Here is a 70,786-nt window from a genome sequence, read left to right on the forward strand (position 1 = left end):
TGGGGGTGTGTGTGTGTGTCTGTGTGGGTGTGGGGGGGTGCGGGGGTGTGTGTGGGGTGGGGGGTGTGGGGGTGTGGGGGGTGTGTGTGTCTCAGTCTCACGTGCCGCTGCCGTGCGCGGGGGGAGGGGCGGGGCAAAGCAGGCGCGGAGGGCGGCGCGCACGCGCAGCCGCCGGGGCCACCTCCCCCCGAGCATGCGCCGGGTCGCGGGGCGGGGCGGCCTGCCCGCGGGGCGGGGGAGCCAGTAGCTGGCCGGGGAGCGGCCGGCAGCACTAGGCGCGGCGGTCCGTGCCTGCCTCGCTATGGAGGAGCAACGGGTGAGCGCTGCCGGCGGCTGGCAGGCAGGCAGGCAGGGAGGGAGGGAGGGAGGGAGGGAGGGAGGGAAGGCAGGCAGGCAGGCAGGCAGGCAGGCAGGGAGGGAGGGAGGGAGGGAGGGAGGGAAGGCAGGCAGGCAGGCAGGCAGGCAGGGAGGGAAGGAAGGAAGGCAGGCAGGGAAGGCAGGCAGGGAGGGAGGGAAGGAAGGCAGGCAGGGAGGGAGGGAAGGAAGGCAGGCAGGGAGGGAGGGAAGGAAGGCAGGCAGGGAGGGAGGGAGGGAGGGAAGGCAGGGAGGGAGGGAAGGAAGGCAGGCAGGGAGGGAGGGAGGGAAGGCAGGGAGGGAGGGAAGGAAGGCAGGCAGGGAGGGAGGGAGGGAAGGCAGGCAGGGAGGGAGGGAGGGAAGGCAGGCAGGGAGGGAGGGAGGGAAGGCAGGCAGGGAGGGAGGGAGGGAAGGCAGGCAGGGAGGGAGGGAGGGAAGGCAGGCAGGGAGGGAGGGAAGGAAGGCAGGGAGGGAAGGAAGGAAGGCAGGCTGGCTGGCTGGCTGGCTGGCTCCCGCCCGGCCCGGCCGCCCTCCTTCGGCTGTCCGTGTCGCCGGCTCCGGCGCGGGGGCCGCGGGCAGCGCCCAGGGGCAGCCTCTGGAGCCGCCGGGGAGGCGGGCGGGGCGTCCCCCGCGTGTCGGCCTCGCCGTGGCGCTCGGCCCGGCTGCCTGAGGCTGGGGGCGGCGGCCGCCGCGCTGTGAGGGGTGCTGCGGGGCTCAGGAGCCCCCTCCGGGGGGGCGGGGGAGCAGAGCGGGGGCGCCCAGCCCGGCGGCCTCTCCGTGCCCGCTTGCTGCCTGTGCCCCCGTTACCGCCGCCGCACCTCGGCGGAGCGCAGCTCCGGGGCAGGGCCCTTGCACGCCGTATGTGCCTGCCATAAGTAATTCCGGTGCAGTAGTGCCTCCTGTTTCCCATGGATGTCGGCCTGTGTTGAAGGGAGCTAATTAATAACAGCATTTTCTAGTTCGTTTGTTGGTTTTTTTTTTAATTCCCGTATGGCTGCTGCTCTGTAATTCCCTCCTTCCCTTTACTTGCTGTCTGCCCCTCCAGGGAGATCGCTGGGATGCAAAGATGCGCTCGGCCCAGGGCTGGGCTTTCTAAAAATGACGCTCTGGAAAAAGTTTTGACTTGGCCTTTTGGCTTCCAGTCTAGCAGTGTGGAATGGCTTCTGTTTCAGTCCCTGCGGAGGCTGTGCTTTCCTTAGCTTGGGAACTGGGCTGTGAGCCGAGTCTGGATAGCTAGTACCACTGATGGCTCGGAATTTACAGATCAGCATTGTCTGCTATTTCAGTTCAGTGTTTGTGCGCTGCCACTGCGTACTTACCTGTGCTTTGGAAGGTGAGATGTGGAGTCCCAGAAAAGCATGCTCCTGGTAGAGAGTGTGTGAATTTGTGTCTGTCTGCCTTTGCCTGCTTTATGTGAGATTAACCTCTCAGAGGACTAAATGAGGCCTGTCGCTGTTACAGGTGCTCTAGATGGATGTTTCTGAGTGGTGTCGCTGGTGGTATTTGAATTTCAGCGCTGCACAGAGTAGTAAATATGGTAGTAAAATTGCAGTTGATCTTGCAGTACTTGGTTTCTTAATTTGCTGTTGGCACCTGTATTGCCTTATACATTCCTTCAAACTCTGGCAACTTCAACATGTGGAGAAGTGCAGAAGATCGAATTAAAGAAGGCTAAGTATATCCACTTATATGACACAGGATTTTGACCTAGGCCCAGGGCCACTTCACAAACTCTGTTCTGCATCCAGTCGTGTCATAAGGCTTCAATATGACCTTGAGCAAGTTGGTAACTTTCTTCTTAAATAGAACTGAGGTAATTGTTTAATTTGTTGAAGTTTGATCTTTACTTTTATGAAGTGCCCATCTGCTTCAACAGATGCTATGTGATGTTAGTTACTAGCTATTCTAAAAAAGGTGTGTTGCCTACTTGTATGCTCCTGGCAAGACTACAAGCCACCACATGTTGTGGGCTTCCTGTCCTTTTTCATATCCATTCCTATTTTTCATCCCTTGCGCATCATAAAGCATGCTTTTGCTTTATGAATGCAATGCATTATTTTTTTCCTGCAAAGAATGTATTAGTTTAGGGAATAAGAATAGGACATGGAAGTGAAGAGCAGTATGAAGCTGACTGATAACAGCAAAAATTACTTCTGTAATAAACATGCCGTAATGTTTTGAAAATAATTTGAAACTGACCTCACTTAATACATGCTAGCCAAAGAGAAAAGTAAAAACTATTTGTAATAGGATTCTGTGAAATACAACATCCATCAGTGGGCAATAGATTTAAATTTCCTTCAGTGTAGAAATACCAAGAAGTTTTAATGAACTTGGTCCTGTTGAAATTGTTCTATGAAGTGACTTAGAATGTAAGCCTCAACTGCTGCTTTTGTTGCTAACTTTTCTAGCACCCTTTTCATTACATATAAAGGTAATGACTTTTTAGAAACTTCCACTAAAGAAAGAAGGGGCAACAGTGCAGTGTTTTGAATTTGGTGTCTGTCTTGGTATGTTTAGAAGAAACTTAAATATTACTTATTAGTGAATAGAAAATTACATTAGAAAATATTATATGTTAGTGTTTCCTAAAAGCTACCTTTCTGTTCTGGTGGCTTGTGCATTGGTATTTAAGAAAAATTCTGTCTACTACTGATGGGGTCTTTTTAGGCCTCTTCTATCTGTGTTTGTAGATGGCTTCTAAACGTGTTTGAATTTGACCAAACCTGGTAGAATTTCTGTATGGAGAAAAAGAACTGTACTGATTTCTGTTTGATCAGTTGACTTTACATTTAGATGTAGTGGAAAACCTTGTTTGATAGCTGTCTTCCAGTTGCTGCCATGTGTTTGGCTGTTCAAAAGCTATCTAAGCATTCCTCACATGTAGATCTTTTCTTTTAATTATATGTAGGTATAAAACAAAAAACATGGTTCAGTACTATGTACAAGAAGACTAATGCACTGGGGTTTTTTTCCCATGCGGTGCAACTGAGTAAGCCCTAAAATCCTAGCAAAGAGGATTGGGAGTACTGTTGTTCATCCAAGTTGACAGTTATTTATAGGATCTAAGGCTTAACTACAGGCTGTCCGACATGTGAAAACAATTGCTCCTGGGCAGTAGTACATGCAGGAGCAGCTGGTTGGACAACGGGGTTTCATGTGCCATTCTAATGTGAACAACACTATCTTTAAACAAGCTCAATTTAAACCAGACAATGAGAAGATTCTGTAATGAAGTGACCAAGACTTGCTATACTCTTTGTTTCTGAAAGAAGTCAGTCTGGTCTTGTTTTATTTCTTCAGTCCTAATTTCAGTCATTGCTGGCTGATCTGTGATGTCTTTACATGACACCATCACAATGCTGGTAGTAAAAGCAGTAAAATTTCACTTTCCTGTGCTAGTGGTTTAACTTTGTGAGCATGATGCTATGCAAACAGGCAATGAACTGGAGCACCAGTAAATACATCATTGCAGATTAATTGAAAACTGCTGAGGAAAGGGTCAGAAGAAAAAGGTATGGGCATGGCTTAGGACTGGTCGAGAGACTCCTTTATACAGGTTGTAGTGTCAAGGTTTGTTGTGGATGTTGTGAAAGAATAAAATATTTTTCATGCTTTCAGCAAACAAATGTGATCTAAGTAGTAAATGTTTGTTAAGAAATTGGTTATGGAGGGACCTCTGCAACATCTTTTTGGTGGTCTGGCTGTTTTTAAGGTTATGGCTTATCAGCTCCCCATGCCTCTCTTTCCTGTTGTCAAGTAACACTGTTAAACTGAGCAACTCCATCCTCTGAGTCCAACTGATTAATGACGCCTTAATTATGATAAAGACAGGTTTTACTTTTAAGAGCCAAATCTAGCATTTTATAGTTAGATTTGTTTCTAGAACTTACTATCAACCAGGCTGAATTAAATATCAGAAAATCCTTAGTTACCTCCTCACCTTGTTCTTTATTTTTACTTTACATATGCTGGTATGCTCTGAGTTTTAGTTATACAACTTGACTTAGTTTTAAGTACCAAGCACTGATGTGTTTTTGTCAAATTCCTAGAAGATGTGACTGACTACTCAACAAAATTGAACTCGGTGGTTTAATTTAAAAATGCGTATTGATGTTCTTAAGGTTTTGCCTGCTTAGTATGTGTTTTGTAAGCTGAATCTACTTCTTTTTAATAAGCTGGAGTAGTACACCACAAATAACCTTGATATGCTTACTGTTACCTGAGAAAGCATTCCTCTTTGAGATCACTGTTAATTGGAATTATAAATTATTCACCAAAATATTTTGCCACTTGTAGAATAAGTTTACAAATCACTGTTACAAAATATATTTATTCTGTATTATAAACTGTCAGCTTGGTTGTTTAAAACTAGCTTCTTTTGACAGTAGAAAATACTACTTTTTCTTCTGTGTTAACTTTCACTGGCTTTTTTTCTTTATTGGTTCTCTATTCGGTTGTGTAAGCACTAGTTTGCTGGTCTGGAGAAGTTGTATATGGCAGAGTGTACTGCCAGTAGGTAGCCTGGTTTGGGTGACTTGGGAGTTGCAGTAGTAACATAGGGAAACGGTAGTGTATCATAAAACAGCTTCTTGATTTCTCTTAAACTAACAACTGGAGATCATCAGTTTGGTGTAATGCTTCTTAGACCTTTGATACTCTTCCTCTTGTTTTTAAAAAAATATTAAATATTACCTGATCCCATCAGAAAGAGTTGAATTCACCACAACTGGAATGATTATGATGAATTTCCATATATGTTGAAGTGGTGATGGTTAAAAAATTACAAGGTTCTTTTACAACTTCTCTCACTTGTTTTTGTAATTCTAGGAGATGCTGCAAAAGATCGTTTCTACTCTAGCAAGCAAAAATTATGAAATTCACAACTTCATTGACCTGCTGAACCATACAATAAAAAACCTTCAGGTATATATATTAAGGATCATAAGTCGTAGCTGTGAGGGGAGCAACTTCCTAGTTTTGTCAGTCTCAAACTGTTTGGGTGGTGTGTAAGAAGAACCGAGTTTAAAATGTATTTTCTTGTTGGAACCAGATAGAAAACATTTTCTTTTTTGTGTCTGTCTTTTGTTGAAAGGTATGGTGGGTTTGCTTTTCATGTGAAAAGCTATTGTAGGATTTGATTTGTGTGGAAGAGAGAATCTGAATTTTGATGCAACATCCCAAACTTGTGTTACTTGGAAATAGTCTGTCTTTTTTAGACATCTAGTCTGCTTGGTAGACTGAAAAATGAGACCATTCTGATACTTGAGAAAATCTTTGCTCTTTTCAGTAGTCGCAGATTTTTGGGATTTAGTTAAGTTAGACCTAATTTTTGGAGCATCTACAGTAGGCTGATTTTTAGGTTTCTTTAGCCTATCAGTAAGCTGTAAATTTTTTGTTCCATGTTAAAGCTGAGCCAAGTTAAGTGCAGAAATGTAAACCATCCAGCATACCTTTAAGCTGGTTTCTTGAGTGCAGTTGTTAATATTAAATGAGAGCATTTTATGTGAAACTGGATAAGAACATCTAGCAATCCATACGTAATTGTGAGAGGGAGTCAGAGGCCTTCTGGCATAGAACAAAGTTGGCCAAATATGTTGATTCCATGCAAGATTGATTCTCATGGAATTTTCATGGATTTCAGTCTTCAGTGTTCTGATACAAAGTCTGCTTAGGAGATGTCCATCACTTCTAGGGTTTTTTTTCTCTTTTGATAAGGTGAGGAGCAGTGACGAGGTATCTATTGGTCATAGCAAAGCGTGTTTGGAAATGTGATTTCCAGTCTAAAAGACTAGTTAGCATTGTTTCCAATACAAATTGCAACAGTTTCAATTCTCTTCTCAGGTAAACTCTTCTAATGTAATCAGTGAGCTGGATGAAGAATTTGATGGTCTGTATTCTATATTGCATGAGATGAAGGGGAGTATGGCCAGCGCTATTCAGCAAGAAAGTATGCGTAAAATTCAAGCTCTGCAGGTAACTAAACTGTAAATTTTTGCAGCTGAGCAGAAGCAGTTTAATATTTTAAATTTCAACTGAAAGTGAGATTTTGGTAGTGTTGCAAGAAATGCAGTAAGGGTAATATAAATGTTTTCTTTGCTATAAGGATTCATCTGGTCCCTGCTAAGGTACTTCATGGTCTCTAGCATATTTATATTCTCAACATTGTTATGCAGAAAGGAAGTGGTACTACCTGTAGAGCTTACAGGTGGAGAGTGGCTGCATAGGAACAGGACTTAGATATGTTTACTACCTTCAATCTAATGAACAGCTTCTGGAGTAAAATTGGTTTCTTTCTGCAGTTTGGAATATGAGGATTTGAACCTGTAGACATGTCTAATTTGCTTTACTCAGGCTTGAACCTAGAGTCAAGAATCCCACCAGGTATCATAAGTACAAAGGCTGGTTTATTATTGACAGAACTGGCCATCTTCTGCTGCTTAACACCAAGCAATTTATGTATGCACACTGGAAGATGTGGGAATTGTTTGGGAACAGGTTACATTGATGCCTGCTACTAAACCAACTTCACCAGCTTGTAGTTGTATAATGTCATGCAGGATAACCTTTCCAATGGGTTTCAGAGAAGCAGAAACAAAAATACAACTTTCTGAAACACACAAAGTCTGTTTTTCCAGTAGTGTGTAGCAAGTGGGCTCTAGCTTTCAGAAAGTCTACTTGCATGAAGCCAAAGCACAATTAAATATTTTAAGCAGAAGCTGTTTCTCCAACTTTTTTCTTGAAGTGATCCTAGTTGCACCATTCTTCTGCCTAGTTCTTTTTACTTATGCAGAATAAGGATATTGTTTTTTTCCTGAAAAACTTCACCTTCTCATGTCTAGTGAGTTTAAAGAAGTTTTAGGAGTGGTTTCCTGAAAAAAATTCCACAGGCTTCCTTGTAAGGCCTATTTTATATTCATACTTAAAGACTCGGTTTAAAACATTCCAGAATTTCTGAGTGCACAACTTAAGTGAGCACTTCAGTGCACTTTTCTGCCTCCAGTTTAATATTTATCCCCATATGTCTGTTCTAAGTCCTTCTGAAGTTTCTCAACAGACCTTTTCTACCTGTGTCCAGGGACGTTTTGGACTTAAAGGCTTAAAGAATAAGTGCTTCTCAGTGAACAGCTTACAGGAGAACTTCAGCTGTGCTACATATCAATTATTCTAACTTGTAGTGAAGAAAACCTAAAGTTAGTCTTGCAAGAAATTATTCTGGAGCTGAAAACTGTTTTAATGGTTACTCATCTGGCAGTTTGACTTGACTGTTGAAATTTTCTGTTAATTCTGCTAATCTAGTTTGATCAAGGTCAGATGTGGTTGAGCCAGGTTTTTCTGAAAGCTTGTCAGTGTGGTAGAGCTGTATGAGGAATTGCTGCCCGATACCTGTGTTGAACAGCGGCACTGCTACTTCATCATGGGAGGATGAAGACAACTGGAATGTTAGATCACTGACACAGTTAAGTGCCCCCCTTGTCCTTCAGCTGAGGCTGTTGTCTAACTACAGGCTCAAAGGACATTGTGTTTACTTGATAACAGACCAAGCTTCCTCTGTAACTGAGGCACTGCAAGAGTGCTTCTCCCAACAGTCAATCTACGAAACTGAACTAACAGGTGAAAAGTGTTGCATCGAATGCATTAATCCAGGCCATTGTCTTTGACTGAACTGAAAATTAACTTTCTATGAGGAAACCGAGGAACTTCAGTGAGGTCTAAACATCCTGTTTAAAGGAATGAACTTGCTTAATTTTTTGTCCTCTTAAAGTGTGTGTGCTGTAGTTAGTCTTCTGTTGTTGACTAGAAGTTCTTGTTGAAAATAAGCTGTAACTTAAAATAGCGGGGCTGCGTAATTGTGGAAGGGGGTGAGGATTTAATATTTAGACTGATCCCTCCTAAATAATTCCCGTGAAAGTTAAGGCCCAAATCAGAAATTCTCCTTAAACCCTTGCTTTGGAAATACTTTGCTTTGTTCTGGGGAGGTGTATTTTAATGACACTGAAGTATGTACTTTTAACTCCTGAATGCAGATGCATCTCAGTAAGATGTTAATGGAAGCATCCAGTTACTGTGTCATTTCTGGAAAGGTATTTGAAAATGCCTCTGGCACTTGCCTCCCTTCTGAGGTGTTTGCCTGGGGTATTTCTGGAGTATCATGGTTTATCTCAGTTTGTCAGTGCTGGATATCTTCCAAAGAGGAGAGCAGCTGTATTAGGTGACAGCTTGTGTTAATGGCATGCTTCAGAAGTTACCTGGAAACTGTGTACAAACTTCTAGCTGTTGGACTGTTTCCATGCTGCTATTTTATCTCTGAACAGTAAATCTGAGCAGCATCTGGCAGCTGGCCCTGGTCAACTCACTGCATTTGTCAAAACTAGTTATACTTCTGAAGTGTTTGAGACTGGTCTGTTCTCGATGCAACTGTTGGTTGCTTTTGAGACAGTGACTGCTTTCAGAGCAAGCTGTCTTTCCGGAAGTGTTTTAAAGAAAAATAGTTACTTGCTGTTGACTGGTTCTGAGATATTACAGTAAGTATCATATGTAGAAAAACAGCTGTAGGTTGAATGACAGTGTAAAAGCTGCTGGCAGGTTTACAACATGCATCTTGTTTAACCTGCAGTATGTTTAGGATCCTGTAGTGTATTCAGAACTAATCTTTTTAGGGTTATACTCATAGTATGTAGTAGTGGAAGTTTTGTTTGGACAGTTTTATATACTGCAATGGTAGTTTACTAATGATAGAGTTTTAGATAATCCAGAAAGAAATTTCTCTTCTGCCTTTCTTCCTCTGTTCCTTTTTCTCTACTATCCCCTTTGTTATATAGCAATATTGATTTTCAGGATTGTCTTGTGACAGTTCTGGAGCTGCTTTGGGATAAAATTGTTACCTTTTCCAAGGCTACTGCTACATTAAACAGGATCGGTCCGCTGATGAAGTGCAATTCTGTAAACAGAAATTGTGGTGCACAAAAATGGAAGCATTTTTTTGCTTCTGAAATCCTGATGTTGGGAGAAACAGGCCTTAAAATGAAATCTGGGTTTTAAATCAGACTTCACCACCTATCTGCCGCCTTCCCCATTTGGATTTTTAGGACATGCCATGTATTGCTGTGCACTTCTTAAGCACTGTGAAGTTCTAGTTACACGACAGCAATGTGTCAAAGTTAATAGCCTTGATTAGATAAGGTAATAAGTTGTTACAAATGTATAGCAAAGCCGTGTAGTTCTAATACTGGTAGTTTATAGCCCACTTTTAAAATGTGGATACATCACTTTATTCTTACTTCCTGTTTTTGCTTCAGGATCAGCTTAGCCAATGTAGTAATGCCCTAGAGAGTTCTGAAGAGCTGCTGGAACTTGCTGCGCAGTCGCTGGACATAAAGGACCCTGTGGAATTCTTAAAGGTAGAAAACATTGGACAGATCTGCATAAGGCAGATGTTGATATTTGCCTCAGTGTAAAATATCCTTTGCATTACTATACTGGACCCTGCAAACTTAGGGTAATACTGAGAGTAGTGATAGAGAGGCACATAAAAGTACAGTTAATGCTCTGTTGGGGAGGCAAAGTCAGGCGCTATAGTCTTAAATTTTTATGCAATCTCTAGATGGAGTTTCCTTTTATTTAGAATGAGAGGGCAGGGAAAGGAATGCCTTCTCCTGGACAACTGTCAGTGCTAAGCAAGCTTGCACTGATGCCAGGTGAGTGAACCCAGAAAGTGAGGATGAGAGAAACCTGTATAAAACTGAACTAAGACTTACAAGGTTTGTGATAAGTGACCTGTCAGTTGCCCAGTGCTGTTACATGACGCTTGCACACTGTATTCTAGGTGCAGCCGTCGGTGGATAACAAGATGTTTGTTTTGCAGAACTTCATGCAAGCTATGAATCTTTGATTTGCAACCCCGAACTGTGTAGCTGTCCTGAAAGATCTTATGAAACGGAATTCAGGGCAACTCTTGCTTTATTCCCTGAAACCTTCTAATGCGGTTGCATATAGCCTAGGCAAGAGCGTGATCTGGGCCTCACATTGTGATTCCAATAAAAATAACATGTGCTTTACCACAACAGACTTGTAAATAAGGCAACATGTATCTTAACTGGAGGAATATTCTTACAGATGAATAAACCAGCATATACGCTGACTCAGTACACTGGGCTTGCTGTAATAATTCTCATATTAAGTGGGGTCAGCCATGCCAAATTCAAGACCCAATTACTTTTGCCTTTTTGCATTGTAACAGGAACAAGGACACAAATTACTCTAAAGGTGCAGGTAGGAAGGCTCTCTGACTGTGTCTGTTACACTTTTTGGCAACATGTTTGCATGCTGTCCTGCTTGTTGAGGGTCAGCTTTGATTTATTTGCCTTGAAGAGTTACAATTCCTAAACTGAATATTGTTCTTAGCACTTCAGTTTGAGTTGTCCTTTCTGTCTTGGCATAGTGATGTGTAAAAATCGGTAGCTCTTGAGCACAATGCAGAAGGTAGCTTTGAATTCATTGTAAGTTGTTTCTTTTCAGACATCTCTAATGCTTTTTTCAGATCAAATACACTAAGGAAGATTATTTGAGTGTTTGCTGAGGGGAAAATCTCTTTAAGTTTTGAGTCCGAAGCTTAATATGCTGAAATCCAATTCAGTGAATTCCCAGTTATCTAGGATTTGAAACTTGTAAATTTGCCTTTGGATATGGCATTTGAAGGTAATATTGCCTTGGTTATTAGCTAGCTAAATCTATTGCTCTGCTAATAGTAATACCCAGTGCTCCTGAAAGGCCAGCTGCAGTCCTGACTTCTTATTGGCACAAATTTTCTATGGATGCTCTACTAAATCAGTTTTTTCTAAACTAGCATAAGACTAAGCTAGGATTATTTTTTTTCTGTGTTAGATTTTTGGTGGCTTCATTCACTGAATTAGTTTACCTGGAAGTCAGAAGAGTGTGAATGCCAGCACATGGGAGGGTTCACTGGTTAGGATGTGATTTGACACTACTGGGCAGCTCATCTGTGATGGGCCAATACCAGTCTCTGTCAGTAGCCTGGACACAAACTGAATTCAAAGGGCATAAGCTGTGGCTGTCTTGCAGAAGGCTGTTTGTTGACTCCTGGCTACTGTGTGTTCCACAAGGAGTAGATGTTATGAAGAATGCTTCTGTTTTTAAGTAGCTCTGTTTTTGTCTACAGCTGTCATGTAGTAAATCAGTCAGTAGTTCTACAATAACTTTGGTTTGAGGTAAAACAAAGCTACCTCTTAAGCAAAGTTATTTCTAAACACTTGGATTTTTTTCTGCTTCCCACTTGGGAATATAAAATTGGTTTTGTAGCGGGGTCAACTGTGATTTATGGTTGGTTGTTTTCCATTGGATGTGCTTTATATTTATTGAAAAATAAATTTGGAAGTCCTTCACTTTTGTTTGACTTCAAACTGGGAAGCTACCTAATGTTTCTTGTCCTGTCTTTGGAAGGGAAGGTAGTTAAGCTGAATGGCAGCTAGATCAAGTAGCAATGTTAACTCCAATCCATGGATTCAACAGACCTAGCTAAGCCAATGCTATTTCAACAGTAACATTTTGTCTTCAGTTTGCAGTTCCTCTTGGTGAAGGGCAGAAATTTTGTCTTTAGAAATGCCAGTTAATGTTTGTCTTTGAAGTATGCCATCACCACTTCTGCATCTGCTTCAGTGGTATCATTTAAATGCTGGGAAAAAAACTATGTTCTATGGTTTTGAATAGTGACATATGCAAAGAGTCCTTTATTATACTGTTCTGACAGTACTTAGTAACTTTCAGAGGAAGAGTTAAAGGAAGTCCTATTTTCTCTTGTTTGTCAGAGTCTTTGCCCTATGATATATAGCTGAACGAGTCAGGTATAGTTACATGCCCCTAATAGGTATTTTGTAATTTCACAGAAAATCCACAGTAGTTAAATTTTACTGATTTGGTTGTGTAGCTCTTAAAATGTGAGGGAGATTAACCAATTAAGAGAAATCTGAAGAGATCAGGAAGTTGAGTAATTTGGAATTGGTTTGTTATGGTTCTTAAGATCAGTTTTTTCCCCAGGTGACATAATTGCAGTTTTAACCAATACAATTAACATGCTTTATGGGAAAAATTATTTTGATGAAGATGTTAAATTCATTTTGATCTTCAGATCTGAGGAATGCAGTTGAGATTATTCTCAGCCTTCTTGCTTGTTACTGCCATTGATACTTGCATGGAAATATTAACCCTTTTCTCTCTCTTTTCCCGCATGTGCATCAAGGCTGCCAGACAGATCAAAGATAGGTACAGTACAAAGTCTGTTGCTTTTGGTGTCTTTGAATTAATCTTATATTTGGAAATGCCTTTATTTTGGAAGGGTCATAGTCAGCTTAAATGAAATTCATTGACTCATGTTTGTTGTGACATCACAACTTCTGAGAGAGAACAAAAAACGTCTCTGTTTCTCATGCAGTGTTTTACCTTGCTAATTGTAGGTCTTTCATAGCTTAATAAAGAGAAAGATAGTTTTTAATGCAAGGAAGTAAAACTCTGCAGCAGCAGTTACTTTCTGTGAATCTATATAATTAATACAGTATACTATTAACAATTGTAAACTTCTGATTTATTAATACCTGATGTCTGAAATTTAATGTTTTAAGCTGACTGTCCATTTAAATTATGAGAATCTTGTTCTTTGGCTTTTTCAAGTACTTACAGACTTTTGCTAGCTGATTTTCCTTTTGAATGTAAAATGTCTTGTAGGTGTTGAAATATTTCTGGTGACATCACTGACTAATATCAGTGAAATTGCTATTTCTGGTAGCTTTTCTTTGAACTGTGTGTGTCTTCAAACTATTGTTTAGAAAGCAAAACTTCACTGCTTCAAAATAAATGGTAGGGACGTATTTCTTCACTTGGAAGAATAACCACATTCTGAGAGTCTGACCTTCTGGTTCAGATGTCTTACTATGATGTGCGTAATATTTTGAAAGACAGCTTCCAGCATATGTTGCTCTTATGGACCGAATAGGTTGGCTTTCAGTTTAGAGGTTTTCAAGGAGGGTTCTGACTAGCTAAAATCTCTGAAGTTTCATGTAAAATGAATCAGTGCTGAAGAAATTAATCTTTGCTTTTCCAAGGGTAGAGATTTAATGTCCTTAACAAATCAGAGGAATAGTGTCAGTGATAGGAATCTTAATACTTTTTATCTGTAACAAGCATCCTGTTACTGTTCTAGTTCTTGAAATGCTGTGTGATCTAATCCATTTTGAACCAGTTGTGGCTGGTTCTCTGTCTTAAAATCTGTGCCTAAACAGAAGTTAAAAAGCTTCTGAATCTGACTACTCAGTGTTCCCTTACCTCTAATCAAGAGGATTATCCTTTCTTAAGGAAAAATTTACTCTACCAATCTGGCCAAGCAATGAAATCTACTGAGCAGCCCATACTGAATTTCAGGGCGTCAGCTGTCTTGGGAAATCAATTGACCTCTCTCTTACGATGTGCAGTTCAGGGTCTTAATTGTTTTATATCCCAAAATTGTAGTGCTTGTCACTCTTGACAAGTTTGTATCTTTATTACTCCATATTTCCTCCCCGTTCTTCACTCCCTGAATATTTGGGGTTTACCATTCTTTAATGTCTCTGTAGCTAGTGCACAATCTCTTGCATACTGGTGAAGTACTTCAGAGATCACAGGAAGTGATAAATATTAGATGTTCTAAAGGTGCCACAGATCTGTGGATGTAAATTGGATACAAGTGTTTGCAGTTGACTTCTTTTTGTGGTGTGTATATTACTTTGTTGTGTCTTTTTCTAAAGCAGGAGTTAGGACCTGTGTGCTGTCTGAATCAGTTATTCAAATTCTGCTGTGTGGCCTGATGTCTTCAGAGTTACAGAACTATACAAGAGAATTGTCCTCCTTTTTCTTTGGTGGTGTAGTTGGAGTACAGGAGTATCTTCAGAGTATTCAGAATAAGGACTGAGCTAAGATTTCAGAAATGGAAATGGGAGCTGTGCTTCAGTGTATCTTGTAAGACTGATCTGATACTTGCAGACACCGTGTTGCTCTGAATACGCAACTTAAACATCTCTTCATCCTCTGATAAGAACAGAGGTAGATATGAAATCAGAATATTCAGCTTGTTTGCTGCTTTTTATAAATACCTCCTGAGCAATATTTAACACGTGACAATGCACTTTGGAGGTAATGAGTGGATCTTGTCAAGCAGGAAAGTCTTTCTAAACCTTTAGTTTAGAAAGTTTAGAAAAGTTTAAGCTTTAAATTTCTAAGTATATAAAACATGATCCTGATTCTGCAGTGCTTTAGATTTTTCATGGTTCCTGATTTTGTGTAAAGTGGTATGAGTTTGTGTCTTATCCAAGTTTTTTCACTAGTAAAAGAAGTTTTAATCTCCTCTCTAGTCACTTCTGATATTTCTTTGCCTACTGATACTGAAAAACTGGGAGTTTGTACTATATTTTGAGACAGTCACGTTAACAAAACTTCCTATTTTGGAGTCTATGTTAAATGGTAAACAGCTACCTATTAGAAAAATGTTCTGGTCTTTCATCAGTGTTTTGGCTAACAGTTTGACTTTAATGATACAGATTATCTGATTGCTGTTTTTGAAAATGGCTATAGGACTTTAAAAAATGCACAGTACATCTTGCTAATGCTGCTTTCTTGAATTTAGAGTCACAACGGCTTCAGCATTCTGCATCTCTCTGAAACCGAAGGTCAATGATAATATGACTCATATGATGGTGGACTTCACTCTGGAAAGGCACATACTCCAGTCCGTAAAGTTTTTGCCAGGTAAAAACTGTATGCGGTAATTTGTTAATACATTAATAACTTACTATATTTAAAACAAAAACACACTTCTTGCACCCTAATGAACAAATTTTTCAGAGTACCTAAACTCATTATTCTTACTCATTGGATGTTAAGCTGAATACCTTGAGGGTAAAAGTTTTTTAGTTTTATTATGTTAATTTCAGTATAATATAGCATTTATGAAAATAACATTCATCTCAGAAGTAAGAATGAGTCTTCTAGACTGTCTTTACTTTGAGTTGCTGCGCACACAAGCAAAGCAAAACAAGGAATTTATTTGCTACTTCCCATGGGCAGGGAGGTGTTTGGCCATCTCCAGGAGAACAGGGCTCCATCATGTCTAACAGTTACTTAGGAAGACAAATGCTATAATGCTGAATGTTCCCTCTCCTTTTCTCTTCCCCCAGTTTATATACTCAGCTTGATGCCATGTGATACGGAATACCTCTTCAGCTAGTTTGGGTTAGCTGTCCCCTCTCTATGTCCCATGCCCCTCCAGCCCTCTCGCTGGCAGGGCCTGAGAAACTGAGAAGTCCTGTCTTAGATCACCCAGCGACAACCAAACCCATCAGTGTGCTGTCAGCGTTGCTCTCACACCAAATCCAAAACACAGCGCTGCACCAGCTACTAAGAAGAAAATTAACTCTGTCCCAGCTGAAACCAGGACAAGTTGTCAGTTCCTCTATACTTCCTGAAGTTATCTTAACTTTGTCAAGACGGTAGCTACTAGCTTGATGCTTAGGGACACTTTGAAGTCTTAAGTCATCTGCAGTAACTGGTATGTTGCTTACAAGGGCGGTGGTATGGTCTGAAATGCAAGAGGGGGATAATCTAAAAGGGCAGTGGTATTCCTATAATACAAAATGTGTATTGATGCATCGGTTTGAAAGTAAACTTAGATGCCGTATACCACTATGTATCTTTCACGTCTTTTTATTCATACTGCTTTATTTGCCCTTGACTGACACAAAGAATATATTGATAATAATACTGCTGGCAGGGATGTTAATTGTTTCATCTCTAGATCACTAATTCAAATCTGTTAAGGGCTTGGCAGCATCAGTTTATTTTTCTGCCAGTTTATCTTGTATGCTGCAGATACAGTATGTGATAGCAGGTGTAGTAAATTGCCAGTATTATTCCTTGTGGTAGCTAGCAGTGTCCAGGCAGAAATTCACCACTGTGGGTGGCAATCATTGCTCTGTATTTCATAGATAAGGGAGCGAGGCAGGTAAAGTGATCACAGTGGAGAACAGGAATGGGAGCGTAAAGATGTAGGAGCAAGCATGGAGCAAGCATGAACAAAGCCTTGTACCTAGATGAAGATACTTAGTATGACTTTTATTACGTGTGCATTTTCCTTATCAAGTATATAGGAATTTAAATTGTTTGGGCCTTTGATTTGTAAACAGGAATACTAACTGTCTGGACATTAATCTGGCTTTCTTTTGCTGTGGTGCCAAACTAATCAAATTACTCTGACATGAAATACTGATAGCTCAAACTGTTGCAGGCAAAATTGCACTGGGCACTGATAGACCTTCATACGTCAGGAAACACTGATGTCTTGCTGTGGGAAGTTGAAAATGGGTTTGGTGTCATGGTAATGCAGTCATTTGAACACTGCTTGCCGGAATTATGCTGAAGACTTGGTCCCTCCAAACACAGGGAATAGTCTTTACCTGGTATGTTATACCATGTCAAGAAAAACTGGAGTAGGTAGCTAATCTTACAGGTATATGTTCTGAAATACTTGGCCTCATCTTAATTTTTCTGTTGCCAAAGAAGTGATCTTACTGATCCTATTCTCAAATTATAGTTGGATGACTTTGAAATTTGATGGCAAATGTACACGATTAACACTTGAGAACGTGGTTTAAACCTGGCAACCAAGCACCACACAGCCCCTTGTTCACTCCCCTGCTGTGTAGCAGGATGGGGAAGAGAGTCAGAAGGCTAAAAGTGAGAAAACTTGTGAGTTGAGGTAGAGTTTAATAGGTAAAGCAAAAGCTGTGTGAGTGAATTAATTTGCTGCTTCCCAGTAGCAGGCAAATGTTTAGCCATCTCCAGGAAAGCAGGGCTTCATCATCTGTAACAGTTACTTGGGAAGACAAAATGCCAAACATCTTTCCCTTCTTCTTTCTCCAGCTTTTATTGTTAAACATGACACCATATGGTATAGAATATCCCTTTGGTCAGTTGGGGTCAGCTGTCCTGGCAGTGTCCCCTCCCAGCTTCTTGTGCACCCCCAGCCTACTCACAACGGTGGTATGAGAAGCAGAAAAGGGCTAGATGCCTCTTAGCAATAACTAAACCCCCTGTGTTATCAAAACTGTTTTCATCATCAATCCAAAGCATAGTACCATAAAAGCCTGTATGAAGAAATATAACTCTGTCCCAGCCAAAACCAGTATAGACCTGAATGCTTTTGCTTCCAATCTCTTCTGTGCTGCTTATTTGTTCTCAAGCATTTTAGACTTACACTACCAGTTTCAGTGTGATTCCTGCTTAGCTTAAACTGCGGGGATGTGAGGGGTGAAAGGGAGTGTTTCAGTAGTGTTACATGCAGATGCTGGAACAGCTCATACATGAAGGGAAGGTGTAAAGCGGTATGCATGAAGCAAACTAGGCCTTCTGTTTCTGCGGGACCTGCTAGAGCGAGGAGGTGTTTTGCATCTAGATGGTAGAATGACACATCTCGAAATGACTCAACCATAATTAATGTGATGCAGATTGTCATCAGTCATTGTGGAGGGGCATCAAAGCTAACAATCTGTTAAAAAGTTTCAACAGCAGTGAGGCAATCTATATGTAATTAGAACTTGGTCACAGGGGCATTACACAGTTAAGGGTTTGAGTGTTATGAAAAGGGATGATTTTTGACAATCTGCAGGTCTACCAGTAGGATGCATTGGTATTATACTTTTGATGTTCCCGCATGATTGACTTGCGAGCCACTTTTATGTCTACTTCAAGCTTTTGTGAGAGAGAAACATTCACGTACAAGGAAAAAACTTTTGCAGATCATTCCTCCAAAACCTGCAAACAATAAAGCATCTTTTTCACATCCTCCAGCAAAACTCTGCTTTGAAAGTAATTTGGATGCTACAAAGAATATGTAGATGCCTGCCTTGGAAAAACATTTTCCAGTGACTTAAGTGCTCTTTGATTTCATGGAAGTAGACTTCTATTTCTATAAACATTTTATTTCCGTCTTTTCTCTAGTGAATCTTAGGAATTCTTGCCACTTGTTTCAAGACAGGATGAAAAGGAAAGAAGGCTAGTGAACTGCTGCTGACTGGCTAGTGGAAACTATCATGCTGTTAGTTGTCTGTAATAGTGAATGTAAACTGAAGTGATACTGTTGAGGGCTGCAGGCACTTACCTTTCAAACACTCGGAAATAAAAGTTTACTTCTTAATGTCCTTTGTTTAGTGTTTTAGAACTAGTTTAGAACTCTAAATGTAGGTTCATAATTTTAAGTCCACTCCACTCTAGCATGTCCTTTGTACTGCTTCCAGAAGGGGATCGCCCAACTTAGTGGCAAAACAGTCATCTGGAAAACATGATGGAAATGTTCGCTCTAGAGCTAATGCATATTTCTTGTTTTGTGAAATGTTATTCTATCATGCTTTGCTAATGGAATAGATCCTCTAAAAGGAATGAGTGTTACTCAGTTGCCAAGGGCAACTTCTGAACTCTGTAAATCCAAGGAGAACAAATTAATATTCAGTCCATTCTCTTCTTCGTACTGATCTGTGTATTTGTCTTCTGCAGTACCCAAAGCTCCAGAGATAGATCTAGCAGCATGTTTGGTTGCTGATAACTGCATAACAGTGTCATGGAGAATGCCTGAAGAGGACAGCAGAATTGATCATTTTTTACTGGAGTATAGGAAAACCAACTGCAGTGGGTTTCCTCGAGCAAAAGATGGACAGCGTTGGGAAGCGATAAACTACATTAAAGCTACTGAATATACATTATCGGGTAAATGTGTCTTATACTTCAAAACCAAGAATAGTGGTATAATTCTTTATGCTTGGAAATTTTGCAAAAGACCTGTTTTCCTGTATGTAATGAAGCTTCCATTGTTTCACATTAGTCTTGAGTGCTTTGTACAATTATGGCTCTGCATTTTGTTTTGGCTGAGGTTTTGTAAAAAATGTGTCAAATGAAGTTCATACTGATACTTAAACTTGTTTTTTGCAGATTGAGATAAATGGAAGACAGCTACAGTCTTGTAATAATTGTCAATAATGAATATCTATCAAGTTTATAAATATTCACTTTTTAGGTCTGAAATTTGATACAAAATACATGAATTTTAGAGTACAAGCTTGCAACAAAGCTGTGGCAGGGGAATACTCTGATCCTGTGACTCTGGAAACCAAAGGTAAAATTTCAAAGACTCTAACCTTAGATGTAGTGAAAACCCTGCGCTTACTGTTCTGCTTTCATACATGAACTTGTATGTTAAGTCTGCTTCTGCATGAGCACTGCTGACACATGTCCTAAGTAAAAAGGAAAACAAGTATTTCTGTATAGGATTACAAAACTCATTGACATAAAGCTGGTCTTTTAGTATTCCCTACCTCATTTTTAGTGCTTGATGTGACTTTCTGCAACAGTTTGAGATGGGTTGTTTTGAACTGTGGATTGATAGTACTATGTGAAGCTACATCATATGAACATCCAGCAAGAGAAGATGAATGTTGTGGCTGAGCATCAGTAGGACTCTTGGGGCATCTAAACAGTTGGTGTAGTTGGCTGGTTATTGGTACTTAATATGTGACAGGTGATAGCTTTCTGTAAATAAAAGTTGCTGAAAAGAACTTCCTGACCTTGTAGCTGTATATACTAATCACTGTCAATATTAAAAAAAACCAACTAGGCAGCTCTAGATTGCTAGAGTTAAGGCACTGCGTTAGAAATCAGTTTTTCTGAGGATGGTGGCTTCCTAACATTGTTTTGTAAATTAACTGGAAAAACATTTCTTGGAAATTGTTTTGTGACAGAACACAAAATGGGATCTTAACTATTATGGTGGAGAATAATGATCCTGAGGCTTTAGTTATAGCCAAGTCCGTAGTGTAAAGGGCAAGATGGCTGATATGAACTGGATAATTAAAATATAAATTCTGTTACTTGTGAATTCTGTTGCTTCATAATAACAAAGCTATATGCAATTTGAATGAGCTGATGGGCATTCAGGTAACTTTTCTAAAATTATTTTAATACTCTTAAGCAACATTCATTGTCAGATACATAGTATCCATTTAACAGCCACTTACATTCCTTATTCCAGTACCAGAAAAATAATCCTGATTTTGATTTTTTGGGTAGTTGTGAGGTTTCCCATATTATTTTTGTTACTTCTATGTGAACATTTAGTGCACTTTAATAACAAGCCCACAGAAGCTCAGTATTTTCATCCATGTGCTTACCTTACTGGTTTTTAGACTTGAGTTCTGCTGAGCTCTAAGCTCTTAAAATCTCAAGTATACTTTCTTTCAGATTTGGACTATGATATCTGATGGTGTTAGGACATTTAAGGTATAGTCAGTAGATAAACTTCTTAGTGAACTTGGCATGTTGTATTAATTTTGTTTTCTTGGATGAAAGACTTGGCTGCAACAAATACCAAGTCTCTTCTAGTTGCATGCATCTACTGTTCCTGTATCTGCAGCTGACTTTGTAGTTCAACTCTGCCTCTATGTGCTACCCTGTCAGTTTAGTATTTTCCAAGTCAGCTGTCCTTACGAATCATGAACACCTTGTTGGCAACTTAGTGCTGTGAAGTGTGAAAAATAAACATATCTTTTTAAAATCATCCATGATTTTAAGAATCTAGGGAGTAAGCTATAACTAGCAGAAAGTGCTAGCTGAATTTCATTGCTGATATTGCAGCATTATAGAGATGAAGAAATTTACTTTGATGTAATCTATGCACTGAAGGTAATAGTTGGCTTTATGTAAAGGGCTCCTTACCCTGATTACAAGCATTAGACTAAAAAGCTGATGTTTCTGTTAAGTCAAACAGTTCTCTGCTACAATTTTACTTCTGCTTCTATAATTTTCTATGAATAGCCACTGTTGGGATAGAGCATTATACCATTTCACTGTTTTGCATTTTGTCTTGGCCAGCGTTTGTGTTCGGTTTGGACAGTACTTCATGTCACCTGAACTTGAAAGTTGGAGATACCTATGTTGAATGGGTTACTACTGGAGGCAAAGGCCAAGAAAAAATAAAAGGGAAGGAAAATAAAAGCACGTAAGAACTGTTTTTTTAAATGCTTAAGTTGTCTGACATGTCTCATCTGGCAATTAAGGGATGAGGGTAGGGGGACAATTAAAGCATTGAGGACAGTGGGACACCAAAGGAATTTTCATTCATAAATGTTGTTCTGGAAGAAATTTTGGTTTTTTTTATTTTATTTTCCTTCCCCTGTCACACAGATGTGGAGGTTGTTTATGGAAGCTATTAGAAAAGTTTTAATCATTAAATAGGATTCAATTAATTTAAAATAATTTGTTAGTTGAGTACTTTGAATGATACACTAACTTGTAGGTGTAGTGGGTTGACCTTGGCTGGCCACCTGGTGTCCACCAAGCTGCTCTGTCTCGACTTGACAGTGGGAGAAAGAATGACAAAAGGTTTGCGCATTGAGATAAAGATGAGGAGATCACTCTGTAGTTACTATCACAGGCAAAACAGACTTGATTTGGGGAAATCTGAATTTATTGCCAATCAAAATTCAGAGTATGATCATGAGAAATAAGAACAAATCTTAAAATACACTCTCTGCACTGCTCCCTTCTTCCAGGATCCACTTCAGTCCCAACTTCCCTACCTCCTCCCCTCAAGCAGTGGACAGGGTTGGGGGATGAGGATTTCAGTGAATACATGTGTTGTCTCTGCTGATTCTTCTTCCTCATGCTCTTTGCCTGCTCCACTGTGGAGTCCCACCCAAGGGAGACAGTCCTTCACTAACTGCTCTGACGTGGGCCTCTCCCACAGACTACAGTCCTTCATAAACTGTTCCAGCCTGTGTCCTTTTCATAGTGTGTAGTCCTTTAGGAACAGTCTGCTCTAGTTTGGGTCCCACACAGGGCCGCAGATCCTGCCAGCAAACCTGCTCCAGTGTGGGCTCTTCGTGGGCTGCACCTTCCTTCAGGGCACATCCACCTGCTTTGGTGTGGGGTCCTCCATGGACTGCAGGGTGGCTGTATCCTCATTCCTCTCTTCTATATGCTCTTTTGCGGCAGCTTTTACCCTTTAAATAAGTTGTCACAGAGGCACTACCGCTATCACTGACTGGTTCAGTTTTGTTTGGTGATGGGTCTGTCTTGGAGCCAGCTGTCACTGTCTCCTTCTCACACGGGGTGGCTTCTGGCATCTTCTCACAGAAGTCACCGTTGCAGCCCTGCTGCTACCAAAACCTTGCCATGTAAACTCAATACAGTAGGTGAGGTAAATGTCAGCAGACAACTGATGTAATTCTGTTTAGTAGTGTCCCAGGTTAGCAGTGGTGAATAGACAGCTTTTCTGCTATAAAAAAATACGGAAAGTTACCTGCTTTGTCCTTTTGGAAAAGCTAAGGTTAGATAAATTCAGCCACCACCTATAGTACCAATTTTATCTTATAACACTCACTGGTGAGGAAAAGTTACCAGTAAAACAAACCACGTAGCAAAAAATAATGGAACATAACTCGTAAAAGAAGTAGCAGCCCTGAACACATTTGCTAGCCATTTTCCTCTAAGAGAAGTACTTAAGTAACTTAACAGAATCCTTGGTAGATTGTTGAGTGTTAGGCCATTTAAATTTGTGCTGTTCAGAATCACTGAGTAAATATGCTTGGAAGAACGTCACTGTATCAGTCTATTCTGACTGGGCCTTGAATATATCCAAGGATGAAGAATGTGTTAACTTGCAGGGCCTCTGTTCCTGTCCACCCGCACAGGAGGGGAGGAATATCCTGATACCCAACTAGAATTTCCTGTGGTGCAATGAGTACCGGGTGCCTCTCGGCTACTTATGTGTACCCCTCTGCGAAAAGCCTGACTTGATCTTCTCTGTACTGCCCTGTTGCACTGTTAAAGACAGCAGCTGGCTCTTGTCTTCCTGAGGCTGTGCAAACCCAACTGCCTTCCTGTACCCCACTCCCTTAATTGAGTTGTTGGCCCTCCACTGGACTTGCCTCTAGTATGTCAGAGTATAGTCCTGAGGAGCCCAGGCTGGGACACAGGGCTTCAGGGTCAGTCTGACAAGTGCCAAATCAAAAGGAATGGTTACTTGCTTTGGCCTCCTGGTTGCTGTCTTGCTGCTACAGCCCAGGATGGGGTTGGTCACCTCTGCTGTGAAGGCACAGTGCAGTGAATTGTCCACCTGTTGTTGGCTCCTGTTGTCCACCAACACTCACGGCTGCTTTTCTGCAGAATTGCTCTTCCCTCAGTTGTCCCCCAGCCTGTCCTATCGTGTGGGGTTCCCTCATCTGGAGAACGCTATCCATAACTGTGACCCTGGTGCTCATCTGGTTCTGTGTACAGCTTATGGCCAACTACCCAGTCTGTATCTTACCTCTTGAGGTTTGGGGGTACTGGGTTAAAAGCCTTGCTAATGTCAAGGTGTGAACAGTGTTCAGTGCTCTTGCCTTGTCTGCAGAACTGGTTACTTCTTCCTCAAAGACAATTAATTCACTTTCAACGTGCACATTTTGGTATAAAGAGCACTGCTTGAGATAATTTATGAACAAATACCTTCCATATAGGCATATACTGCCAGAAGCATGGTAGAGTAAGTTTTAATGGCAGTTTAAAAATTGGGATAACTTACTGTAGTAATAGAAGGGTTGTTTAATGACTACTTATTTCTGTCAACAGTGGCCAGAAGGTGATAATATACCTCTTATTCCTGGGATCTAGCACCTAGTTTTGTTGGGAGTTTATGCTACTTTCCTTTGCTTGATGTACTGAGAAATAAATCTAATAGCCTTTATGAGTAACAGTGCACATGTGCTTTTAAAAAATATTTTGAAGGTTAACCTGGATTCACAGAAGTTGTGTATGTATTTTCCAGTGACTAGAAAAGAGTCTTCCTGGAAGGATGTGTCCTAACGAGAGACCTGATTTACAATGGTTGGAAGAACATTAAAACATTCTAGTGTTGATAGAAAGATCTCTGTTATTTACAGACATATTTATGCTTACTTAGCCTTCTGGCACATGATGGTGCGCTAAATTTTTCTACAAATATAGTAAAGAGTACCTTTCTGAGAAATTTAAAATTTTTCTAGTTCTTATTTTTTTCAATGTGAAAACCTTTTCGCCTCTGAACTTGTGCTGTAAGCTAGACATTAGATGAAAACAAATCGTTGTTTTTACACTTTCAAAGAGAATGAAGTTAGCCTGAGGGCATGTGTAAAAAGCTTCATGGCAATTCTACTTGCAGAACCAATCGTCCAAATGAAAGCATCTCTCTTTTTGATACATAAAGGCAGCTAAAATATTCTGCTATTCTTTGTGCAGTTGTGTTAGTGTAAATTTTTTCATGATTTTTCTAACAAAACTCCTGTTTGAGAAATTACTTCTCCCATTTTGCGCTCTTGCTCTTTGTCACTGATTTAGAAGTTGTGGGACCAAAACAAATGCCCAGGTTCCTAACTTGTAGGTTTTATTCTTCTGTATTCATCTATCAGATGGATATGTATTTGGTTTGAGATTAGCAGTAAAGAAAAGTTTTTGTAGGCAAAAACAAGCTCTTGAAGCTGTGCAGTGTTGCTAGTTCTACTACAGAAAACATATTAATTTCTGCTAAACTAAGTTTTAAAAATCTCTTGGAGATAACCGCTGACTCTGGGAGTCTTACACCTTGGTCTCCTTTTGTAGTTGTAAGAACTGGTGAAACTCTTTACTGGCCTTTGCTTTAGTAGAACATGGTCACATGTTCAGCTTAGCATCTCAGGCTAATCTTTTCTAGCAGGAGATTTAAATGAGCTTGCATTCTTTCTTGCAGACAGGGCTTTTGTTCCCTTTTGAGTATCTGTGCAATGGTGTCTGTATTAGAGGGAAGATTTGAAGCTAGCTCCATAGTTGGTGGGAAAAGTTGCCTTATTGTTTTAAAAAGGAAATGTGCAGCTTTCAGGGGTTGGAAAGAATATGATGACAATGAAATGCTAAATGATCTGTAAAATATTTGTTAAACTAGAAAAAAACCTCTGGATAACTTCTGATATCCATCCATGGATAACTTCTGATATCCCTCCTCAACCATTCCAAAACAGAATACATACTGCTTGGAATATGTTGTGTTTGCTGAAATGGACAAGAAAACTGAGACTAACTTAAGTGCTGTAGGCAACAATCCTAACCATAAGACCAGAATATCTGTCACTGAATATTGGAAAAACTGCATCAGTTATATACTAACTAATAAAGAACATGCTGTGTTGGAAAATGGGCACCAAACTGACTTTCTCTATAAATTTTTCTGACTTTCCGTATTGGAAGGGAGATTTAAGTACTTGGAGGAAAAAAAAAAACCAAAACCAACGACTATTTTTTAAACTTATGCCAAATACCTAATGTCATTGAACTGTTAAAGGCTGTTAGATTTTGAATAGACAAAGGACATGCAACGGCCATTTACAGAAGACTTGAATAAAATAAATGATATTGAGGACCTTTTAATGTCTTCCTAACTTTGAGAAAATAGTAGCAAAGCACCTGCATCTATCTTATGGTGGTGCTCTAAATGGCCGTATTGCTTTTTGCATAACTCATTTATACTGAGTTGAGCAGTAATAGTAAAATAGTAAATAGAAAAAATTGAGCAGCTTTTGTTGGAAGTGTGAGTGAATGATCTTTGCACTTGAAGCAGGATGGAATCTGCCGAGAGTGATGATTCCCCCTGAAATTATGCTTTAATTCTTGGCTATGCTTTTCTCTTTTTCCATGCTATCACTTGCTACCTTTTTCTTTGGTAAGTAAACTAGAGCTTCCTTCATGTTAACAAGATTCAAAAGCATATGATGTGATGCACCTGCATAATATGTTTGCACCCTTCATGTAACTCTTGCAAGCAATTTAGAAGTTTAGCTGTTTTCTGATCAGTACTGGCAAATTTATATGATAAGTGGTGATGCTAAAGTAGACAGCCTTTTCATCAGTGATTTCTTTTAGACTTCTGTAACTGGAATAAATCAAACTTAGTCATGAAGGTGAACCAAAGATTCTATTATACTTATGTATGAGAGCTTAATATCCCACTCATCTTTTGATTCCCCTGTGACTTTATTTTAATGAAGGTATGAGGCAAAAGGGCCATTTTCTAACCCTTTATGAAATGGTATTAGAGAACAATTACAGAAAACTTGAATTTAGTGTTGAATGAATCTGAAAGGAAACAAGCTAAACTTCACTATATTAGTGGGCATTTAAGTGGCAGTTAGCTTTACCAAATTGTAGCTGAGGGAAAGGTTGGAGAGAGAACTTGTGTGTGTGATAACTCTTCTAAGGTTAATGTATGATATACTACAGAGGATGAAGATTTGGCAATGACTTCATGTGTGTATTTCAGAGACTTATATACTTAAAATTTTTTTCCAATTAAATTAAACTCTAAACTGCATAGGTATTTTTGAAAAGTTAAAATTCTTTGCTACCCATCACCTTTAAAGTAACAACCAGACATGATTCCTGGCTACTGAGTTTTAATATTCATTGCAATTTGCAAATAGCTTTCATTTTATGTAAAGCTTAGATTGCTAGGAATACTTTTTGGGGGCACAACTACAGGAAAATGTTTGAAAACCTCATGAGGTTAACGTTATTCTTTTATGTAACTTATTAGAATATTCTCTAGGGCAAAGTGTGGTTTTGTTTATTTTGCTATTGTGTCCTGAGAATGCTTTTGAAAAGAATGATTAGAAAATCTAAGTCTTTCTTTATTGGGATTAGGCTTTTAAATGTTATAATGACTCTTGAGGAGTTGCTGTGTGCTTCTTAGCAGAATGTGTTCTGACACAATTTTCTGTAGTCTTTGATAGACTTAATCACAATCTCCATCCTTCAGTATACTTTTGGTGTTTGATTTGTTGGTGGCTTTTTTTCTTTTTAGGAGAGCGATGCAGTAAACCCTGGAAGTCTCACTTTATCTTTTTTTTAATATCAATTTTTTTTAGAGTTGACTCTCTTGGGTTTTATATAATCTTCAGTGTGTATTTTCTAATACAGTTATCACAGTTTTACTCCTTTCATTCTTCATAGAGTTAGACGTTTTCCTGGCATTTCAGTCATTGCTTATACAAGCCATACATGTGCTGAAAAACCTACATTTAATACAACTGATGTTATTTTCCCATTCGCTGATACTAATAGTGAAAACTAGGCATTTTGGCATTGAGCATCAACAGTATATTCATACTTAACAGATCAGCTACAACAATCAGATAAGACTCACTAGAAATCCTATGGGAAAAACCAGAAACATGAATTCTCTAAGGTTCTGCATAGTACAGGTGAAACAATGTTTTATACAGGCATTCATTCAAATGCATCTGCAACACATCTGCTTTTTTGTCCTGTTTCCTTTCTCAAGTGCCTCTGAAATTGTTTGTTACAATGCCATGTATCTTTCCTTGCTGTCTGCTCTTGCAGTTCTTGTGCATGCATGCTGATAGAGGTGTTAAGTGGCTGAACTAATGTGTCATTTCAATAGCTTATGTAGTATGTTTATTGCTCCCTGATTGACTTGGGAAAAGTTGTCTGTGTGTGCATTTCTGTAATTGCATCCAAATCTTGAACGGTTAATTTCTTCTTAGAAGTGGCCCACAGTCTCCAAAGAGGATATCTTTTAGCAGATCCTTGGTGAGGAGGAGCAGCAGAGATCGTTTTGCTGGTGAATCATACACGGTGTTAGGTAAGGTGAACTTTTAAATTTTGTTAGAGGTGTAATGCTGTGGGAGAACAGATTAGGTAGGAATTAGAGGGAAAATCTGTGATTGTTCAAGGCTGTGTACTTGATGCTGTCTTGCGTAGAAGGAGTTTTTTCTATATAACACCACAATTTCATGATACAGTATGTGTCTTCAAGTCTGTTGAAGCTCTTCTATTATAAAGCTCTTTGGTGACTAACATTCACTGCTGTTAAATGTATCTTGTCTCAGTAAGTGTAAGTAAAAGCTGTTTTGTTATTCTATTTTAAATTTTTATTCTGTTTTCTTGTACATGAATTTTTTTGTTCCTTGTAGTTCAGGTTTTTTTTATTTTTAAGCCCTCATCTTAAAATAAAAAGAGAAGTGCCTATAAGGAAGCAAGCATTGGAAGGTATGCTTAATTGTAGCAACTAAATGTTGGGGTTTTTTTGGTAGGAGACACTGCTATTGAAAGTGGACAGCATTACTGGGAGGTGAGAGCCCAGAAGGAATGCAAATCCTACAGTGTGGGAGTAACATATAGAAACCTGGGGAAATTTGAGCAACTGGGGAAGACTAATTCAAGCTGGTGCATCCATATCAACAACTGGCTGCAAACCACATTTTCAGCAAAACATAATAATAAAACCAAGACTCTAGATATGCCTGTTCCAGACAGAATAGGAGTGTACTGCGACTTTGATGGAGGTAAATTACAATCTTAAGATATCTAGCTAAAAACTTACCCATGCCAAATTGAATCAGGACAAGGCTAAAGTAGCACATTACTTCCAGATTGATACAGTCTCTTAATGAAAATAAGGCCCAGAGCTGTTTGTGTAATAATGCTTGTAATGTCAAATGATCTGGGTTCATCTGTGTGGCAGAGCTACTGAGTATTTTTCAGTCATGTGGACTGTATTTGTTGTGTTCTGGAAACCTTTCTCTGGAAAAAAATCAATTTTACCAAAACTTACACACCAATAGCATTTAAACATGTATTTCAACTCGTTTTCTGTCTCTTTTAGGTCAGCTCACATTTTACGATGGAAACTCAAAGAAGCTCTTATACACCTTTAGAACAAAGTTTACTCAACAATTATTACCAGGCTTCATGGTCAGTATCTATAAAATTTTGTTCAGTTTCTAGCACAGAATTCATTTTACTAAAGACTTAATTGGTTTTTAAAGGAAGAAACTGGGAGCGCTGTTTTTGGCTGACTAATAATTTTAAACAATTTTTAACACTTTCTTTTTGATTTCCTGTGGTACTTAGAGCAGCACTCCAATGGGAGAACTCTGTTATCTGGATGTCTCTGCTATGTAAATAAGTCATCACATTTTTGTAGGGTAAATTCATAGCGCATTCAAGTAGCTGATGAGCCTGCTGCGGTAATTGGTTTGAACTGATGCAAATAAGAGTCCAAGATGCTGCAGGCTGTCCGAGTAGCTATCATGAGACGGAACAACAGCAGATGCTTCTCTCTGAGATACAAGACTCTAGCTTTCAAATCTTTAAAAGCTCTGTGGGATTTGTCTTGCCAGCCATTTCACTAGCCTGTGTAACTTTTTTGTGGTTCTAAGCTAATCAGTGAAAACTTGTTGCAATTCTAAAGATTCAAACCTTGCAAAAAAATGTACAGGAAAATTACTAGTTACTGTGTATTGGTTTTCCTTTGATGATTTAAGTAACTAACTAAATTTGCAGGCCTCAGCTGTGTTAAAAGATGCCATCAGGTGCATTATACTTTGGAAGCAGCGTACAGGTCTAGGAAAACTGTGGAATCTGGAGGAGGCTAGCAACTCAGCTGCCTAGATTCTGATCTCTAGTCTCGTGTAATGTAGCCCATAGAAACATAGCATAGTAATTTTAAAGTGTGATTAGACCAAAATAAAGTTATTGTTCTTTTGGGCATGGAGCAGGAACAGAAAAGTAACTCGCCTGGGCAGCCTTACATCTAGCACTTGCAAACACCTGATTTTTCACTTTCATCAGACAGAATTGCCTGCACAATTTCTACTGTTGGCTAGAGGTACTGACAACAGGAGTCCAAGAATTTTAATAGCTGTTTATTTGGAGGTGACTAAGCAAGTTGCCTTACTGAACCTTTTCAACATACGGGGAACAGAATGGCTTCGGAACTGCTGGGATACCTGTGTTAGTCATTCCTCTAGCATTGCTAAGGCTGACTGACAAGTCAGTTCCTAGGGCATCCAAGGAAACACTTGCTTACCCATGGTTTGGCCTATTAGCTTGCATCTCATACAGCCTCTAGAGCAGGGGTCCTCAAACTACGGCCCCCCAGGGTCCTCAATCCGGCCCCTGCTATTTACAGACCCCCCCTGCTCCCCCCCACCGGGGGTTGGGGGGGGAGGGGAAACCAAGCAGCCGCAGATGGCTGCCTGCCACTGCATCCGCGCCGGCCCCCTGGTTAAAAAGTTTGAGGACCCCTGGTCTAGTGCTTGGTGATAGCAGTCAGACCTTGGGTTAGTCGGAACACTTAAATATTGCAAGCTACTTAATTACAGCTCTCAAATTTATTCATAAACAGGGATAAATGTTTTTTCAGGAACTTGGTTGTAAAATAGAGGTCACTGGTACCTGTGCCCTTAATGCTTCTCAAAACATAGGGTTTTTTTTGTATTATGTTTACATTGACATAATTCTGCCGTGCTGTAACTAGAACTAAGCACTGCTTTCACACACTGGAGTGTAGTGACAGTATTGCTTTTCATTGTCATAAAGTACTTGCTGCTAGTACATTGGTCTTCAAAGAAGTTTTCCTATTATGAGCAGTTCTTTTAGTGCTAGATCTTAGACTTGGTTATAAACTTAGTCATAAAGCATAGTATGTGAAGCATCTTATACTTTATGGTCTTCAAAACTAGCTTCTGGGTGATTAGAATCTAGTTTTACAGAGTACTGTGACTAGAAAGCAAGAGGGAAGACATGCAGCTGCAGGTTTTGTGTTAGTTCCATTGTGGGACAGGAGAAGAGATGTAGATAATTAATAATGTTCAGAATATTGATTTTTTTTTTTTTTTTTTCTCCTTAGATCTGGTGTGGTGGGCTTACGTTGAGTACTGGTTTGCAGGTGCCAAGTGTGGTGAAAATGCACCAGAAAAGTGAAAATGAATTGAGTGGTTCGGCAACCAGTTTAAACAATATCGCCTAGTAACGTCTATTATTATATATTGCTGATTATTTTTTTTTCCCCCCTGTGTGGCTGTTACTGACAGAAGCCTGTCAGAATTGGATTAAACTGGATTTGCTACCTGCTGCTGTTTGGGGCTTAAAGTGTTAGGAACCTACTGTGAATCCAGACACAAGTGTCAGACAGAAAACTGAACTGTTGCCTATTTGAAAAATAAGTGGAGAAATAAAAAGCTGTAACTATGTGCTTTTCTAATACTGTATTTAAACATTTTGTTATGGACATGAATATTACTTTTGTAATTAGTGGGTTTTTTCTGTGAAAAATTAAACATACAGGTTTTTTTAGCTCTCCTAACATGAATTACTTGACTATAGGTTTTATTATTACCGGGCTTCCCATTAGAACCTGTGATATCAAACATGCATTTCAAAAGAGTGTTGATTTGCTACCCTAGCCTAGCAAAATATCACAGCATATGATTTCAAAAGAATATTACAAGAAGTAAGAGCAGTCTGTGATATTTTTTTCTGATATAAAATCATCCTGTTTCCCAGGAGTAGCTCATTTAAATATTGGATATTTAAAGTTTGGCTTCTGTTTATTACAGATTACAGAATATGTAAAAACTTAAAGGTATTTAAAAGCGTTCTTATGTAATCAGGGAAGATGCATTATGATAACCAGTCATTGAACTGGGAATTATTTCAGTTAAGAGGTTCAGAACCAAAAATCCAGAGCTTTTTTAAAACTACAGCATGATACTGCTCTCTTAGCTCTTAATTGAGGGTCAACTCTTGGCTTTCTAGTTTTGTGGCATTATTCCAATTAGATTATGATAATCAGCAATTCACATTGCACCTGATGAAAAAATGACAAATTGAATCTTTGTCTGCCAGTAGCAAAGGTGCAGTGCAGCTGAGGCTGGGAACAAGGGTGAGAGCTTCAGTTTAAATGCATCTCCCCAGAGAAGATCATGGGGGATGGGCTATTGCCAAAACACCTTTCAGCGTTTTCTTAAGCCAGCTCCAAGGCTGGCTAAAACTTCTCAAACAGCTATGTCAGTATCAAAGCTGGCAGCAGAAGTGGCACTAAATTCCTGTTGATGGGGCAGTATCCTCTGAGCCCAGGCGCACATTTTTGCTACCTGTTCTGACTAGCCTAGTGAGGATTGCTGGTACTGTCTGGATAACCAGAGACATCAAAAAATTCCATGATTTTTTTATCCAGCAGAAATGTAGCTTATATGTGTAGTATCCCACCCTAACTTGCTAGCACATACCATACATCATGTATATGTGGCTATGAGACTGGCCTTCAGAGGACCATATCCTAAAGGCTCTCCTTATAGCCTCCCAGCATAATGTGTTCCCCTCTCTTAAGGGCAAGGGAAAAAGTGGAAAGTGAGCAAATGCTTTGCCAGCTAACATGATCTGCTTTTGGATCTGCATGTACATGTTTTTGTTCACATATCAAGTGAAATGTTGAGCCTGGGTGTTCAATGATCTCAGCTCCTAGTTGGTAGCTTAGTAACAATAGTCATATGATTCATAATAGTGGGAGAGCTAAAAAAATAATCATGTTATATTCTTCGTGGAAAATTGCAACTTTTCAATGAGAATTCTGTGTGTATTATAGACTGTTAAAATCTGCTTTCTTCCCTCTAATTGAGTCCAGGAGCCTAGAAATAATTTTCAGATATACACTTGAATCAGCTGTGTCCTAACTGAAGATTTTTTCCAAATACCATCTGAAAACTGTTTCAAATTCATGCTGATAGTCCATAGTGAATTGGCTTCTTTCTTACAGGGCTGAACTGTAAAAACATTTTAAATATTGATATGGGTCCTTTGTGTCTATCAAGATTTCTCAAGAAGAGAAATTCCGTGAAACAACTCATAATCTGATTGTGATGTTCAGTGGAAAACTTTAAATTTTTTTCTTAATACTTGCTCTAGAAAGTTATGTTTCTCTTGAGAAATCATGAAGTTGACAGGATGGTTGAGCCTTCATGTTAACTTTGTATCTGCAACTTGAGCATCTCTATAAATATTTGCTTTGTGAACAGATCAGCTGTGATTTTTTTTTTGCAGAGGAAAAGTGCAAAACAATTCCCAGTTTAACTGTACTTTCCTCTGCCAGTTTAGTGTTTTGGGTCTTGAAACAGAGATACTGGAAGGTGACATGATTCTTGAACAGTGTTTGAATGCTTCAAATGTTATCCACAGATGTTGTTATATTATCCTAATAGTCTGTGTAGTAATCTTAAATACTACTTCCTCAGTTCTTTACTTTTTACTTCAGTGAACACCTGACTGGGTGTGCTAGGGGCTCAGCTGCTATGAATTCAGTGGTATGTGAGCAAGTAAGACTTGTGTGGTTGAACCCTGGTGGTGGTTTGAGAGGGCAGGGTTAAGATAGATGCTCCTTATTTTGAGACTTGTTCTTCTAACGACTGTGGTAAACAGATACAGAAATAGGCTAGCAACCCTTCGCACTTGATGTTGGGTGTTCAGCTACAGTTCCTACTTCCCTTTTTGGCAAGAAAGGGAATATTTACAGTAAGTTAATGTGTAGTGAGAGAAAACTATGAGTAACCTCTATTTCTACATAAAAGCATTTGATTTTTTTTTTGTAAGATGTATAACCTGCAAGTTAAATTTGATATGCACAATGTAAAAACATAGTTTTTCTTTAACATTTAAAAGAAAGCTTAAATGATTTCTTACTGTGACTTGCAAGTTCTAGATTAACTCATGTCCTGGATGAAGTCAATGTGACCTTTTTTACCCTTAAAGAATGAATTTGTTATTTGATAGTTTGCACAGATGTCAAATTTTTGCTGCTAACAGCTAGTACAACTGTTTTTAGTAAATGGGGATATGAAGAATTGCCTTAAGCACTTTAGATTTCTTAGACTTTTTTCTTTCCTGAGCTAATAGTTGTCCAGTACCAATTTATTGGTGATATTTTGTTGAAGTTGGTGCGCTGTTTGTACCTGCAGCAAGAAAGGAATGCGTGCAGCCTGTGAAGTTACTTTTTTCCTAGGCAAATCCACCTCAGGAATTGGAGAGGTTGTTCTTTGGCAATGGAATTAGACCTTTTGAAGGTCTATGGGTTTACCCGTCGTTAACGCAAAGTAGAATATCTGTAGTAATTTAATACTCCTTGAGCCTCTGTGTTCTGGAGTTGATGCTGTTAGGTGGCTAGACAGGAGTTTTCTTCTGTATGACCAAAATAAGATTTATAATTTTTTTCTAAACAGTGATCGCTGGTAGTCATTCAGACTTCAGATAACTTCAGGATAACTTGTGAGGAACTGAAGGTTTCCCCTGAGTTAATACATCAGTAAATTGTAACTTTTGTTGTTTCTACAGAAAGCTGTATGAACTGCAACAAGGGATGTGAATTTTAGAAAGGATGACTTAAACACATCCAGGTGATAGGTGCTTCTCCAAATACCAAATACAGATGGCAGAGGGTGAAGGCTTACTTATTTAGCCCTCCTCTAAGGACAAAAAAGTAGAGGCTACTGTACAAACCCTGTTTCCCTACCCCCTTGTGCCCTCCAACAAGAGTGCTGTTCCTGCTGTTTTGCATTAAGACCGGGGAATGGGAACTGGTTCCCTCAGGAAGAACATCTGACTTAGCACTGTTGTGGTTTCCTAACGATCACTGGTCCTGAACATCATGCATAATTTGACAGGCAACAGCGATGAGTTCTGTTGATTGTTGCCCCCGCCTCAACCTCCCTGGAGCCGTCTGAAGGCCCTGCTGGAAGGGGAGGCCTGGCAGCGGTTTTCCGTCGCCATCCCTGCGTCCCGGCCGCACACGGCGCGCCTCCATCGCTCGCTGCCTTCCCGCACTGGCCTGCGACACCTCCTGTGCAGCTGCGCGTCCCGGGGGCAGCCGCCGCGGGGGCCCCACCGCCACTGGCTGTACTCCGGCCTCCTCCGCCGGGTGCCATCCTTCGCCGCCGCGGAGCGTTCTGGTGTCTTTGACTGAGGTGTGATGCAAGCGTTTTGTATTAATAAAGAAATTTGAAATCTGTTGTGCCTGAGTCTCCCTCGTTTTATTTTCCTCCGCGGTGGGGCTCGGTCCCCGGGCGTGGAGGTGCTGAGGGGGTGCTGGGTGTCCCGGTGGGGCGGGGCCGGGAGGCCCGCGGTGGCCGGCTGGCCTGGGCGCAGATCCGGCGGGCTGCCTCCCCACCGCGCATGCGCGTACGACGGCGAACGGCGCTTTACGGCAGGGAGCTGTCGCGCGGTGAGGGCGGATGCGGCCCCGGTGGTGGTGGTGGTGGTGGTGGTGGGGGAAGCCGGCCGCGGCCCCGGGGAGGGAGCGGGGAGGGCCGGGCGAGGCGCAGCGTTGCGGGTTGCCGTCCCCAGGGCCCCCCTAGCTGAGCCCCTGCTGCGGGCTCGTCGGGCTCCTGTAGGCCGCTGCGGCGCAGGGCTCGGGCCCGTGGCGGCTGCCGGTGCGGCCTACTCAGCGCCCCGTTCTCTTCTGCCGGCCCGCAGGAAGGAGCTGGGAAGCCGGGAAAGATGAGCTGCGCCGCGCTGCTCCCAGGCGGTGATCGAGAGCGCCCCGAAGACTAATGCAGAAAATCAATAAGAACGTGGTCCTGGCGCTCCTTTCTCTGACCAGCCTCGTTTTCCTCCTATTCCAGTTGTACTATTACAAGTTCTACCTATCGCAGAAGGTGAGACCTGTGCTGCACAGGCTGGCTTTTGTGGCATGACCTAGTGTAATGCTTATTCTTTTCAGAGTCCTTCAGCAGCATTAATGACACCCCCAAATTTCCCTCATTTAGCTAGAAATTCCTATGATGTTGACATGAAGTGCATCAGTAGCCTGAGCACATTTGTGGTGGCAGAGGTACAATCAGGTTTCAGTAGTCAGTCTGATGCTCAAGTTACTATGTCAGCCAGAGGCATCTCATTCTGTAATTAATAGGATGCCGCTTGGTGTTAGCTGCAGGTTTGAGCCACCAAGACTTAATATTCCCAAGCCTTCCTACTCTTGTTAAGTGACTTCTGTTGAAAGTGAAGTCAAATCCAGTGCTGTCTTCATGCTCTTCTGAAGAAACAAGGAACACGGCATTTATTGATTGCAGGTTTTTCAACAGTGGTGTTTTCAAAAGAAAACTCAGCTTTTTCTGCAGATGTCTTAGTGCTTTGTGATTCAGTGTTTATAATTTTCTAGATGTTACTGATTAAATCCTGCTTTTATACCACCCATGAAAAGTTTAGCCAAGTGTGATCTTCTGTAGCCAAAAAAGAGGTACATGTTACTATAAATGAAATACTCTGTTTTTTTGATGACTTCATTGTTTACAGTTGCAATGAATATTCAGCAAAGGAACTAATTTTATTTTTACAGAAAACCCACATAAGCATCATGTTTCCTAAGTTTGTATTCTTTTGTTGAGGACGTTCTTAATAAATGCAGGCAGTCTTAGCACTACATGGTATCGTGATCTTTGACTTCTTTTTCATAGTTTCTGATTATAAACAAGGTGATGAATGAAAAATTCTTCATACTTTTGAAAAGCTGAAAGCATAGCCATTAACTGCCTTGGCTTTATCATATGAATATACTCCATTTAAAATTTAATCCTCTGGGATCACATCCAGAAAGACAGAAGCACAGTCCTCCTGTCTTTCCTCGGTGGTTATTTACCTAACAGTGTCTGTGTTTGTCATCTTCCTATTTTACATTGACTGGCATATTGACTTAGAAACCTGAAGCCTGATCATGCAGTCTTTGCATGTCTGGAAGTCCCCAAGGCTTGTGTTGTCCTTCTAAATAACTGCTCTGGTTTAGTGTGCTGCAGTTTCACATTCAGTACTGTAGCTGAGTGACCAAGGGCATAACCACAGCCATAACTATAAAGTGCTACCTGGATAAATGCCCTTAAATGTCCTGTTAAGATATCCTAAGCAGGGATTCAGCTGAAACTTACTTGAATTTTTATTTCTCCCTCTCCTTCTTTTCTTTTGATAGAATGGAGCAGTTTTTTCCAAAGTCAGAGGAAGCCAGTCAGGCCAGGACAGCACTAGATGGGTACGTACAACATCATGGGTTAATACAGTTCTTCTGCCAGTCTTGGAGAACTAACACGGAATTGCAAACTCTGGGTCCAGTTATCTTGCCTCTTTACTGGGATTTTCTAATATTAAGGACTAAAAGATACTTTCTTCGCTGAGAGAAGTTACTAAGCGTTTCAAAACATTAGTTTTAAATGGAATTGAGCAGTGGTTACAGCTTAGCAGCCTTTGCCTGTGCAGTCCTTAGTAGTGCTGCTAATGTTTTTAAAGCCAAACTTGTTCTTTCTGATACAGAAGTTCTTCTCCAGGCTTTTGTATTCTTGCAGACCAAATATTGAAAAGATTGGTGTATTTGACATGCAGCTTGTTTGATAGTGATGTGATTAAAGAATCAACTGCAGATCTCAGGTCATAGAATACCCCTTTGCTCGCTCCAGTTGTTAACCTGCTGCTCTGTGTTTTGTGTTACTTGCTTATGCTGGGTCAGAGCTCTTAACAAGCAGGAAAATGTTACATTTCAGCAGTCACCAGTTGCTGTATTCCAGTGTTCAGGAGCAGTGTTAGGAGTGGCATTCCGTACTTGAAATAGGAACGTTTTTTGTTGTGTCTTGTTTAAGGTTTGCAGGATTGAGCTCAAGCAAAACATCATGTTGGCCTCAGGGAATCAGAAGGTCGGTTATGGTAGTTGTAGTTAGCATTTCTTTGGAAACACTTTGACAGAAGTCTCTTGATGACAGATTTCCCACCAGAAAAAGAGCACAGATGGTTAAAGAGAACAGTGTGCTGAGACCTAGCTACCTTTTGCTTTGGATGCAATTTGATAATGTTTCTGCTTAGCAACATTAGCCATTTAAATGCCTTGTTTCTGCTGAGCAAGAGGAAAGGTGCTCTGATTAGGGGCTGTACTTGGGAATAATTAAAACCAACTGCTCTGTGGACTGTATACTTGCTCCAGGAACGTCTCACTGTTCCTGGAGGTGGCATCCTTTGGAGCGACCTACTAGTTAGGTGACATGGTCACAGTGGGCTTCCAATCTGCCAGTCTGTGGACAGAGTTCTCATTAATTTTTAACTTCATCTTATGAGATCATTAGTAACAAAGCAGAATGCTCCATGGTCCTACCAGAGATCTGTTGCCCTGCAAGGTTTCTTCAGAATTCCTATGTGATGGGTCCAAAATACTCCATTTTTGAATGCCTTTTTGTTAGCCGCTTGACATTATTGCCGTGTCATTCTACCAATTATTATACATTTCAACTAAAAGCTTCTGTTTCCCTGGAGAAGTGGTGGAGGAGGGGGAAGCTGATATTTTTGCATAGATTTGCTTCCTGTTTATCAGTCTGATCTGCTAGTTTTAGTTACAGAAATAATGCTAGTACATCACAGGTTTCAGCTTCATATAGCCGAAATCGCTAACAGGGTGGCCTTGTTTCTGCCTGTTTCTTAGTGCTGCTGCCTAAGTTCTGTTTGTGGATCCACATTCTGTCTTCACATTTTTAAATCTCTCTGAAGCCAAAGCCCCGTACCAGAATTGGAGGTTGGCATGTGGAGTCTGTTTGAACAGTCTTAGCAGCTGGACAGGAGAAAGGTTGGAGCTTCAGTTCGAAAGCCACAGTTGGCTTGCTGGATGGGTACCTTGGGCATTGGGCCATTGTTCTGTATCACACCTCTTCTAGAAATCTTGAGATGTAACAAACATAAAGCCTGACAGTGCTGGTCTAAGCAAGTATTTTTTTCTGATTAGAACAGTACTCTTAAGTCATTAAATGTAACTGTTACAGTTAAATACATCAGCTACATTTTTAATAGCAGGGTGGGTGTGAGTGCTGTAAATGGATTCTGTGTGCCATGGACATTTAAATGTACTTGATTAAAATTCTCCACTGAGTGAAGTTAATAAATCCTCTCATTAGGTACAGGACCTTCTTTTAACCTTTCTATATATTGTTGCCATGGTTGAGTACCTTGGGTACACTAGCATCCAAAGACTGGATAGCATTCACTTCCCACCTTCTCACTGAGTCACCCTTCGTATACAGCAGGTCTCATGCCTGAGGTTTGGGGATACTGTTCAGGAGTGGGTCAAAAGCCTTGCTGAAGTCAAGGTATGAACAGTGTCCATAGCTTTAATGGTGCCCATAGACTTCTGCAAAGGCAGTCAATGTGATTAGGTGCAGTTTGCCTTTGGCTGACTTTCCCAGTCACATCCTGTGCATCATGCGCTTGGATGTGACTTTCCAGGGACTTTCACTCCAGAAGCTTCCTGGGGACTGAAATGAAGGTGATCAGAGTTCCCCAGATCTTCCTTTTTGAAGACGGCATGAGATTTGGCCTTTCTCATACTTGAAGAACAACTCCTGCTCACCGTGGCCTTTCAAGATAATGCAGAGCAGCCTTCGAATGACATCAGCCAGCTCCCTCAGCTACAATCTCATCCTACAATCTCTGGTTTATTCAAGTGCTTTCCAGCTCAGTCTAGAGCTGGGAAGAATCTAGAGTTTAGCCTACAGTCCATTCTCAAGTCTAGCACTCCAGAGATAAGAGTACACACTCAGAAAATATATTGGGAGATAAGATTTCCTTCTGTTGGTGGGTTGGGTTTTTTTTCCTTCTGTCAAAGTTTTTTAATGTGTTAACCTTTGTACACTTAAAGATGGTGTTTCTAACTTACAATTTCATCCTATGTCAAACAGCACGTGGTTAGGAAGTTCCTAGGCTTAATAGCCAGTCACAATATACCAGTGTATTTGATTGATCCTTTGATTCTGGGACTGGTTGATAAAGACATTGAACAGATCAGAAGTTCTCCTGATGGCCCTAATCCAGAATGCAAGTACTTTTGTGCTCCAAGAGACTTTACTACGTTTGCACTACTGGACAAAACATGGAAACACGAAGTAAGGGTCTTTTCTTCAGTTCACATTTGTGTATTGTACATTCAGCTGTTCTATTATTTTGTGATGTAGTGCTTTATGTTTGTATCAAGGCCTATGAATTAATTTTGTGGAACTCTTGTAAAGGTACTGGTAGAAGAAACTTTTTTTTAAAGTAAAAGGTATCCAGGCCTGGATACATGAAGAGTAATTTACAGATAACTAAAAGTCTTCAGAAGCTGTTTGTGATATTCATAAACACTTGTAGTAAGAGGCCAAAAAGGAAAAAGAAAGTAGTCTGTTAGGAAGAAGAAAAACCTTAAGCCTATAATATAGATACAGCCATAATAAATCTCGAGTTTGAGGATCAACCGAGGAGGAAATGCAGATGTTGATGTGACAAGGCTGGAAATATTATCATAGTCTGCTGGTTTACATTTCTTTTAGTACAGCCTTGTACTTAGCACCATCTTATTTTGTCACTTAGTGTATTGATATCTCTGCTTTTCTTTGGTGCTCTGAGATTTTTAAATGTATGTGTTTAAAATAGACATATAGCGTGTGATGAAGGACAAAATGGAATCCAAGGTTATTTCATCAGTATGAAGAGTGATCTGGAAATATTTATTAGATCAATTTATACAGACTAAAGATACCAGTGGTGAACAGCTTTTTTCTTCTTCTTTTTTTTTTTTTTTTTTTTCCCAGAAAAAGCAGGAGTCATTACAATGGTCTGTGACTGTTTTACTGAAGGAGTCCCGCTCAAGTGAAGAGTGGTGGTACTCTGGAGCTGGTCAGGCCTTTGTTTTACCCATAGCTGTAAAGGGATTAAAGAAGCTGAGAATAAGGTTGTGTGGCAGCACACTAATATAAATCCGTCTCCCCATTCCTTGCTGTTTCATTGATAATATCTGCAGCATCCAGAGGAAAAGCTGATATGCCTGTATAAAACTGTTCAAGGAGGGTAGTTCAAGAAAGTTCAAGAAAGGGTCTTCAAATGCCGATTGGTTCTTTTTTTATCAGACACAATTTCATTCCCTTTTTCTACGGAAATAGAAAAGCCTATTACTTAGTGCAGTGTTCAGTATTTGATGAGATTTAAACAAATAATTATGTACATCATAAAAGAAGATTTTGCAGTAATCATTTTTGTATTGGTGGTATCTTTATTCAATGACTTAAAAATGCCAAGTTCAGCACAAGAACAACTTTAGAGAACAGTTTGAGGATGCAGAGAATGGTGCTATTGCAAGGAGCAGACTTATTCCAAGCATGATTTACAACATTTATTTATTTGTTGCTTTATTGAATAGTTTCAGGGACAAAATTTAAGACAAAGAAATACATTGGTTGGAATTGCTTGTAGTTGCTGAGCTTTAAGGTCTTAGAAATTTTTGAGCAGTTCGTGCTGAAGTCTGATTAGAAAATGAAAATATGGAATGGTGTCAGTTAATAGTAAGTATTTAGCATTCAATTTTTGTTCCTCTAATCTTTAGTTTCTCTCTCTGTCTGTCTTTCTACTTCTCCCTCTTTCTCATTTTTAGGTGGGTCTTTTTAGAACTGCTGAGAAAATGGGGTTCCAATGGCTAAAGATTATAAACAAGGACCCCCGCTTGGATGGGATGGATGACCTGTCTGGGATTGAAATTCCGTTGCACTACATATTTAAACTGGCATCTCATGCTATTCACCTGGTGGTGTTCTATGAGAGGAGTGGTAATTACCTCTGGCATGGCCCTCTGAGACTCAGGCAACATATGGACAGAAAGTTTGTGCCTTTCCGGAAACTCCACTTTGGTCGCTACCCTGGAGCATATGAAAAGTGAGTTAAAAACAGGAGGGAAAAAGCCATAATGACACTTCCAAAATAATTTATTTTTCCTGAATATAAAATAATTTTCTTTCTCAAGTCAGGTTGCAAAATTTAGCTCACATATGGTTCAGCCCTCAAAGCGCAGGTAAACTAAGGTATGAAGGTAAATCCAGTTCTGTTTACCTGAAGACAAGAGCTTCCTACCATTCATAAACTAAGAGCTACATTTTAGAGGAGATTGCTGTGTAGCCAGGTTGAAGCAGGCAGAAAGATGAGAGAAGTCAAAGAAATCATGTGTGAGGTTGAGTGTACCAGGGGTCCTACTGCTGGAGGCAGTGGCTTACCATTAATGTATTTAGAAGTTTGAAATCTGTTGATAGCCATCTGTGTTATCAACACAGGGGTAAAGTAGAAGTGGCAAGGTTATTTAGTACTAGTGGATAGCTATTTGGTGTTCTTTCTGTAATGGTATGTGTCCAGAAGTTGAATACAGGTATGGAACATTAAATGAGAAGGGTGAACAACAGAAATCCATTCAGTAACGGTAAAAATAATCGGTGTCAAAGAACATGAATAAAGAGAAGTGACATTTGTACCACAAAGACATGTGTCAACCATTGCAGCTAACCCATGCTCTTAATGTGGTGAGGGGACTCCTTTCCTGCATAAATGTTTGAATTGGTGATGTTACTTGTTCACAGTCTTTTTCTTAAACTTTGCATTAAATTGGTGAAGTTACTGTAAATGTCTTCCTGTTCCTACAGTGCTTCCAGTAGCAGTTATTTCAGGAAATACAGATCATGGCAGATCTTGTCACTAATTTCAAAGCCAAGCACATACCACTTGGCTTTGAGAACAGTGATCCTGTAGGGTATGTGTATGTGCCATTAATCAGAGCAAAACAGCTGAACATTTCACAGGTCAGAATAATGTGTTTAACTTTTTCCTTAAAATTTACACCATTCTTTCTTCCTTTTAAAACATGGAATCTGTACTGGTTATGTGGCTAAACATTTGAAGTCAACTGTATCATACTCGTTGTGAAGGTTGAACAGTTATTAAATTTTAAATGCAGATAGCCTCAAAGTACAGGGTAAATTTGGTTCTTAAGTGCATCCCATACTTAAGACAACTAAATAAATAGCCTGAATTTTCAAATGTACTGAACAACAGCTGTGAAAAAATTCAGTGCAAGTCATGAGTGAGTAAAGGAGTCGGTGATCTGACAAACTAACTGTGAGCACTTACAGGCATAGAATTTCTTTTTAAACAAAATTTTGCAATGTATGGGGAATTTGTTGAAGCTCTTGTTGCATCTTGATGCATCTTGAAGCATCTTTTATTATCAGTTTTGGGTACATTTGGACAGAGGAATCACTGCCAGTAGTGTACATTAAGATTTTAACCTAGGCTAGAGGAAAAAGTGGCTTGTGGTTTGTAAAGGAATTGAATGGGGTAATGTTATCACTTTTCTTCCCCTGCAGGCCAGAACTTCTGCTTGTTTCCATTGATGACATAAAAGTTCAAATTCCAAAAAATCCATCCAGTTTTCTAGAGGAGATGTCACACTCTAGATTTCTTGAATGTAGGTACAGAGAAGCTCGGGCTTTCTTTCAGGTTAGTGGTAATCACTTAGTGTCTCTGAGATGTGTGTGTTCACTGATTGACCCAAACCTACAAACAATTCACTGCTTTTTACCTAGATAAGACTGTTTGCATACATAAAGCTACATACAACCTCTGAGACTTGATCCACAGAGTTTAGTAGGTGGTAATAAAACTAAAACTTCAACTGAAAGTCATGGTGTTGTCTTTTTCACTCGTGAGTGCATTTTTTTCCGTTTTCAAAAATTTTGAAGCGGTAACCAACATGTCCGTAGTTCTCACACGTTGTTACTGTTAAATAGATTTCTTGTAAATAAGACTAAGATTTTGTGGTTGAAAGTTTTCCTTGTGGCAATTCTCTAAGTTCTGAGTAATACTTCACTTTATATTCTTTGAACTGTGCGCTGCAGTTCCATGTTTCTAGTTCATTTTGAAATGACTTACTTCATTGCTTTTTGACCATGTAAGCTAATATTTTCACTACTATTTAAAGCATTATTTTTAGGATATTGCTACCTGATTTAGCAGGAGTAGAAAACTTTCTGCTGCAGTATGGAGAGCATTTTGTCCTAACTTGAAGAGGACCAAGAGTTAGCACAGTTAAGACTGTGGAGTTAGAATCAGGTCACTGAGTCTGAGCTATCTCTGATTTCATGGAAGGAGGGAAAAGGGGGTACTGGAGGTTCCATTCTTCAGACATTTGAGGTCTTGTGGAAGGGAATATTCAGTGAAGGGAAGACCATCATATCTCCCATATGTGTAGTAAGAGGGTTACTATACCCAGGGGTACCTGTGTGTATAGTCACCTCGCTTGTAAAGTACACTTCAACTCTAACAAAAGCCCCACTTCAACTCTGAAACCTCCAGGCAGTAATTGCCACAGGGAGAGAAGATGTGCCTCAGAAGGTATATTGAACTTTGAGCTTTAGTACTGAAATTAGCAGCTGGCATGTGTTTTAAAAAGTTAAGTATTCATTCAAAATGTCTGTTGCCCAAGATCTCTTGATGAAAGCAGTTGTGAAGCTGAGTAGTGCGTTGTTCCTGTGTTTGATTTGGTGACGTTTGCCCAGACTTATTTTTGGCTTTGCATTAAATGCAAGATCTTCCCACAGTTGCAGCGGGAGGGTGGGCATTTTTTGTTCATTTTGTTTCTACTCTGTGGCAGAAGTTGTCAGCATCTAGTTGTGACACTTGATGGCGCCAGATAAACTAGTGTGCTGGAAGTAACTGGTGCTGTCCCTGTTTTCCCCCTGGACTTGTGAGGCTTCATCTGTATTGTTGCCAAGTGCTGGGAATCAGTGCCTAATACATATATGCTTATTCTGTCTTACTGTGACTTTGCATTCTGCTGGTTTGGAAAAACTGGGGGTTGATGTTTAAGAGTTTAAATTTTAACTTCTCATTCTAGTGCATGTACTCAGACAGGGGTGTATCTCTGAGAACAGATACTGCCCAGATATTACTTAAGTAAATTTTTAAAGGTCATCTTTTCTTAGGACACTGAAAAATGAAGGGAAAAGTTTACTGTCTGATAATAGCTTGCTTACTCTTCCTTTGCCTTCCAGCTGTATCCTGATGATGCCTCCCTTGATGCAGTGGAATTCAGAAAAAAAGCAAAATCCTTGCTCCATCTGGCTGCCCTGACACTGAATAACTTAGGGGTAAAGTTCTGGCTGAGCAGTGGAACATGCCTTGGTAAAACATTTGTGTTATGTTCTATTTTTAAACTCATCTGAAATTCTAAACATCTAATCCTCTATTGCTTCTAATGTCAGCTGAGGTTAAATATAGTGGGTTGGAAGGTAATAATGTGGCATTAGCTGTGTTGAAATAGATCTTTTTGCTCCTGTCAAAATCATTTTTTCTTCAGAAACCTGAGCCTTGGAGATGCTGAGCAAATTTCCACTGAAGCATTTAAAGTTAGCAGTTACCTGTGTTGAACTGATCACTGCTTAGAAAGCAATGAGAAGTTCCCTAAATTGTGTGAACTGGAATTTACTGAAATGCTAATTGGAAAACACAGTGATGGGCACATATTTCTGCTGTCCGTGTATAGACTCACACCTGATTTCCTTCCCATGCAGTTTGGTGCTTATTACTGACTTTTAAAATATAGTTTACATGTATTTGTTTATTTTAGATCACATCCTTTTAATAAAATTTCAACCTATTAGTGTAGCTACAGCGAGTTCTTAATTCTGCTGAGGATGGAAAAAGTATCTTACCATTGGTGAAAATTCTTTTATTACTTTTTATTATTTTTATTATACATTTTATGTATTTATTACATATATATTTATATCATTATGTATATTTATATTATTATATAAATAGTATTATATATTATTATTATATAATTCTTTTTATTATTGAAATAGGTTGGGAAAACTCATGTGTGTGTGCATTTGACTTGTATTTGTTTAGTCTTGGGGAATATAATTTTCTGAATGAACAGTTACTAAAGGCTGCTTTAATGAAACAAACAGATGTCCCACTTCTTGTTCTGAATGGATTTGTTTTTTCCCTTTTTTTTTTTCTTCTCAGGCTGGTACAGACAGTGCAATGTCATTCCTCACAGCAAAGATGTGGATTTGGGAGTCTTTATAAGGGACTACAAAGCAGATATCATTCCAGCCTTTCAGAAGGCAGGGTTACCACTGAAGCACAAATTTGGCAAGGTACTTAGATAATGAACAATTTAATTCATGTGTCTTTCTCTAGATTCCTAAGTTTGAGTACAGCTGCAGAACAGCTATGTAGATGTGGGTATCTGAAGTCTCCTTGGCAGACATTTACTCCTTAGGGTTTTACCTAAACGTATAATCCTGATGATTTTTGTGTGTTCTGTTGGACAGCATGTGAGAAAACACCCTTCTTAATAACTTTGGCCCTGTTTGGGGAGCACAAATTCCACCTCAGAAGTTTTCAATAAGTTTCAAAGGGGTCTAATCTGTGTCAGTGGTGCCAGGGAAACTTAAGAATCAGGTTGAATTTAGTCTTTCAGATTGGATGGGCCTCATCATACGGGAGGATTGGTGATAGCTCTGAGATTATCTGTAGTCCTGTATGTAGAACTAGCAGAAAGGGAAGGATGGCTTGAGGAGGGCTCTGGGCCTGTTTATGTGGATCTTTATTTAGCTTTTTCAGAGTGCAGGCTGTAGAAGGATGGAGAAAAGAAACAAAATTACAGGAATATGAAAGTTCAGCCACAGTTCAAGTGATATATCATTACTGGTGCTAGCAAGTGTTTTGTCATAGAGGAAGCATGTTAAATGAAGACACGTACCTACCGTGTTCATTTATTATTTTGCTTGTGGCAGAGGACAAGGAGGTGGTGCTGAAGCTTTTCAGGCTAAAGGGAGAAAAGAGAATGTAGTCCCACTGAGGTCCAGAAAACTTCCAGTATTCTCAAGGCATTAAAAAAAATTAAAAAAAAAATCATAGTGTTAGTGTGTTTTCTTCAGCTAGGAGTCACTCTGCATACCTGGCCAAAATAAACTTGTTTTCTGAAACCTGCTGACATAAGTAGCTTTGTATTTTTAAGAGCATATACAGTGTGTATTTTTGTCTTGCAGGTAGAAGACAGCTTGGAACTCTCTTTCCAGGGAGAAGATGACGTGAAACTTGATATTTTTTTCTTCTATGAAGAGGATGACCACATATGGAATGGAGGAACTCAGGCCAAATCGGGCAAGAAATTTAAGTATGAATTGCATTTGTAGCTCTAATAGGAAAGGAATTAAACAAGTTAGTGTTTAGTGTTGGCATTCTGTATGTTTGTTACCTGGCAAAGTCTGTGCTTGTTGTAGGAAAGGCAGTTACCAGAGGAGAATCAATGAAGATTTTGCACTTTGAGACCAGAGTAGAAAGAGAAAAGTACTATGCCTTGCTAGAGGGGTGCTGGGCTTGTCAAATGTCGATTATCTTGTGAAGTCAAAAGCAATGCTAGCATGTCATGTGTCAAGCAGATCTTATCTGGACTGTGACAAGCTCTGAGTTAAATAAAGAGCTAAGCTGAGAAAGAAGTCTGTAAAAATTCTGTTTGTTGCAGAAACTAATTTTCCAGTAAAAAATGAATCCTTAGGCATCAGTCTTGATGTTGGAGTGTTATGGCAGAAAGCCTCAACTGTCCTTGCAAAGTAAACCTCATAGTTTCATATTTTTTGGTAGTGATTTGGAATACTTTATTGACGGTAATCTTGTGACAGCAATGCAGATGACTACTGCAGACCTTGTTGTTGTTCATGTACTGAAAATGGAATTTTAAATAGTACCCTACATTTTTTGCTTCATACCTTTCAGTATTAAATCAGGAAATAAATACAATAGCTTCCTAATCTACTCACCAAACTGAATATAGGTTGTGATAATTAGATTTGTTTCTTACCAACATCCACCTTAACTCAGAAAGAGATAATTGCAGACTAACTGAAAACCTCGTTGACTTCTATAGGATTTCATCAGCTTTCATATTTTGCCTGAACTGTATTTACTTATATTTAGCTAATGGGAATTTGATGAGCACTGCCATCCAAATGGTGATAATGTCTGAGTCCTTGTCTTAGTTGTCTTTGTTCTGAAATGATAAACAAAGGTTGGGGAAGATATTTTGATGACCAGAATCAAAAGGCACACATAGAAATAGACTAAAGGAAGAACTCTCAGAATATTCCCACAGAAAATGTGCTGTGCTGCAGAGTATTTCTCTTAGAATACAGCAACAATTTCATAGTTTTCTGAAGCAGGCTTGATGTCTGCTTTTCCATACAAGATTTTGGAGGGTTTTGTGTGATGCATCCTGAGGAGGAAGCTGACTGATAAATTCCTTTCTAAATTGCAATACCTGTTTCCATGCCAGTGGAGTTGACATGCTCTTTCAAAATTCCATTGCAGAATCAGACTTGGGTACTTGACAGCTGGGTTTTTTTCCTCCTTTGATGTGACTGGTCCGATGTATGAGGATAGAAGGTAGATGTGAACCTGTGCTATGCTCCAGCTCCTGTATCCTAGGATATTCCAGCTCTTCTGGAACTCCATCTTTCATAAAACACTTTCCTTTCCTTGTGGCTTCATACTCATTTTTGGTGATAATTTTTTCCAAAATTTACAAACATGGCTTTCTAGTTCAATAAGAACTAATTTGCTTAGGCATAGTGGCATAAGGATGCCTCTAATTCTGAACAAGTGTTTCTTAGGCATAGTTTACTTTACTCAATCCATACAGAAAACTGCTTGTTTACCATTATAAATGCACTGAGCCCTGACAGAACATGACTGTTCAGAATGCTTAGCCCAATAATTCCAGATATGTATTATTCCAAATACTTCCTTAGAAAGAGAAGAAAGATCACAGCTTTTTAGTTGTGAGGTGTGATGGTTCAGCATGCTTGATCTGAGTACCCGAAGCACCAGAACGACCCTCAGCTTTGCTTGGTCTTCAGGCCTTTCAAAATTCTTAGGGAAGTGGGGGAGGTCAGTCAAAAGAGAAGTGAATGATTGATCATGCTGAGTCCTAAATCAACTTTAACAATTTTCAAGAAATCTCACCAGCTGTTTCTGAGGTATCAGAAGAGATACTGGTTGCTACTAGATCATCACAGATAAGGGCGGGAGTTCAATTCCCAGGTATTTTTATGTTTTTAAAAATGAAGAGTAGAGGACATTTTCTTCAGAAAACTAAATATTGGCACAGACATACTTTCTTTACGTCTTGCTAAATAAAAGTACGAAGAATGAAAGTGTTTTTCGTTTAGTCTGTAAAATATTTTTCATTAGTCATATTTAGTTTCTGTTTTGTTGGAGAGCTGGTTTCTAAACCTTACAAGTCTGGCTGTATGGTTTGCATTTTCATGTACACAAATACTTTCTCAACTTTGCAGACACAAGCAAGCATGTTCATCCTCCTTATTTTGTCTTAGAGTTACAGCAATCGAGACCTTCTATTTGTTTACAAAATCAATGCTGAACAGTTTCATCCTTCAGCAGAGAATAAGTATTTCCGAAACTGAATCTGGGAATCAAATCTATACTGTATGCTTTAGTCCTTAAAATGAGTTAATTCTGGAGGCTCTTCACCTAGAGGACTTTGTGTAAGCCTAAAATGTTTTCAGTACTCGTATGTCCAAAGATTGATGAGACTGAAATTGGAGGAAAAAATGGTGAGCAGTGTATGTGTACAAGAGTACAGAGCCTTATTCCAGCTTGGAAGAGCAAATGGTGAGCAGGGATTCCAGTATGTGAAGAAAGCTAGTTTTTTCATCAGTGAATGTAAATGTTTGATTTTAATAATAGTTAAATGATTGTTTTGATGAAATGTCCAGCTAACTTTTTAATTTGAAGATTAGTTTAGTTAAATTACCTGTTTGTTCTCATTAAGTTATTATTCATAGTGCACTTTCTGGAGGATATATTATTTCAGTGGTTTGCCAATAGCTGTTGCATATGCATGCCCACTGCAGTTCTGATAGATGATTTTCTAGGTTAATAACAGCTAAATAGCTATTTGATGCTTATAGATCTACTATTAAAGTTTGATTACCTTGTTTTCCCCTTGGTACCTGGCATTTTTTTGCTTTTCGCTGTAGTTCAGAGCTAACTGGTAGTCCTCGGGTATATATCCAAAAGTTCTTGATCTCTTTTTTTTCTTTCCTTCCATTTCATGGATAAAAGCAAGGTTGTTTTACTTCTGATTCTGTTTGCTCAGCACTTAGAAAATTAACTTTATGCTTAGAGGAACATGCAAATTTTCTAATTCGTGCAAATGCACAAATATTTTAAACTTCTTTTTCAAAAATCTTAAGTGCGTATGGTTTCATTTTAACCAATGAAAAGGAATTTTAAGATCACTTTTTTTCTTGTGGAAGACTTCACAGCTACAGCAGTGGGAGAGATCCTCTGCAGGAGTAGTACATAGGCTTTCATGTTTACTTGTTTAACACATTGACTCTGACACTGAGCTCTATGTGATGTTATTCTGATCAAACTGTGACATTTACCTGTCAACTTACACTGGTGTAAGCATACTTATAGATGGGGTGTATGCTGGCCCTTCTGCAGAACAAGATCAGTTTGGTAGGATGAATTAATTTTAAAGTTTGAATGGGCCAAGAAGGTTTCAGAAAGTACAAGGTGGCAGCTGCATCATAATTCTTCTCAGCTGTTCCAAGTCTGGCACCATGTTTGAACATGGGTACTGAAGGGCAATTTCCTGCTTGCTTTGGTAAGATTGAAGAAAGGTAAAAAGTTGTTTTTAAAAAAGGCCTGACTCATAATAAAGTATTTAATGCTGCTTTTATTTGTAGGGGAGATTTTGATAACATGTAGCAACCTCTTGAGACCCTTCTAAATAAGGTAACTGTTATGTCCAATTTGTAAGTGGAAAGTAGAGAGATAGGGCCTCAGTGATTTCCTATGGATGGCAGAATGATACGGGAATAAGCAGCAAAGAATTAGAAATGCTCCTTCCAAAGAACACGTGGCAAATGTTAACCAGTTACTGTTCATAACACGACCCTTGTCCAGTATGGAAATAATATTTCATAGATAGGAAGTTAAGAAATAAGAAAAAATTATTGCAGGTGTAACATGGCCACTCACTGCAGTTGTTTGCTTTATCCATGAACTTATTTGAAGGTGTATTTCAGTCTTTGCCGGTGACTGTGTTCTTTTGTTATGACACAGGTATCTCTTTCCAAAGTTTACTCTGTGTTGGACTGAATTTGTTGAACTCAAGGTACATGTGCCCTGTGAAACCCTTCAGTATGTTGAAGCCAACTATGGCCCAGACTGGAAGGTTCCTGTGAAGACGTGGGACTGGAAGAGCTCGCCATCCAATGTGCAATACAATGGTGTCTGGCCTGTCGATGAATGGGATGATGTCATTCAAATCTACTGACCACCTGACTGCTAATAGGGCATACCTGATACCCTTGAAACTGTCGGTTTGTAATTTCCTATTTCCCAAAGGCATCAAGATACGTTCCTTTTGTAATTTCTCATCTGTTTCTTAATGAGTAATTTATCTTTTTTTGCTTAACAGGTGTTTTTTTCACCTTCATCATGCATTTTCCAGGTAGTTGAAGGAAAAGATCAAAGGCAACTGAAGAGAAGGAAATCTGAAAGGAAAGCTGCACAAAGAGAGTAGAGAAGAAATGTTGCATTAAACTTATGGGCGGTTGACTGTTCAAATGTAAAAGTGGCCAGCTGGCTTTGACTTTCCTAGGATCATGAAAGCCTTGGGACTGTTCACTTCTCAAGCTTAAGAGAGGGATAGGATGGAAAAAATCCCAGAGAAGTTCCTCTTTTTTCAGAGGAGGTCCTGTGAATATTCAGCTTTTAAACACCTATGAGTACCTCAAATGTGTTTGATTTGAGACTGATACTTCCATACGATATACAGCAGGTTGCTCTTGGCAGTGGAATATTTCTATTACACAGGACCTGTATGACTCACCTGCTTTACATGCAGGAAGTAGTGGGTAACGGTGTCATACTAAGTGAATCGAAGGAGCAGCTGTCCACACTGGACATCTTCCAATAACCGTTGGGTTTTTCATGAACTAACCACTGCATGCAATTGTGACAGGGGATGTTATCTGTGGGTTGTTTTTTTTTCTTTTGTTTCTTTATTAAGAACACAGAGGTATATGCTGCAGGGATATTTTTCCTATGAAAAAATAAACATACTGGCTTTGATGTCCCAGTTAGTGTGTTCTCCATGTAAAAGTTTTGACTAGATTTTAAAAAATTATAGCTATCCTTGCTTTTTTACAGGTAGATAGAAACGGGGATATTCATAGTTTTCTGTTTAACATGGGCTTGCAGAACAGACATCTCAGAGAATTGCAGCTCTTTAAGTGTAAGCAGAAGTGTTTACAAATACCAACTGTTCCATCAAATTTGCAGTAGCATTATTGCAAGTGAAGTGTTAGTGTAACATTAGGCTTTGGACAGGAAAAAAGTGGAAGCCTGACAGCTCTCTCCTCCTTTTTCTGCTTGTGCGTTTGGTCAATGAATTAAGTATTCTCCATCAGTATTTTGGAGGGGGATAGTAGCTTTCATACAAGTGTGCGTGTCCCAAGTTTGTTCCAGTCTTTTTGTGCAGGGAAGACAAGGGTACTAGAGCTGCTAGTGAATTACAACTGTAATATATGGTACAGACCCAGGAGTATTTGTGAACCGGTGTCAAGGTACTGGATTGAGCTTATGTTTACTTGCAGCAAAGTGGTATCCATTCTTTCCTTGCTAAAGCAGAAAGGCTATCTGGGGGTTGCCGCTTTTCCAACTTTCACTGGGTAAAGGTTGAGCCTGTGGTTTGTGTTCCGTTGATCTGCAGTTTTTGGCCCTGTATTCAAATGTGTGAAGTTCTGGAGACATGAAATAGCTACTGCCATGTGGCAGTTGTACTACTGTATCATTCCAGGTGCACACCGGGGCTTCCCTGCTATTTTTGTCCTGGAGTGTGCTGCATGCTTTTTCCTGCCAATCCTGTCAGTTCCAGTGGTGTCCTGCCACGGAAGCACTGGAGTAAATTATTTAGCTTCTGGCAACAACTTGTCATGCTAGCTCTTCAATTCATATGGTAACTTTGTTAGGTTTGCCTATTTAGGAAGAGAGAGATGTAAAGTCCTGCTAATGCCATTTACTTGGTAAACATTACATCATACGAGGTAATTTCTCAGGTAGAATTTTTTGTATTTTTTTCCTTAAAATGAAAAAAGCCAGTGTCCTTATGATTTTTGTGTTCAGAACTCCATTGTTGTGAGCTTCTTTGTTTAATAATATACAATAAGCATGTAACTTTTTCAAATGTGATAGATGTTTTAAGAGTGAAAGAAAAGATTCTATCAGAAAATTATAATCCTGTCAAATTTTTGACTTTGTATTTGTAGATGGGAAGACTAATGGAAAAAAATGCATGTCCCTGAAAGGTAGGATGTCTTAAATCATTCATTATACCTGTAAGTTATTCTCCAGTTTAAAGTATTTTCTCTTCAGAGCATACATGTGTGTGTTTAACACTGATTAAAAGGAGCATCTAATTTGCAACTCAAGATGTTTTTTCATCCTTTGTTTTGTCATCTTCAGTAGCATTGAACACACTTCATTGTAGTTACCATGCCATAACGCAGAGAATAAAATTGTGAACTGTTACACTGCTTATTGACTGTCTGTATTGAGCTTTTATTTTTTAATAAAGATACTTGGACACAACAAAGACACTTGGAATAAAGAAGGTGCCCATATGTAGAGAAAAGGATCCTGCAGTTACACAAACACATTGCACTTCTGCATGTCTCCTGTCATGCTTTCTGCAGAGCCCTGACCGCAGATTTTCAGCTTGTAGAATTGTGTCCCGAGGAGCAGTGTAAACATTGTGAAGCGGATGCTCTTCAAGGCATGCCGTGAGGCTGAAGCCTTACCATTCCACGTGGAAACACCCAGATTTAGGCGTTTGTTTTCTGTTTGGTTCTGAATCACCTCATCTGAAATGGATTCTTAATTCTGTGTTGCCTTCCTAAGTTACTCATTACCTTCATTTTGAAGGTGCTTTGGAGAGGACAACAATTTCTAAATTCTCTTTAATGGTATACATTTAAGGTCTTAAGCAACAACTTGCAAAATACCTTGACTTTTATGTAGCAAGCAAAGCGCATTACATATGTGTAACTGTTAAAGATAACCAGAGCCTATTCAAGGATTGCCCGTGAGCTGAGAAGAGGGTTGCAAGATGTTCAAAGCTCTGCAATAACCGCAAAGAAAGACTGAAGAAAGAGGGTTGCCTGATGAGAAGGGTCAATAAAGAGCCGTTTTAAAAAGCTTTAAGAGATGGTTACAAAAAGGAAGGGATGTAGGAAATAGAAGTAAATGGGAGGAAGGCAAATTGAGGTCACTTGCGTAGAATACTGGAGTATTTTACATGTGGAAATGTGTAAAGCCTTTGACTTTGGAGGTTTTTGAGAACACATCAGACGAATACCAGCCAAGACACTGACTGTATTTAAGGATTGACTGTAGTTAATCTGTCTTCCAGCTCGATGGAGTTCCTGTTTTACGTGATTCTGTAGCAGTTTTCAGTAACATTCTGCTTTTACAGAATGGAAATTAGAATCTTCTGTATGAGCTTAAGAAGGGTTTTATTTCTAGAAACAAATACTAGAATTCATACTGGAAGCGATGGTCAGCTGCCACCCCACTGTGGAAATGATAAGAAACTGCAGCATCCTGAACACTTGCAGAGTGTGATTGTTTCCAGCAAGAGTGCAACGGAGCTCTTCTGAAGGATATGTCTGAGCCAAATTGAGGATGTAGAACAATCGTGTAATTCCTGCACAGAACAGATGATGCTTGACTGCACAGCATAGTGAGCATCTAAGGGAGATGCTAATGGTTTTGATCTGTCCGGAAGGAATTTTCTGATAGAAGAAAGGCCTGTGTACATTCCACCTCACTTTTCTTTAGAAGTCAGAAATAGAAGGTAGACAAAACTGTGATGATACAGATAAGAGGGAGTCCTGAAAATATGGCTGAGTCTTTCCCGGCTGTCCAAATGAAAAAGAAGTAGCAGATTTTATTATGTCTTTTCCCTTGAAACAGAGTCTGGGTGATGCTGGTTCCTGGGGTAAACAGTTTTCATCCTTTGCTGCTTTAGAACTCTCTCCTCTTGCATAAGTCTTAAAGTCTGTCGAGAAAAAAACTGACTCTGCAATGCACCGTCAGTTGGAATTGTTTCGGACAGATGAACATTGAAGGGGTAACTTCTGTGTAATAGTGCAGGTACCTTCCTTCCCTCCGAGGACTGGCTTGTCATGGTGCAACGGCTTGCAGGAACTTGGTTCTGTCCTTTATTACTCATTGGCAGAATTCTCCAAGTTAACACAGCATTTCAAGGAATTTAGGGGCAGTTACTTCGCTATTTAGGTTTTTCATTCTCTTCATGCAATTCTGTCACACTAGGTGTTGCTGAACAAAATGCAGGAACTTGGGAAACTGCATGCCAGCACATAAAAGACTCTCTAGCACTTGTATTTAAGACCTACATCCTCTGTTTTGGTAAACAGGCACCAGCAGCTGATTTACATCAGCTTATAATCTTGCTTAATAGCATTAGATTGCCTGATGGTGAGTTCTCTACTGAGGCTCGTTTTACACATAAACGTCCTATTGATTTAGTCAGCAGCAGAGCATGTGAGTTAGGAGCTTGAGTGAGCCTTACGGATCCCAGTCACTGCTGTAATTAAGGGGTGTGGGTGAGAGCCTTCCCCTTGGAAAAAGGGACAATGAAAGTTTTGTTCTTAAAGGAGGGAAACTAACTGTTGTAGTTGTGCCTGTTTTCCTGAAATAAATCTTTCCTGTAGCTTAAAAGAGAAGTCACATATTTTATCCAGAATTTACTAGGTGAAATGTCATGCCTGGTGCTTCGCAGATCATACTGTGTCCTCATAATGTTTCTCTTCTAGACCTAAAATTTCCGAATACCTTTTATCATCAGTAATCAGCTGGAATGCTAGTGGGTACATGTACCTGTATTTCAGACTGCAGGGGCACTGGAGCAGTGATACGCCTGGCACAGTACTCTCTGTGCAAAGGTAACGACATCAGTTCTGAAACAGAACGCAATTTAGCACTACAGTTGATAACAAGCTGAGTACATAGTAACATAGGATGGTGTTGTGACCAAAGGAAATCCAGTGGGATGTAGAGTGTTGGCATTTGCAGGAAGAGTGAAACATAACTTGTGTGACTATGTCCAGCATTTCAGGGGGTGTACAGAGACCAGTGCAGACTCTTACCTGTTAAGGTGGCAGACCAGTTGGGGAGTACTGAGAGGAAAACAGTAGACAATAAGAAACCGCCTACAAGGAAATGTTGGAATAACTGGGGTTCTTTATGCTGAGAAGGGTGTGTCAGGCACCCCATCCTCTTCACATGCTTGATAACGCAAGAATGAAGAAGCTTAAGTTTCACCAAGGAAGATCAGACTGGACTGTAGGGAAAGTTTTGGGAATTTAAGGAGAGGGTAATAGTTTGGAGAAGGGCATAGTATTTCTACCCCTGGAGGCCTTCAAGAATGTGGTTGGTCAGTAAGTGTCTGGAAGAAACGGTATGATTGCATGTCTTCTTGCTGTTACCTGGAAGAGGGCCCAATTAAGTTTAGGAATCAGTTTTCTTACTTCGTTGTTTTCTTTTGATTTCTTTGTTTTCTTACTTTTGGGGTTTTATTTGTTTGCATGTGTACATATGTGTGTGTTTGTGTGGGGGTGGGTTTTTGGCATCTGAACAGTATTTGACCCACAAAATTCAGCCTGCTGGGAGACCTGGTGGAACATCTTTATCTCAAGAGATATGGATAGTGTTAGTAGGATAGGGGTGCTATTCTCAGAGGTTCCATTTGCTGTTATAAGAGTGATTAATAGTGCTTATTTCAGGAAGTCCAGGTTTGCCAGGTAGCATTGGGGTAAAAGGTTACAGGTAGGTATAGATCCCTAACTTGAGATGAAATCCCAGAATCGCAGAGTGGTAGATTGGATGGGACCTCTGGATATCATTTGGTCCAACCTCCATGCTCCAGCAGGACCACATATAGCTGGTTGCCCAGGATGGTGTCCAGATGGCATTTGAAGACTTCACAGCCTGTCTCAGCAACCTGTGCCAGTGCTCTGTCACCCTCACAATGAAAGTGTTTCCTGATGTTCAGGAGGAACCTCCTGTGTTTCAGATTTTGCCCATTGCCTCGTGTCCTGTTAATGGGCACCACTGGGAAGAATGTGACTCCTTCGTCTTTGCACCCTTTCTTCAAGTGTTTATATACATTGATGTGGTCCCCTCCTGAGCCTTTATTCAGAAGAGGAAGGTTAAAGAAAATGTAGTCCCCAGCTCCCACCTCCCGATAAATGACAGAATCAGAGCCATAGAACGGCATTTGAAAGGATGTAGTTCCAACCCCCCTGCCATGGGCAGGGACACCTTCCACTAGACCATGTTGCTCAAAGCCCCATCCAGCCTGGCCTGGAACACTCCCAGGGATGGGGCATCCACAGCTTCTCTGGGCAACCTGTTCCAGTGTCTCACCACCCTCACAGTAAAGAATTTCTTCTAAATATCTCATCTACCCTCTTTCCTTTTAAAACTGTTACCCCTTGTCCTATCACTAAACTCCCTGATAAAGCGTCCCTCCCCATCCTTCCTGTAGGTTGCCTTCAAGTACTGGAAGGTCTTATAGCAAGTCTCCTTTATATATAGCAAGGCCTTATAGAAAGTCTCCCTGGAGCCTTTTCTTCTCCAGGCTGAACAACCCCAACTCTTTCAGCTTGTCCTCATAGCAGAGGTGCTCCAGCCCGCTGGTCATCTTCATGGCCATCTGTCCTGGTTTCAGCTGGGACAGAGTTAGTTTTCTTCTCAGTAGCTGGTAAAGCGCTGTGTTTTGGATTTGGTGTGAGAGCAACGCTGGCAGCACACTGATGGGTTTGGTTGTTGCTGGGTGAGGTTTATACTCAGTCAAGGACTTCTCAGTTCCTTGGGCCCTGCCAGCGAGAGGGCTGGAGGGGCACAAGAAACTGGGAGAGGACAAAGCCGGGACAACTGACCCAAACTATCCGAAGGGATGTTCCACGTGACACAACATCATGCTGAGTATATAAGCTGGGGGAAGAAGGAGGAAGAGGCGGATGTTCAAAGTGATGGTGTTTGTCTTCCCAAGTAACAACGATGCGAGCTGGAGCCCTGCTTTCCTGGAGATAGCCGAGCACCTGCCTGCCCATGGGAAGCGGTAAATGAATTCCTTGTTGTGCTCTGCTTGCGTGTACAGCTTTTGCTTTACCTATTAAACTGTCTTTATCTCAGCCCACGAGTTTTCTCGCTTGTGCTCTCCCGTTCCTCTCCGCATCCCACTGCCGGGGGAGTGAGCGAGCGGCGGCACGGTGCTTGCTTGCCAGCCGGGGTTAAACCGCAACACAGTCCAACAGGTCCATGTCCTTCTTATGCTGGGGGCCCCAGAGCTGCACACAGTACTCCAGGTGGGGTCTCACCAGAGCAGAATACTGAGGATCACCTCCCTTGACCTACTGCCATGCTTCTTTTGATGCTGCCCTGGATATGGGTGGCTCTCTGGGCTGCCAGTGCACTTTGATGGCTCACGTTCAGCTTTTCAACCACCAGTACCCCCTAGTCCTTCTCCACAGTGCTGCTCTCAATTCACTCATTGCCCAACCTGTTTCTGTGTTTGGGATTGCCCTGATACAGCTGTAAGACCTTGCACTTGGCCTTGTTGAACTTCATGAGGTTCACACGGACCCACCTCTAGATCCTGTTAAAGTTCCTCTGGATGGCACCCCTTCCCTCTAGAGTATCAACCACAACACACAGCTTGGCATTACCTGCAGACTTGCTGAGGGTGCATTCAATCCCACTGTCCCTGTTGCTGATAAAGGTGTTAAATAATACTGGTCCCACTAAAGACCCCTGAGGGACACCACTCATTACTGGTCTCCACCCAGACATTGAGCCATTGACCACACCTCTTTGAGTGCGGTCATCCAGCCAATTCCTTATCCACTGAGCAGTCCACCCATCAAATCCTTGTCTATCTAGTTTAGAGACAAGGATGTTGAGTAGGACAGTGTCAAACACTTTGCACAAGTCCAGGTAGATGACATCAGTTGCTCTTCCCTTATCCACCAGTGCTGTAACCCCACTGTAGAAGGCCACCAGACTTGTCAGGCATGATTTGCCCTTAGTGAAGCCACGTTGGGTGTCACCAATCACCTCCTTGTTTCCCACATGCCGTAGCATAGTTCCCGGGAGGATCTGCTCCATGATCTTGCCAGGCACAGAAGTGAGACTGACTGGCCTGTAGTTCCCCAGGTCTTCCTTATTTCCCTGTTTAAAAATGGGGATGATGCTTCCCTTTTCCAGTCACTGGGAACTTCACAAATCCACTGTGACTTTTCAAATGTGATGGATAGTGGCTTAGCCACTTCATCTGCCAGTTCCCTCAGGATCCATGGATGCATCTCATCAGGTTCCCCATGGCCTTGTGCACCTTCAGGTTCCTTAGATGATCTCAAACGTGATCTCCTACAGTGAGCAGTTCTTCATTCTCCCAGTCCCCGTCTTTGCCTTCTGCAATTTAGGCAGTGTGGCTGGAGCACTTCCCGATGAAGATGGAGGCAAGAAAGTCATCGAGTAACTCAACCTTCAGCGTGTCCTGGGCAACCAGGTCTCCCATTTCCTTCTGGAGAAGCTTTTTGTGTTTCCCCTGACATCCCTGGCCAGATTTCATTCTATTTCCTAGCCTGGTCACCGGCTGCTTGGACCAGTTCTCTATGTCCTACACTGTCTGTCCTTGCTTCCACCCTCTGTAGGTTTCCTTTCTGGGTCTGGGTTTGCCCAGGAGCTCCTTGTTCATCCAGGCAGGCCTGCTGGCATTTTTGCCCGATTTCATCGTTGTTGGGACACATCATTCCTGAGGAACAATGGTGGAGGTGATCCTTGAATATTAGCTAGCTTTCTTGGACCCCTCTTCCCATCTCACCAGGTACCCCACGGACTTGTGCACCTTCAGGTTCCTTAAATAGTCTAGAAACTGATCATCTCCTACAGCAGGCAGTTCTTCATTCTCCCAGTCCCTGCCTTTGCATTCCGTGAATTGGACAGTGTGGCTGAGCTCTTGCTGGTGAAGACTGATGCAAAATGTTCTTGAGTACCTCAGCTTTCCCCTTGTCAGTTGTAGCCAGGTGTCCCATTTCTCTTATTGTGGGGTGAGTAGTTTATTTCATCCTCCTTTGTTGTTCCTGAAGAAACCCTTGTTATTTTTGACATCCCTAGCTAAATTCAGCTCCAGCTGTGCCTTGGCTTTCCTGGTCCCCTCCCTGCATTCCCAGACCATACGCCTGCCAGACCATATGCCTGTAATATCCTCAGGACGTGCATTCCTGCCTCCACTGCATTTTCTTCTTGTGTTTTAGTTGGCTAAGAGGTCTTGACTTAGCCGAGCTGGCCTCCTGCCTCTCTTGCCTGACTTCTTGCATGTTGGGGTTGAAAGTTCTTGCACCCTTTAGGGAGTTTGCATGGCAAGGTTTTGGTATCAGGGAGGCTACAGATGTGGCTTCTGTGAGAAGATGCCAGAAGCTTCCCCCATGTCCAGTAAAGCCAATGCCAGCCAGCTTCAAGATGGACATGCCACTGGCCAAGGCTGAGCCCATCAGCAACAGTGGTAGAATGTCTGTGATAGCATATTAAGACGGAAAAAAAAAAAAATCTCCACCAGTGAGAGCACTGAGATTATGCGAGAGCAACAACTCTGCAGACACAAAGGAGAGGAGGTGCTCTAGGCACTGGAGTAGAGATTCCCCTTGCAGCCTGTGATGAAGACTTGTGCTCTTGTGCTTGCCACTCCAACACCCATCTCTTGTCTTGTGCTCAGCATTGGTGTTCATGCCAGTCATCGAGGCCTCAGCCATGTATTCCCAGGGCCCCATCAGGTCATGCTGGTGCCTGGAGTGGTTCCTCCCCACACGCAGGACTCCACACTTCCCCTTGCAGAACTTCATGAGGTTCTTGTCAGCCCATTTCTCTGGCCTGCTGAGGTCCCTCTGGATGGCAGCATGAATCAACCAGTCCTCCCAGTCTGGTGTCGTGTGCAAACTTGAAATTGCACCCTACATGGCAAGGCATGTGCCGTTGATTTTCATTCTGTTTCAAAACCTGCTCAAGGGAGTTTTATGACAACTTTGTTGTGGTTTGGTTTTGGCCCTTAGAGTGGGCTTGTAACCTGGAGGGCCAAAATTACACCCTTTGAATGGTTGTGGTGCTTTAGCCTCTTTGCTTTTCACCAGCTCAGCCATTTCTATTCCTGCCACTTCAAAACCAAGACAAACCAAGTGGCCCTCCTTGACATAAAGCAAATAATTACAGCAGCTTTTAACCAGTTGCCTCCTGTCAGAAAAATCAAAACTCTTGAGTATAGCAGCCTCCACACAGCTGCTGTTGAACCCTGTGGCCTCTTGAGTTGATGCTAGCCTTGGTTTATCTCTGTGTCTGGAGCAGGATCTCAGAAGCCCGCTGGGGCAGCAGGAGCATCTTCTGTTGAAAAATCTGTGTGTTTGCTTTTTGGGCACTTGTAATCATCTCACATTGTCAGCATTCAGGCTTGGTTGCCTGTTAGTAACAACCTTTCCAGCTGCACTGAAAGAGAGGAATTTCTGAACAAACATGGTAAGGGAGAGAAGATTAAAGAGGTGACAGTGGGTAAAGACAAGAGCCAGGCCAGAGCTCTTTTTTAAAGTTAATTATTTTGTTTTGGGAAGCCAAGATACATTTGTGGCATGGGGGAGGGGGCCCTTCATGACAGACCAGACATATGGTGCCTTATCCCCTGGCAAAATTGTTTTTCTTTATCTATACACAGGGATGCCTTGCAAACTTATTTTTACCCATTCCTTTCCATCCATATTGATAAAGGAAATGCACAGAAATCCTCAGGTCTTGTCTGCCCATGAAATAAGAGGTAGTATTCTGAAGCACACCCCTTATGACTGTAGCTATACCGGCATGCAAGCATTTATTCCAGAGCAGATACACTTTTAGCAGGAGAGGGAGTAAACCAAGCACACACCTGCAGTCTGAACTCACATTCTGGTCCACAAAGAAGGAGTTATACCAGCACAGATTATACTCCTGTATCCCTGAGGTAAGGGGATGCAGTGGGTTCTGGTGCATTATTTGTAAGAATAAGAGGCATTTTAATCAGTGAATACCTTCTCAGTCCCAGGGGCTGCCTTCTTCTGCAGGAGTGTATTGTAGCCTCTACCCCTCTACAGCCCGATGACACAGCGTCCTGCTCTGCACTTGGAAAGAAAAGGCGCATTTCTGTGACACGTAGTCCTAGCACAGAAAGGGAAAAGGATGTCAGCAGGGCCTTTAGCTGTGAGTCAAAGCTGACTTTGCAGTGTTCTTTGGCATTTTGCTCTGTGAGACTAAGACATGTAACATACCTGAGGACACAGGAACACCACCACTGAAGGAGCTTGGGGCCCACCTCCAGCACAGACCTTGGCACATGCTACCTGTAGCCGTCTGTGATGACTTTCCTGCAATGTTGATGCCCTTAGCACTCCATGGCTGCTTGCTGTAGCAACTTACCTGGGTTAACAATGTCTCTCCAATGCATTAATCATTTGTTTAGAAAAAGTGCCTGTTTTTTTCCTGCTGAGACCAAACTCTTGCCAAAGGACAATGCACTGAGGCCATTAGCTTCTTCATTACTGGTCTTTTATGGCCATTTCATTACCAGCAGCTACTGAAGTCAGCCAGTCAATCTGCTGCCCCTTGGCCCTCCTCAGACCTGCCCTTCCCTGTTGTACAGTAGAGCTGTTCTGACCTAGGAATAATGGTCCTCACATCTCCTGTGAGCAAGGCAAGGAATGGCCCAGAAACTTAGCATTACCTGTTCTTGTTTTGACCACTCTGTCTTCCAAGCCCTCCCCAGTATCACTTCTAAGCCTCTCTGACTGTTAACCAATCCTTACTAATATCTTACCTGGCAGACTGACATGAAGCTGGTTGAATCCTGGAGCTGGATGCTTTTGATTTTGTCCAGAGTGGTGACCAGACTGCCCCATCTCCCATTTCACTTCTTGAAATACAGGTTTTCAGCAGGACACACAGGCCTGAAATGGAGGAACCTGTGTTTGAAACGGGGCTAATGCAACTTTTGTGCATGGTCACTGGTGCTCATGCAGAGGGTTGGAGTCCTTAAAAGATGTGAGTAAGATCATACTCACAGTACTAATTGGTGCGTTACTCCATGATGTCAGCAAGTAGTAAGGTAGAAATGCTATGCTCTACCAGAGTACTTGCTGTGTAACTAAGGTCTTTCTGCAACAAACTCTTAATAAAAGTGTGTGCGGCAATGACAGCTGGAAACAACAGATTACACGCTTAAGTGACTTTGTGATTGTGCTGGTTGTCAAAATGTACAAGAGCTTGTGTTGTTAATAGTTTCTGTGGCTGGCTGCCTTTCACCTGGCATGTCATACACCTGGATCGCTGTGTGATACCTGAACAATGCCCAGGGTCTGTGCAGAAATGGGCATCTACCTCCTGGGAAAGCAGCACTGTCCGAACAGAACGGTCCTGGATCTGGTGCATTCCCTGCTAACACTGAAGGTGCTGAGAAGAAAGGGGGGAAAGGGGGAGCACAGGGGGCTGTTCTCATAGTTTTCCATTATTCAGCAAGGCTGTTTTACATCAAAATGCTTGACTAAGGCCAGTTACTTAGAGGGAAGAATGAAGACTGCCATGGGTTTGGGATTCTTTACTGCTTTGTGTGTTAGGGGCCATTTTATTTTCATATGCGAGGAAAGGGGAAAATATGAAGTAGAGGGAAACTAGGAATATAAACTCCTCCTTCCTGATCTGATCCTTAGTTGGCACAAAGAGGGAAGGCTGCTGATGCCAGCCCAGCTGCTCTGGTTTACAGCAGAGGGGGCAAACCCAAACCACCCACCAGGTGGGCATTGCTGCCCCCCCCCACAGTGCAGGTGAGGACTGCAGCTCTAACAGTGACCAGCCGCAGCTGGGAGGTTTCAGGCTATTCTTCCTTGTCCTCCCCAGCCCTCCCCCACTGCTTCTCATCCTCGCTCTGTGCTCCATCCCAGAGAGCTGGGACACAAACAGGCAGCTTTATTTAGGGGGGGTGGGTGGGAATGTCAGCAGGGGTGGGCAGAGGGGTGAGTGGAAATGAGTTGTGCTGATAAGCCTTCTGACTGTATTTTATTTTACTGAGGTTCTTAACAAATAATCTTTATGAAATGCAAACCTGGCTTATCAGGCTAATGCAGATTGTCTGAAATCCTTATCTCCACAGGCCAGTTAGCTGGAGTGATCCCCTTTTCACAATGAATAGAGAATGAAGAGCTGCACACAAGCCTACCCCTCCCTCCTTCCAATCATTGCCATTTACTGGCAGTGAACCGAATGGCTCTGACTTCCAAACTCATAAATAACGCAGGGGCTTCAGAGCTGAGCTGTCCTGTGTTTTGAGACAGTTGTTCAGCTGTGCAGGGAGCCCAGGCTGGCTGGGAAAGGCACGGGGGCAGGGGTGGAAAAAGAAAAAAGGAAGTCGTCCCTGTTTGTTGTGCTTTTCTCATAAGAACAGTCTATGTTTAAGCCGACTTCTAATGCTAGAGATAGTGCAGTCTCCTCACATGCACAGATACATCCTTTCCTCTAACCACTGTCAGTGGACCTGGCCCCTGACATTTGAGTCTCTTTCCTTGGCATGCCTCTTGCTCCATAGCTTTGCCCACTGCCTACTGGGGAGAAGCTGCTGCTATTTGTGGGTTGAATATTTATTCAGAGAAACGTGCCTACTGCTCAGGAGAAGGTTTTTTTTCTTCATTTTGTTCATTCTGTATATGCATTTTTGGTGCCTCCTGTAGGTCAAGTTTGTGTATGTGGGGAATGGACAGCAGCTAAATAGCTCTGCAGCCTTTTCTGGGGACAGAAGCATGGAAAAAAGTAATAACAGCTGTGAGGAAGTTTTATTGTTCTGGCTGCTGAGCTCTGGGGAAAACACATAAAAGTCCGTCTCTGGGAACACACGATGGAGTAAACAGATGCTGCTGTTGTCTCTGTGCCGGTGATCTGTGGTGATGTCCTCCTTTCCTGGGACACCATGAGATGTCAGATGATCTGCACCTGATGCTAGCTCTTTAATTCAAAAATACAGAATAGGCCTGTGCTAAAGTGACAAGACTTAGTGAAGGAGGGGCCTAAATTTTATCCACCAATTTGCGCAAGTTCCCTCACCTCTGTTTTGCCCTTTTCCTTTTCAAATGTTTTTCTGCTCAAGAGGCAAGGGTCTAGGTGCAATGTTTGGTGTAAGGGGACCTCATGAAGCTACAGTTGTGCAGAAATAAGGCACTGTAGGGAACAGGTTTTCCACAGCATGCAGCGCGGGGAAGGGTTAGTGGACTTGCTGTCAGCTCCTCATTCCTCTTGGCATCCAGGCAGATGCCAGTAAGAAGGATTAGTTTAGCAACAGAGATGGACTCCCTCAAAGTGGGAGAGCTTTTGTACCCAAGGACATAGTTTATTCCTTTGTATTAATACTAGTTAACTGCTAAATCCAGGGATATGAATTACACCAAAGCACAGAAGTATCTTGGTGATACTTTTACTGCGGAGCATGGAGGTACCACTGCCATCCAGTACATTGGGCACCTTGCATGACACCCTACATCCCAACAGATGCAATTGCTGTCCTGCTTTGCACATTATGCAAGCCAAATCACATCAGCCAGCAGCTGGGAGGAGTTATTGTTTCCAGGTAACACCAAGGCTTGAGCTCTGGTCTCTGTGCAACATACAGCAAAAGGGCAGCTCTCTGCGTTGCAGCTCCTTGAAAAAAAATGCTTGGTGAAGATGACAGTGCATGTGCTGTCAGTACACACAAAGTTTCATCTGGTGGATGCTTCCCAGCCTTTATTCTCGTGCTTTTCCCCCAGAAGCCAGAAGTGGCTTCCCCTTCTTGCTTCAGAAAAAGGAAAAGAAATCGGAGAAACAAACAGGCAGGATGACTTCATGATACCCTGCAATCTCCTTATTTAGCTAGATAATTATATAGCGTTTTTCATTCCCACTGCTGTTGGTAGGAGTAAGAAAACCACACTGCACTGCAAATCTGTTTAGGTGGTATCTGTGAATGGTAGCTGTCATGCAGGTCTTCAGAGGCCCCCAGACAAATACAGCAGGCATGAGTGAATATGTAAAGCAACACCAGCATCTCCAGACCTAGCTGTGAGGATGGAGCGTGCTCCTGGAAACAAAGACTCACAATTAGTCTTGGGTGATTATATTGCAGCATTTCTACTGGAGGATTAAATTTAATTGTGTCTCTTCTCTTCTGGAAGGTTCAGTTTTTGTTTCCTTGAAAGGCTCAAAAACCTCTTACAGTTGCCTGGCCTTACAGATGTCCCTCTGTACAATGGAAAAATGTCCAAAATTTTCTTCTTTCCCTGATTTTGATGTGAATATGTGTGGGAGGGTCCAGCACATGCTATGTGCTGTTTCTCCTAATCTGGAGATCTGTGTCCTCAGTTCTTTCTATTCTACAGCTAACATATTTCTCAGCTTAAAGTTTCACCCCTTCATCATGGGTGGACGTTTGGGGTGCAGACCTGGTTCTATTTGAAATCAGCAGCTGAACTCAGCTTGACAGGACCTGAAATTCATCCATCTCCCCCTCCATCTGGGAGGGCTTGACTCAGTCCCTGTCGATGCCCTTAGATGATGTTAATTTTGCAGTATGTCCAAGGAGCTATGGTGTTCACCTCCTCTTCAGTTTTTTTTTTAGCCTCCCTGCTGAGTTGCTACAGGAGAGGTAACTGCTTTCCTGTGTGGGAGGTCTTGGATTGTGCTTGTGGGAGAGCTGTTTTGCAGTCTCATTCCTTCTTTCCTGAGCGTGCAGCTGGTTTGTTCTGGTGGGTCCTGCTGCCCTTCCCACAGTTGCCACCTCAGCCAAGTCCCTGGATAACTGGGCTATGTGGTAGCTCGTGGGCAATAAAAAGATAACATGTTGGGTGTGAGGCTTCGTAAGCCCTGAGCATACTCGTTCCCCTGTCACTACATTGCTCCTGGGGGGAGAGGTGTGGGCTGCAGCCTGAGAAGCTCTCTAGAGATGTTGGAGAAAGGGTCAGGTCTGGTTTGGTCCCAGCTGAGTAGGGTACTGGTGAGCACAGAGGAAACGGTGCTTTTGGTTCTTGCGTGTGCAGGACCCTTCCGCCTAGCTCCTTTCTGTGGCAGGTCTGGATGGGCCCCAGTGACCTACCCACAGGGAGACTGGGAGGAGCCACACAAGCTGGCCCTTTTCAAAGGTGATGGCTGTTCTTGATAATGCCAACTGGCTCAGCTTTCATTTCAGCTTCCTGAAGACTAATGCAGACAGATCAATTAGGGACTGTGAACAAGTTGCTGCAGCTCCTCAGCCCTCCCCCAGATAATAATAAAAATATACCCCCGCTTTTCTCCTTCCTTGAAGTCCCCGGGAGAGAATTAGCTAGTGCTGCAGGTGCAGCCATCCTGCAGGGTGGTGAGAGCAATGAATAGTAAGGTTTTTAGCTCAAGCACACTAAGGCTGTTCAGCAGCCATTGGATAATCCTCTGTTAATCAGATTATGTAAATTACTACTTCAGCATCCCTATCCCATCTCTCGTCCCTCTGCTCTCCAAGCTGGAAATAAAAGGCACTCTAAAAAGAAACATTTAAACTGCAGAAAGGCAGTGCTGCTGAAAGGGATGTGCGGAGGGTGCCGAGATGAGGAGCAGCGGAGCAGGGCTTTGTTTCCCTGCAGACGGACGTTCCTGCTTGGCAAAGCAGTGGGCGACACCAGCAAACCAAAGGTCAGGAGTGGGCGCTGCCTGTGTATTAACAGTGTCTCAGCACCGGGCTGAGGAGGGCAATGCTGGTGCATATCTGGAGGCCAGCACTTTGTCCCGGGATGTTACTTTTTGTGCACTGAAAGAGCACCCCTGACCTCCTTGGAGCAAACTGACCTCCCGCCCTTTCTTCCCTGTTCATGATGTGTTATGCGTTTGTTCATCCATAGTGTAAAGCCCAGCACCCCAAACAAGGTTTGAGTTGAGAGATGTTGTCAGCAGTCAGGAGTTGGTCACTGAACACAGTAACCAAAGGGAACGAAGGGACAGATTATCAAAGATGGCCACTGTAGCTATGTCTGCAAAGCCTGGACATACAGGCAGTGTATCACTTAAAACCTGCACTTGTGGTTTAGTGCGTGCAAGGTAATCATGTCCTCTGATGCCGGGTTTCATATAGGGTTATGTCTTCCTGAAACACTTGTCAGGAGCCTGGGCAGTCACAACAGTATCTTACTCAAATTTCAGCTGTACTCGAAATGTGGCTTATGACACTTACTTGGTCTCCGAGGCTATCACATTTTTATCCAGGTAGGAGTGGTGTTGGTTTTGTTACGAGCTGGAATAGAAAGCCAAAGAAGGCAAGAGAGGTCAGTTGCAACTGAAACAGAGGAGCTGAGAGCTTATTTGTTCTTTGTGTGGCCACTGAAAGCCACTCAGAAAGCTGAGCTGACCTACATTTGCTGTATAATACTCCTGGCTGAAAGCAATTTCTTTTGTTTGTGACAAAGATGAGGCTGTCTTTCTCATGGCAGATGCAACACGCTGGAGTTCTCCACCCCAGACTGGGTTTTCTGCTGGGGTTTTAGTACTCACAGACGATCAAGAGAATTTGTTCCCCAGCCCTTTTCCACGTTGTTGAACACACATCCTGATACATCTTGTTCACAGTGGGTAAGCAAATCTGTCTGAAGTGCTACTTGTGGGCTATTAAAAATATTGCACATACAGAGCTCAGACCCTGCTGGTTTGATGCGTCGAGCTAATCACAGGGCATGCCTTGGTTTCATGGGCTCAGGTGACACAGCTGGGGGTAAAACATGCTAAAGTGTATAGAAGGACTTCACTGGAGTTAGTGGAGCTGCTTCCCTGTGATCTGTGAGAGGCTGGGATGCTAGTTCTACAGGAACAATACTCATGGTCAGGTAGGGAATAGACACCCCGGCCCAAACTGTTAGGAGCTTCTGGCTGACATTTCACAATAATTTTGAAAATGCAGGTGGTCACATATGCAGGTTGCATAGTTCTCACCTTGAGGAATTTCACCAGAAATTTGTCTTCCTTCCTCTGGCTGCTGTTGGCCTTTGTAGAGCCGGTGGAAGGTAAAGAGGTGTGCAGCACAGTCGTATGATGGAATACAGGTGAACTGAAAGGGTAATAGAATGATTTCTGCATGCTGCAGATCAACGCTTTTCTATAGTAACCAATGAAAGTACATCAGTTTACTGAAAGTCACCAGCTGAGCATCTGAAATAGAGATGTATTTAAAAACAGTGGAACCAAAGCAATTGAAAATGAAATTTGAAATTGATTGTACCATCTCTCCACCATCAGGGCAGCAATGAGGGCATACATTCATAAATCAGAAAAAAATAGGATTGCAAAACTTTAAAAGCAAAGGAAGAAAGCTAGCTTTCAGAGTCAGAATAGTGAGTAGGTCTGGTTTTTCTATGTGAAATAGACTGTGTAATCATAATGAACTCCTGAGATGCCCTATTTCTTGGAGTTTCCCTTTGCACACACATGCATTGCTGGTCTTGCAACAGGAGCAATCTCAAACACCGAGTATGGGATCTCTCCTTTGATGATTTCAACCTCAGCCATTCTCAAACAGCAAACTGCACTAAGAAGAGATGTTAGGGAGATTCAGAGCAAATTCCCTTGTTCCTTGCAAAAGTTCACCTCAAAGAGCAAGCCACATGGTTTCAAAGGTTTGCACATGGACAAAGAGAACTTGCCAGACTGTGCAAAAGCCTGGTGACTCCCAACACATCGAGTACACGTGGCTGGGGGTTGAATGTTTTGCTTGAAGTTATACTGGAAATTAAATCTCTCAGTCCCTACTTTCTGTCATTAGTTAAAAGACTGTTGTAAAAGATGCAAACACATCTACAGCAAAGCCCCTTCACAGGGTTTATAATCTGGCTAGGAAGGTTTTCTCATATTCAACTCCATGTTTCTTTGAATGCCTGCTTTGAGTGATGCTTGTGTGGTGGCCTTATGGCTGCATGTAGCCTGGCTGAGCCCAGTGAAAATGCAAGCTGCTGATTCTCTGAGATGACTGTCTTGTTTTTGTCTATTTTAGGTGATTTCCCAAGAACTTGTAATGTCTGGGTACATCTGTGTCAAAGGGAAAATAAGCTGCTTGTCTCTTCTTTCTTGTTCCCAGTTTAGAGAAACATTAGGTTTTCAATCTCTTTCTTCTGTGGCTAATAATTTTCTTCAAGGCTATCTGCAACTTTCAGCATTAAAAAGGAGATGATTTTTGGCTTCTGGAATTAAGCTGAAAAGTGTGGCCAGAATTTAAAGCACCCCCTGATGTGAGTGTTTTGTTAACACTAATAAGAGATTCAAAACGTTACAAAAAGCTTCAGATGATGGAAGTTTAATATTTCAGCAGCCTGCATGCAGCTGCTGTTCTGAACGTCAAGCAGCCTCCTCCAGCTCACTATATTCAAAATCTATTGATCTAAAATTTTATTTTAAAGGGCAGGAGCCCAGATGTGTATAATTGCTTCTTATTGTTCCCATCTGTAGAGCATGGCTCTGAACTCACAGC

At 41.2% G+C, this 70,786-nt stretch overlaps 2 protein-coding genes across 8 annotated transcripts; both read left to right on the top strand.

Moving 5' to 3' along the window:
- The first annotated feature begins 209 nt into the window (after window positions 1-209).
- On the top strand, window positions 210-35,285 carry FSD1L (fibronectin type III and SPRY domain containing 1 like). 4 transcript variants are annotated; one of them, XM_056325652.1, is made up of 14 exons: window positions 236-316; window positions 1,400-1,687; window positions 5,185-5,280; window positions 6,199-6,330; window positions 9,654-9,755; window positions 12,611-12,633; window positions 15,023-15,144; window positions 18,943-19,152; window positions 19,460-19,558; window positions 21,310-21,436; window positions 27,987-28,084; window positions 28,536-28,787; window positions 29,108-29,196; window positions 31,136-35,285. In XM_056325652.1, the coding sequence occupies exons 3-14, from the start codon at window positions 5,188-5,190 to the stop codon at window positions 31,253-31,255; spliced, it is 1,467 nt and encodes a 488-aa protein (XP_056181627.1). In that variant the 5' UTR covers window positions 236-316; window positions 1,400-1,687; window positions 5,185-5,187; the 3' UTR covers window positions 31,256-35,285. The 4 variants fall into 4 exon arrangements, with proteins under 4 accessions (XP_056181625.1, XP_056181626.1, XP_056181628.1 ...); XM_056325650.1 differs by lacking the exon at window positions 1,400-1,687 and having other exon boundaries at window positions 210-316; XM_056325651.1 differs by lacking the exon at window positions 1,400-1,687 and having other exon boundaries at window positions 210-316; window positions 27,990-28,084.
- A 154-nt stretch (window positions 35,286-35,439) lies between these two features.
- On the top strand, window positions 35,440-53,730 carry FKTN (fukutin). Of its 4 annotated transcripts, XM_056325655.1 has the most exons (11): window positions 35,440-35,497; window positions 35,749-35,930; window positions 37,235-37,294; window positions 39,972-40,175; window positions 41,696-41,973; window positions 43,449-43,581; window positions 45,135-45,264; window positions 46,114-46,247; window positions 47,145-47,272; window positions 51,250-51,509; window positions 51,608-53,730. In XM_056325655.1, exons 2-10 carry the CDS (start codon window positions 35,826-35,828, stop codon window positions 51,461-51,463), a joined length of 1,386 nt encoding a protein of 461 aa, XP_056181630.1. In that variant the 5' UTR covers window positions 35,440-35,497; window positions 35,749-35,825; the 3' UTR covers window positions 51,464-51,509; window positions 51,608-53,730. The 4 variants fall into 4 exon arrangements, with proteins under 4 accessions (XP_056181630.1, XP_056181629.1, XP_056181631.1 ...); XM_056325654.1 differs by lacking the exon at window positions 35,440-35,497 and having other exon boundaries at window positions 35,530-35,930; XM_056325656.1 differs by lacking the exon at window positions 35,440-35,497 and having other exon boundaries at window positions 35,530-35,930; window positions 51,250-51,505.
- The last annotated feature ends 17,056 nt before the right edge of the window (window positions 53,731-70,786 follow it).

This window comes from Falco biarmicus, chromosome Z (assembly GCF_023638135.1).
Source record: "Falco biarmicus isolate bFalBia1 chromosome Z, bFalBia1.pri, whole genome shotgun sequence".
In the NCBI taxonomy this organism is placed as follows: Eukaryota; Metazoa; Chordata; class Aves; order Falconiformes; family Falconidae; genus Falco; species Falco biarmicus.

Coding starts and splice junctions, on each gene's coding strand:
- FSD1L (XM_056325650.1), top strand. Junction 15,145..18,942: donor GTCCGTAAAGTTTTTGCCAG/GTAAAAACTGTA, acceptor TGTCTTCTGCAG/TACCCAAAGCTCCAGAGATA. Junction 21,437..27,986: donor GGGAAGGAAAATAAAAGCAC/GTAAGAACTGTT, acceptor ATTTCTTCTTAG/AAGTGGCCCACAGTCTCCAA.
- FKTN (XM_056325655.1), top strand. CDS start 35,826: ATGCAGAAAATCAATAAGAACGTGGTCCTGGCGCTCCTTTCTCTGACC. Junction 35,931..37,234: donor AGTTCTACCTATCGCAGAAG/GTGAGACCTGTG, acceptor TTCTTTTGATAG/AATGGAGCAGTTTTTTCCAA. Junction 45,265..46,113: donor GAGCAGTGGAACATGCCTTG/GTAAAACATTTG, acceptor TTTTCTTCTCAG/GCTGGTACAGACAGTGCAAT.